Raw genomic sequence first — 71,112 nt, 5'->3', positions numbered from 1 at the left:
ATGCATATGACTAGTAATTGAACACAAATTCTAAATTCGAGCTTCGGTTCCACTAGAGAAACTCTTATGTGTTAACTGTAAGCAATAGTTTCATGAATGAACATTGAGGCGTGTAGCTATCAAAAATGAAAGCTCATGATAGTATAGACTAATATAAATCCAAATGCGTGAACATTAACTTGTAATAAAAATTAAGGGGCGTAGCAATTTTGTTTTCAGTTTTCAATTGTGACTATTTTGAAAACTGAAAACTAAAATCATGTTTGATAACTATTTTCAGTTTCAAAAAAAAAATGAAAACCAAAATGTGAAAAATTAAAAGAATTGAAAGACGTATGATATTGAAATTGGACGAAAACCATATACCATATACTTTAATTATTAGGAAGCCCATTAAATAAAGGTTATATTCTTGATCACATTTAGAATATGTATGCATGCATTAGCAAGCAAACTACCCAACAATCCTTATAACATTTCAAATAGATAAAGCTTTCTGACTAAATATATTATTGTTCTTACCTTATTTTTATATACGTTAGAAGCAACGAATATATTAAAACCGTACTTATATGTTTATATACGTATAAAAGCAATGAATATTAGAGTGATACTTATAATATACCTTGTGGCCCAATGTTGAGCATTAGCAAGCTACCTAGACTCATTGATTATATATATATATATATACACACACACAAACAATGCTGAAGAAGAGAGAGAAATCAAAATTTATTTCAAATATAATAATGAATGTTCTTAACCAATTGATTTGTAAATCCTGACCATAAACTATCTAAACTTGAAATCGAAACCAACAATATTCACTCTTTTCGTATAAAATTATATTTATTATGGTCGAATGAGTAAATTTTGTTTATTTTGAGACATACAAACTACTCAAAGCGCATATGGCTTATTCTGTTTACAAATTTGGAACTTGGAATTCCAAAACCCTATACCATACAAATGAGATTTTTTTTAACAAAAAAAAAAAATATGAGATTTTGTTTGTGGCAGAGTCAACAAGTGAGATTTAGTAAAATCTTGCATGCTTAACTTAAACTAGATACACACACAAATACAAACGCAAACACACAAACACACAAACACATGTGTCGGGTGTGAACCGTGTGCTGTGATCAATCAAAAGGTTGTTGTTTCTTTATCTTTAACTTTTATCTTTTTCTCTTTTGCTTTTTCATCATTCCAAAACATCAATTAGGAGTCTAGGACAGTGCAGCTGCAATATACTGATTTTCCCTTTGTTGACTTCCTCTTTTCTAATTTAGGGATTTCTCCTCACTTTGTACGTATTAAGGACAAAAAAAATACCTTGGCTCATATGCTCCACTTTTTAGCCCATAATTAAACCTAAAAATATATCTAATATTCCAACCATTATTGAGAAAATTAACTTAATACTGATTTGATACTGATGTACTTTTATAAAAAATGGGTATAAAAAAGCTGAACTCAAAAATGTGTTTGGTAAACACTTAAAAACAGCTTATTTTCACAGTTTTTGGTGAAAAAAAACTGAAAATGTGAAGCAAAAAAAATGAGCTTATTCTCATAATACAGTAGAAGCAGTTTTTTTCAAAGAACAACAATATCAAACCAGTCCTTAATTGCCAACTAGAGTTTGTTGAGTTAGTAAGAATCATTCTTTTTGGTATACTAAGGTCTAAGTTTGAATCTCATTGCCGATAATCTCTCTTGTTAGACGTTTTGTAAAAATAAAAATAAAAATTCTTAAAGAGGCTTGTGATATGCTGTGATTCTAAAATGGAATAGCTTCCTCTCTCTCGAAACTTTTTGTAGATGTCAGTTTTTTTTCTAATCATTTCTTGCTTGAAAATGATGTTTTATGAAAATTAGTGGCATTGTACCCATTCAATTTTGGACCGCTGATTTTAGATAGAGATAGAGTGGCTATTAAACCATTATTTGTTGGAAGTTGAAAAAATGATGTTGATTGCTGACACCAATATTATCTCCTCCTTGTAAAAACATTTTTTTGATCCTTATTTACGAGAGAGTGGATTTTTTCCGGATCCATTTCCATCTAATCCAGAATTCTAACTGTTAAAATGATACAACGATTACAAATAAAGAACCCTTTAAAAATGATAATAACTATAATTATTGGATCAAATTTCAACAATATGGATCCCATACTAGGTGGATTAGGTGGAAAGGAATCCGAAAATGATCCTCGTCGGATCCTCTTTGTGAAGATTCGGCTAGGATCCTTCAATCAAATTTGTTCATCTTACATCGTGTGATCAGTTTTCGTCAAGTATTGTTTATATTTAATTTTAAATAAAAAAATTACAATAATTTCTTATCGTACAATGTATGATGAACGGATATATTTTGAAGATTCCCAGAATCCTCACAAAAAGAATCGACGAGGATCCTCATTCCTCATTTCCATCCACATTCACAAACAATATCAAATTATTTATTAGTTGCATATGTATTTCAGATCAGTTGATCAAAACAATGTGCTCGCCCAGTTGCATTCGAGCTCAAATCCCCTTCCCATAGGTTACAATATTTCAAACTATCGATAACATATAAAAAAGAAAAAATATCTTTCTTTTTATCCAAAATGATCCATGAGACCAACATAACTTCTCACTTTGGTCTATAAAATTTAAAATCGAAAAAAATAGTCCGGAGATTGTCACCGTCAATCATTTTTATTTGTGAGAATTTTCATTTAAAATAAGTGTATTTTTTGTCAGTCAACCCATTCCCCTGAACTAGTGGGTTTTTCAATTTAAAGAAGATTTTTTTCACAAAATGACTAAAATGATTGATCGTAGACAATCTTAGGTTAAATCTCGAAGACCAAAATGAAGAGTTAGACCAATCTAATAAACTATTTTGGCTAAAAAGTCCAAAACAAAAAAATTATTAATTAGAAAAATCATACCCTTCACAATTGATGAAGAGAACAGCCTTTAAATGTAAAGTTTATCCCCAATTATTTCAAAAATTAAGAAAAGAGATCCTCTCCAGATCTCTTTCACTAAGGTCATCAGATCAAGTGATCCAAAACTTTAAAATTTGATCAAACGGTAAAAAATTATTATAACTTTTAAGAGATCAAAACAAATGGATCGTTGGATGAAATTTTAAAAGTCCATATCACTTGATCCGGTGTTCTTAATGAAAGAAAACCGGAGAATATCTTTTCTCAAAAATTAAGACAGCTATTGCATTTCTGGCCACAATCAACAGAAAGAAGCAAATTGAGACGGTTGGAGCCTTTAAGAAATAATAAATAAATAGGTTTTTAGTTTGAAACAGTTGGAGCCTTTAAGAAATAATAAATAAATTGGTTTTTAGTACAACTGCCATGCAAAATTTGTCGGGATCTTTGTGAGGATTGTAGAAATTCTTTAATTATATTCATTTTTTGTACATTGTGCTATCATAAATTATTGTAAATTTTTTTATTTAAAATTGAATATAAATAGTACCTGATAAAAATTAATCGCACGATATACGATGAACAAATGTGATTGGAGGATCCTAGAATCCTAACAAAAAAGGATCCGTCAATGATCCTCTCTCCAAAATTTGCACATCGGCACAATCTATGAAAGTTAAAAAGAATTATTCAAACTTAAGGCTTAAGCAAGTTGGAAGAATTCATAGAGATTACAGAAGCAATGTTGGCCACACCGATGATGCCGGCCACAAAGGGAAAAACAGCCCTTTTGTCTTCCACTTTTGCCTCTTGCTTTCTCTGCCCGAGTCCGCCTTTCACAAAAAGACATACATTACACTTGTAGTGCTTAGGAATTATAGGATTAAAGTTAAGCACGTTTAGAGGGATCATTATAATGCATCATGATCATACCGATGCACGCCTTGTTGACTAAATGACGGGTTTATATGAAGTCGTTACGGTTAGTTGAAGTGGTGAGTGAAAGTTGAGTAACAAATTAGAATTAAGATAGGTTAAGTATTCGATTCAGTCAAGTGTAACAAAAAAAAAAGTGACCAGTTGAGACCAAATCCCTTAGGTCATAACGATCTTATGCACGCCTTGTTGATAACTGGTTAAACATGAAATTAACTAGAGAAAATGTCAACTAAGCCACCTAATTAAGCAGAGTCTTTAAGTGTCACGACCTGTTCAAACTAAAACAGGTAAGACAAAGTAACCTTCTGCACCTTTTTCCAACCGAAAAATAACTTCTTATAAATACAAACCAATAGCAGAAGACTTAATCAAAACAACAAACAAAATCCCCACACACTTTACCAAAATTGTTGAGAGAGAGAGGGAGAGAGATGCAGTCACCTTGCTGGAAAGAGGTCACAGAAGTATGCCTCAGTGGCTGCTGCCCCAACCCGTTACAGAAGCTGTCAGCGCATCACCACCGCACCATGTCCAATTCCGGAAGCACTTCTGCAGCTTGTCGCCGCGACTTTGCAGCCACGACTTCATCATCCATATTCCCAAACACCGTGTTCACCAACCACGAGTGTCTCCCGTCTTTGCACGAGTCCTTCGCTGACTTCACCAACGTTTATCCCAAATACCATGAGACTGCGGAAGTTGATCGGATACGAGCTAAAGAGTACTACCATCTCTCACAGTCAAACCATACCTGCCTTGATTATATTGGCATCGGCCTCTTCTCCTCTTCTCAGCTGCACAATCACGAATCCTCTTCTCAAGTGAGGTCGGATTTCCCCTTCTTTAGTTTGTCGTACAAGACAGGGAGTTTGAAGACGCAGCTGCTTCATGGCGGCCAGGAATCAGAGCTGGAATCTGCAATGAGAAACAGGATTATGGATTTTCTTAACATATCGGAAAATGATTACAGCATGGTTTTCACTGCCAACAGAACATCGGCTTTTAAACTTGTGGCGGAATCTTACCCGTTCAAGACCAGTAGGAAGCTGCTGACGGTGTATGATTACGAGAGTGAGGCAGTGGAAGGGATGATTAACAGCTCCGAAAAGAGAGGAGCCAAAGTCATGTCGGCGGAGTTTTCGTGGCCCCGGCTGAGGATTCAGTCGGCCAAGTTGAGGAAGATGGTCGTAAGCAAGAGGAAGAAGAAGAAGAAAAGGGGGCTTTTCATGTTTCCGGTACATTCTAGGATAACAGGCTCCAGGTATCCTTACATATGGATGACCATGGCGCAGGAGAACGGGTGGCACGTCTTGGTTGATGCTTGTGCATTAGGACCAAAAGATATGGACAGCTTCGGCCTCTCTCTCTTTCAACCCGATTTCCTCATTTCTTCCTTCTACAAGATTTGTGGGGAAAACCCTTCAGGCTTTGCATGCCTCTTTGTCAAGAAATCTGCTGTTTCGGTCCTAGAAGTTTCCACGAGCACAGGAATTGTAAATCTTGTCCCGGCAAAGCAATTGCTTCAAATAGCAGGGGATTCTTCCGGTACCGACACAGAGCTTGAGCAGATATCCAGACTTGGCATGCAGCTAGATGCATTAGGCACGGCAAGTTCTTTCTCCGGTCTGATATCCAATCAGTCAACACCGACAAGAAGATTGAAGCAAGAACGGCCTGAGAGAGCTGAAGAAGCTGCAAACTGGGAAGAAATCGAAATATCTTCAGAGAAGGACGAGAATTCCAGAAGCAGCGGTAATGGGAACCTAGAGGTTGTATGCAGGGGACTGGATCAAGTGGATTCACTGGGGCTAATGGTGATCACTAACAGGGCAAGGTACCTGATCAATTGGCTGGTGAGCTCATTGAGAAAGCTTAATCATCCTAACAGCAAGGGAATTCCTTTGGTAAAAATCTATGGGCCAAAGATCAAATTCGATAGGGGACCAGCTCTGGCATTCAATGTATATGATTGGAATGGAGAGAAGGTAGAGCCTGTTCTCGTACAGAAACTTGCCGACAGGAACAATATTTCTCTTAGCTATGGATTCTTACACCACATCTGGTTCTCGGATAAGTATGCTGAAGAGAAAGGGAGAATCCTAGAGAAAAGAGAAAGCGGAGCGAAGGGAATGGATGCTAACAAGTCCAAGGCGAAACCTGATCTAGGAATTACCGTGGTTACAGCTGCACTCGGATTCTTGGCCAACTTTGAAGACGTATACAGGCTGTGGGCATTTGTTGCACAGTTCCTGGATGCAGACTTTGTGGAGAAGGAGAGATGGAGATATACAGCTCTTAATCAGAAAACAGTTGAAGTTTAAGTATAATATATATCTGTATCTATATCTATACATTTGTTTATTCTAATTGGTCCTGAATTGTAGGATATTAAACATCATTGCAGAGAAGATTCTGTACATATGGAATTTTAACTGTCAGGGGAAAACACATGCTTCATTCTTTCACAGAAAGAGTTTCAGAACCTTTCATACTTGGCTTGTTATGTAATCTCATATTTTGCTTCCTATATCTAATCCTTGCAAAATTTCAAGTTTATACAGGAATATTCTTCATATCATCGAATACCCGCTCTAGGCCACTTCCTAAAGTATCAGAATTTATAACATAAAGAAAGAGAAAAATGATAGTAAATACCTATCTTATCAGGAATGGATGGGAAAAAACCCTTCAATATAGACTTGTTTAGCAAGGATATTCAATAGTATATGGATATCGTCCTTTCGAGGGTGGCTGGTACCTCCAACTACAAATTCATGAGCCTTACCATCGACCTGTATAACACTCGATCCGGGGGACTTCTGTATTCCTTTCCTCTTCATCAACTTCCTTACCCTTATTACATCCCCCCATCTTCTATTTGTTGCATATATGTTTGATAGAAGCACGTAAGCCCCGCTATCTTGCGACTTAAGTTTCAGGAGAGCGTCTAATATTTCTTGGGAGAGCTCAACGTCACCTACGGCCTTGCAAGCACTCAGGAGAGCTCCCCATATCAGCACATCGGGTTGCATGGGCATTGTGTTTATCAACTCCCGAGCTTCACCCAGGAGTCCAGCCCTACAGAGCAGATCAACCATGCATCCATAGTGTTCTAACAATGGGGAAAGATTGTAAGGTTGGCTTATCATCTGATAAAAGTAGCGACGGCCTGCATCAACCAAACCAGCATGGCAGCAGGCAGTCAAAATGGCTAGAAATGTCACTGCATTTGGTCTAGGTCCAGACCGAGTCATTTCTTCAAATTTTTTCAGCGCTTCGTGCCCATGTCCGTGCATTGCTAAACCACCTAACAATGCGTTCCATGTAGAGACATTCCCACAATGCAATTCGTCGAAAGTCTGCAATGCCATCTGTATACAGCCAGACTTCGCATACATGTCTATCAGAGATGTTCCAATATGGACATCCCACTGGATACCCTTACGATCAATATACTCATGCACCCATCTTCCATAATCAAGAGCCCCAAGACTGGCACAAGCCGAAAGCACACTGGCAAGTATAATTTTATCAGGCTCGATGCCTAAACTTTGCATATCGTGGAACAACTCTAATGACTCTCTTGCACGTTTACACTGCACCAATCCACTTATCATGCTCGTCCAAGATACAATATCCCTTTCAGGAAGCTCATCAAAAAATTTCTTTGCATCGCATAAACTCTCACACTTAACATACATATCCAAGACAGCATTGCCTACCACCAAATCTGTCCCCAACGAACGCTTAAAGATCAATCCATGAATCACCTTCCCCACACTCAAATACCCCATCCGCCCGCAAGCCACAAGCACACTAACAAATGTTGCCACATTCGGCTTCACATCCATCCTCGAAAACAAAGACATAGCCTCATCAAACAATCCCGACTTCACATGCCCGGATATCAGGCCAGTCCAAGACACCACATCTCTCTCAGGCATCTCATCAAACACCTTGACCGCACCACCACAATCCCCACAAACGCTATAGAAATGTACCAGCGAGTTCTGCACATAAACATCACATTGAAAACCCATCTTCACAACCACCCCATGAACCTGCCTGCCCTCTCCCTTCCCCGAAAACTTCACACAAGATTTCATAACCGCCGGGACGGTAAACATATCCGGTGAAAACCCATCTCTCACTATCCTTCTAAATGCCAAAAAGGCCGCCCGCGGCGCGTCTCCGCTCGCACAGCCGGAGATCAACAAGTTGAACGGAAACGAGCTCTCGCGCCAATCAACTTGTTTCAAAAAATCACAAGCGTAATCAACAGAAGTAACTGATTTTCCGAGAAATCCAACCACGCTGCTTGCAACCAAGTCATTGGAAGCTAGCCCAGAAGCTAAAATCTGTGCATGGATTTTCTTGAAACTCCGGAAGCCACTGCATTTATTGATCATATCTAAGAGAACCCATTTCGTAGAATTCATAGTCTAATGCAATCAGCTAAACAAAGTCTGTTTTGATAAGTACGGGGAGCTCCATTGGAACCAGAAACCGATATCCAAGCTTACGACTTTGTGAAGGCGGGACTTGAGACCGCGATTTCAGAACTGGGAAAAAGGAAGAAGGAGAACTGGCATTTGCGGAGTGACATAAACTCTATGAAGTATCCAACTTTATTGTAGTTTTAGAGAGTTTGCAACGCCGGAGTTGGGATCGGACGACCCTGCTTTGCGACAGAGTACTGCTTCCATTGTTTTTCGACTTTTTATTTATTCAATTGACGAGTTGAAAAAAATTGTATTTCTTCAATTGAATCATAATCATATGTATTTTGTACCACTGGCTTTTTGGGCCTTTTGAAGAAAAATTGTAAATATATTTATTCCAAGCTCATTGTTTTGTCTATGTGTTGTTTTAAGGTGGTGATTTTTCGTACTTTCAATTTTTTTCATGTATTTCTCCTATTAGTTTTGTTTGGATCAAATATCATATGTGATGTTAATTTTGTTAGAATTGATCACGTATTCACTTTTTAAAGGGTAAATTCATCTTAATACTATCTACGTACAAAACTTTGACATCAATCATCTACCTTCGAATGAGCGTGATAAGTGCTAAAAAATGAATGGTTGGTATGATAAAGGGATTATGGTAAGAGTGCTGAAACAAGTCTACCCTTGAAAAATCAATTACAAATTATAAAAATTGCGATCAAGTAGTATTTCTCTCATATTATAAGTGAAAATTCTCCTTTCATATCACTGGGAAAAAAAATTGAAAAAGCCTTTTGAATAATGGAATCTCCAAATCCAACCAGTGCCTTTTGAGTACACATGTTCAACGCTTTTCCAGGCGCACGTACCTCATACATGCTATGGACTTGATACGTTTATGAGCCCGTTTGGTAAAAGTTAAATCGGCCTTTTAGATGTGCACTGACCCAACCCGTTTACCTCGTCTAATAAATTGGGTGAGGAGGCCAACAATATTACAATCAGAAGAGATTTTGCAGTGGGACATGGATACTCTCCGGATACATGTATCATAATCCATCAGATCCATGTATCCGGATCATTGAAATGTGATTTAATGGCTAAAGTTATTATAATTGTTAAAGTGGGTCTCTGTTTATAGCCGTTGTATCAAATTTAAATGACCCAGATACATGAATTTGGTGGATTAAGATAAATGGATCTGGAGAGGATCCATGCCCTTTGCAGTGGACCGGGACATGATCTGGTACATTAAGCGACATAATTCAATTGGTTAGAAATTCAAAGGATATCAAACACATCCTTATTTAATACCATAAATGTAGAAAACAGTCCAAATAAAATACAAAAGGGAAAAACTGTTTATTTTTTATACCTAATAAGTTTTTGAACTTTTAAGTATTCGTTCTTATATTCCGAGTAGCATATTATATGTGTTTATTTACTTAAATTTTCAACGGTGTCAAATGCACGCTCGTTTGATTCCATGAATAGTCCAAATACATTCCAAAGGGAAAACTATGTACTTTTGAAACCCAATAAGCTCTTAATATTTTGAGTACTCATTTTTAACATCTTAGTAACATATTTATTTTTTTTATTTGTTTAAATTTTGTGTTCTCGGCAGACTGAAAAAATTTCATTTGTTACATCATTTACATTACTATATTACTTCTTCTCAATTGAAAATTTAAAATTTTGAAATGAAAAAAAAATGAAAAAGGACGGGACAGCCTGGACTGCCAGAACGATGGGAAGGGACCACCACGAGGAGTCAGCGTTAGAACAGAACAGAACGAGAAGGATCCGCATTCCTATGGACACGTGGCCCGATCCTATGAGCCCACTCCATGGCCCACACTGACCCACTCGGCTTGATCCACGCCCCACCTCAACTTTCTAGTGTGGTCCCATCGTACTTGCACGTGTACAACTCAAACCACATGCAACTATTTTCTTTTACAATAGATTTTTATTAGGATAAATAAGACTAGGGGTGGGTTCAAAAAACCGAAAACCGAAAAAAACCGAAAACCAAACCGGACCGAGGCCGAAAAAAACCGAACCGAAAAAAAACCGAACCGAAACTGTCAAACCGAACCGAACCGAATCTGGTCAGTTCGGTTTCGGTTTTTGAGGTTCGGAAACCGAACCGAACCGAACCGATATAAATATTTAATTTTTTTTTCAATATTATAAATGTTTTAGTCATACAATCATAACAAAACATAACCCGTTGCCAAGTTGGTTTCTGTGAAGCTTTTCAAACTGCAGGGCATGGGTTCGAACCCTCATGCCTCCAGTATATCAGATAATTTTTTAAATTCTTTTTGAGAAATCTACAAACCCTTTTAACCCAGTAACCCTCTCTCTTGGTCTTCAACTTCAATCACTCTCTGTGAGAAAATCTTCAAGACCAAGTGCGCTCAGTGCCATACCGTCGACTCGTCGAGAAAGGCACCGGTCACAAGCAGGGTAATTTCATCTTCTCTCCCTTCACTGAATCTTGTTTTTCCTTTTATTTTTTGGCTTTTGATTTCGATGATTTATTGATTTTTGTTTGGATCTGACAATTATAATCCCTTTTTTGCATTTGGTTTTTGGATTTGTGTATTTGGATATTTGTTTCAATTGTTATTTGGATTACTGATTCGATCTCTGCTGCGTGCCTCTTTCGAGGTCGTTCCCGTCATCTCACGTCGTCTCGCCCCCGGCTCCGTCTACCGCAGCCCCCAACTCTACCGGAAACTAGTTGAATAATAAGTGTTTCCGTTTACTGAAGATATTGTGTAACGCAGAGTGCAAAGACGAATCTTAATGTGGAGTAAGTTTTCTTTTCGATAGCAAGAGACATAAAGCAACGGCTTGCAGATACCGACACTAGGGCTGAGGTATTTCATTTGCTTTCCTGGTTTTGTATTAAAAAGATACAATCTACATTTATTTTTTCAAAACTCGCTTGTTCAAGGATTTGAATGACTTTGGTTTTGTTCCGGCGTTGTAGGTTTGGTTGAGTCAAATGGTTATATATACATTGAGGCAAATGGTGGTCTAAATTAGCAGAGGACTTCAGTAAGTTTGACTCCTTGTCTTGTTGATCAGTGGATGAATTTCTGTATGACACAGTTATACATACAAATGTCCTTAGCCTTTTGTTTAAGTTCTAAAAGGGTAGGTGGGGGTGAAGTTGGTCATGGGTTCAAATCTTGCTAAAGCATGTGTATATCTGTGTTGATTGGCTACTAGGTTTTGGTAATTTAATTGATGCTTCTATATTTTCTCTTCTTCAAGTTTCATAGTTGCAGTACCTTTGTGAAGTGTTATACAAAGGTTACGGAGTCAAAGTCTTTATTATTATTTTGTTTTTAAGTTTCAAATCTGTATGGTTTTATGCCTTTTTAGAGTTGAAGTGTACTCCATGGACTCCTCATGATAAATTTGGGTTTTCCCGTGATGTTTCCTTTCAGCACCCAATAAAAATTTATTTTGGTATGCCCATGTTTACTTTATGAATCTCTCATGTGGAACTACATGCTTTGTTGGTTGGTTCTATTATATGTTTCAGTCTGTTTGAACACTGGAAATAATGTTTTTATTGTCATAAAGGTGCAAAATTTGTGATTGTTAATTCATAAGCTGAAGGAAAATTATGTTTGTTTGTGCTCAGGGGTCGTCAAAGGCAGGAAATCGTGATTGGATATCGCGATTCATGGTCTTCACCTCTGGTGTTTGTTGGATTGCTGGTTCATGGTCACCGGAGCTTGCTTCGAAGGCAACAAGGGAACTAAGCAGCTAGGCAGCTAGGCTATCAGTTTTTTTCTTTCTTTTTCGGGCTCAACCCTTGGGTTGGGTTGTTGTGCTGGCCCATTTTTTTGTTTGTGTTTAGTTGTGGGCTTTTGATATGTATGTAAGTTTAATGAAAGTTTACATTTTATAAAAAAATAAAAAAATAAAAAATAACCGAACCGGACCGAAACCGAACCGAAAAAAAACGAACCGAAAAAAAACCGAACCGAAAAAAAATTGAACCGAACTGAACCGAACCGAAATTTCGGTTCGGTTTCGGTTTTGGCAAAAAACCGAACCGTTTCAAACCGAACCCAGCCCTAAATAAGACCTTCGTTAATAATAGAGGACTTTAACGAAAAACTTTTGGTACTATTTATTTTAACGAAAAATCACATTTTTACTCTAAAAAAATCAATCATGTATTATTCACTGACAACACATTTTTATCGATTTTTTTTTTAACTCAAAATTTTCAAATCCTCTTCATTAATTTTCCTTTAATAATATCCAAATCATACATAGACGTGCATGTGAACAGAAAAACCCGAATGATGCCTTTGAGAAAAAAAAAAACTCGATAAACAAAACTTAGTGGGAAAAAGCTCAACGAAGGAAAAAGAGGCTTGACATGAAACATAAACTTAAAACTTCCATCACAGACTCGTTGTGAATAAGGTCCATCAGCCACATCGGAGTAGTTAATTAACTTATTATATGAGTGGTAAATTAAAAAAAAAAATGTTCGTTACTTATTTATAATATTCGGTATATTGGACCGTATTCGGATACGGATACACTCATAAAAGTCTCTTCTTTTACCGTAATCGTCAATTTGCTTGTTACATAAAAATTATTGAACAATCTCCATTTAGTTTGATAAGAAATGCAACTTGAACTTAAGGCCAAAAGTAGAAGCAAAAGCCAAAAAAGACCTTTGAGCCTTAAACAAAAACAGAATGGCTGCTTTGGTGCATTACTAAAAAGGCCTAAACCCTCTAAAAATCTGAAAGAAAAAAACACCCTAACTTGAAATTAGTTGACTAAAAACTCCAAATCAAGATTCTGAGCGTGGCGTTTGTGAATTTGCAGCCTGCCCCATTAACTGAAGCTCCCTCTTATCATAAACCTCCAACGAAAAATCCTTCAGCATCTGAGTGGTGGCGCTTCGCGGAGCAGCGGCGGCGGATGCTGCAGCACTAGTCCCTGAGGCCGACTCCAAACTGTGTCCCAAACTAGAAGAGCAGCTCCCACCACCACCCGTGGCTGCGCCGCCCGGAATTGAACACGATGAGGCCTGCAACTGCCCATCTCCACCGCCAACGCTGCCAACTTGAACCCCCGCTGGAAAGGCCGAGACGAAATTGGACATGGGTCTGGGTTGGAAATTGAAAATCGGCGCCGTGGAATCCGCCGTCGGAATAGCCCAGAGCTGAGGCTGGTTCTGAATCGTCCCGGAGTTCGGAAACATGAAGAAAGGCCCAGCCGCGCCGGTTGCTCCAATTTGCCACATAGGCACCAAGCCACCACCGCCGCCGCCGTAAATCATTGGTGCTATGGGTGCCAACCCGCTCGACTGGTCGTGCACGTCAGCAAACTCACCCAGGGACCCTCTCATCTTCTTTCTCTTCTTGGGTATTTCAGTACCTTCACCGTTGGGTCTCGCTGGCGAAGTTGTTGGTATCTTTAGAGCGCCGCCGACCGAAACGGCGATAGCGGGGATGGTGCCTGAGCCGGTGGCTTGAATTATAGCAGGCTCGGAGTGCTCCAGCAGCCACCTAATGGTTTCACCGTCGGACTTGTGGCCGAGTTCCCGGGTCAGTTGAAAAATCCGGGCCGCACACGTGGCGGGCATCCGGACCCTCCGGCCCCGGCCCTCCACCTTCGTGTGGCGGTCCTTCGACGACCTCCTAGCAGGTTTCGGTGCCGTAGAAACGGGCACCGGAACAATCCCCATGGACAGAGATCCCTGCTGGTCTAACTGTTGCACTGGGCCCACCAGCTCTTCTTTCATCATCAGCGCCGTCGCCGAAAAGTTTTGCTCCGGAGTATTCGCCACTGATGGGCTGGACCCTGAGGTGGCGGTGTTGTTACTGTCGCCACCACGTTCAAGCTCGTTGCTTTCTTGAAGGCTCTGCCTTTGATTCGACTTCATCTTCTTCACCAAAAACCTAACCCAATAATCTGCCGGAGTTCAAGAATCTCCGAAAAATTGAACAACCCAGAAAACCCAGATGGAAAAGCACAAAATCAAGCTGAAAAAAGGAGAAAATTTCAAGAATTTAAAAGCAGGAAAAATCTGGGTTAGCTGCAGAAAGGGAGCAAGAACAGAGGGTGATTTTTTACTGGGATTTTGAATCTCTGTTCATACTTCGGGGGAGGATTAGATTAGATAAGATTAATGAACTAATTACGGAAAGCAAAATCAAATAATTTGAACAGTTATGAAACTTAGAAGGAACAAGAAAAAGAGAGGGAAGAGAAGGAACAGAGGGAGAGAGAGAGAGAGGAAACAAACCCTAGAGAGAGAATCAGAAGAGCCCCACTTATGCTCTTTTTTTCTCTTTGCGAGCCCTACCACTGATAGCCAGGGACCCTCCCTAAACGATTTATTTATTTATTTACAGGGGAAGGGGGTCCGATCAACGGTTCATAGAGTTGCGCACACATCATGGACCACGGAGATGCCGACACGTTGATGAGCCTTGTTTTGTGAGTTCCGTACCTTCAGATTAGGGATTGCATGGAGATGACCACCTGCAGAGTTGTTCATTCTGATGAAAAGTATTGTACAAATAAGAACAGGCCACGTAATAATCAAGAACATTCAAATCACACGCCTAACAAATTGTGACCTTTTTTATTTTTATTTGTTTTGTTTTGATTTTCCTTAATATTTTGAAGGCTTTTGTCAAAATGGTTTATGATATTGGGATAACTCATCATTTTAATTTTTAACATTTAAATTAATTGTTCATAATCAATCATTTTAGTCTTTCTGTGAAAAAATCTATTAAATAAGAATCAAAATGATAAAAATACCCTTACTTTAAAATACAATTAGTCAAAATGATTTGACAAAATTTAAGAGTATTTTTGTCATTTTATTCTTATATAATGGAGATTTTTCATTAAATGATCAAAATAATTGATAGTGAACAAACTTAAAAAACACGTCAATCTCGCAATTTTAATATCATTTTAGCTAAAAAGTCTATTTTAAATTACCTTAATTTTTAACAATCACACAAGGATTAATTGGTAAGAAAACAATTTAAAAAGAAGAGAATTTTAATCAAATAACGTGAAAAGTGAAATAGAAAAATGAGACAAATTAACAGCTATATGCCAAAATCTATCCAGATCGAGTTCCAATAAAATTATCAAAATAGATAATACAATTTTTTAAGAGTCCGAATAGCATGTGGTTTGGTCACTTATGTTTTTGTCTTGGTAGATTATTGTTTTTAGACATTCATATATATATATATATATATATATATATATATATAAAGTACAAAACCTAAGGAGATGTGATCATATGACTAATAAAGGCGAGTCAGACTAAAATATAAGGTCATCTTCAACCGAAGGGTCCAGAAGGTCAAAGGGCCGAAAAACGCTCGAAAATCGTCTCCAACTGAGGGCTAGGTCAAAGGGCTCGTGAGCCCCACGGAATCTAAAAGGGCCAAAGGGCTAACCCAATCCAACCAGCCCTTCCCCGAGCTGGCTAGAAATGTGAGCATTCCAATTAGATATAACCGACATGAATGCTAGGCCAAATTTTCAAATGCAACGGCTAGCTGACGTCAGCTAGCCGTTATTTTTTTTATTTACAATTTTTTTTTCCTATAACTTTTTTTTTTAATTCTATGTTTTTTTTTCAATAACTTCCTATAACTTCCTATAACTTCTATTTTACAAAATTTGTTTCATATATTTTTTTTAATTCTATTTTTTTCCTATAACTTTTATTTTACAAAATTTGTTTCATATTTTTTTTTACTTCCTAAGCCATTATACAATATTAAATTAAATTAAGTAACATGAAACAACATTAAATTAAAATAATAAATTATGTTTGGCCCTATGGCCCTTTGGTCTTCAGTTGAAGACGGTTTTTTGTGACAGGGCTAAAACGAGCTCTATGGTCCTTTGGCCCTCGGTTGGAGATGGAGACAAATACGGCCATTTACTGTTCATTAAAATATTAATTTCTTGGAAGGCCAGAGGGCTAAAACGAGCTTTCTGACCAGCCTTTGGTTGAAGATAGCCTAAGGCTAGTGGTTCAAATGAGCAGCCATCCAGCTTGTCTGGATAGCTGGATGGCTACAACTATGAATTTTTGTTCAACATGAACAAATAAATTTGAGGTAACTTCACCCTCTTTCATATCTTATTTGCAGTAGTACTACGAAATTGTTGTACATTATTCCCACTTTCTCACCAACCGCAAGCACAACCAACCTGATAGATATAAGCCAACAATAACCTGATCATACTTCAACAATATTCAAATATGAAATTTGCTTCTTTTAGAATGATCTTTAAGTTTAATCCATTCAACAAAACGTTGGTCCTCCGAGGACCAAGAACAACAGCTTAGGTGGATATGCTTGGTTTCAAAGCACAGTACAATAGTACATGACCAAAAGCGGGGTCAAAGTTCTAGTACTTCACGTTCGCTAGCTATATTACAATGGAGGCTGTTTCTCTATTGAGTAACTTAAAAGTACGATCAACATCCATATAACATATATACATGAAATGCTGAAAATGTATATATATAATGATCCTATATATAAAATTTATATCAGCACCTTCAAAATATATAAACCCTAATTCCTACCTCATTTGTCCCAGAGAAAATGGCTGTGTTTGCACCAAAAACAATGTTCTTCTTCTTCCTCCATGCATTACTGTTACTGCTTTCAACTAGGTTTTCACAGTCAAAAGCGGCGCTCAGTGCTCAGTACTATGATCAAACGTGTCCACAAGCTGAGAAAATTATATTACAAGCGGTGTATAATGCTTCCATGCATGACCCTAAAGTCCCAGCTCGCATCTTAAGGATGTTCTTCCATGATTGTTTCATAAGGGTACAGTCTCTCTCTCTCTCTCTCTCTCTCTCTCTCTCTCTCTCTCTCTCACTTAAACTATCCCCTATATTGCCTACATAACATCCCTGATCCTGTAGAGCTATGTGGTCATTACCAAGGTATAAAATATCGATGATATCGGAGATATCGGTAGTCCAAAAATACGAAAATTTCAATGGAAATATCGGGATATTATCGATATCGATAAAAATTGAATAAAACCCACGGAAATTGTAAGAAAAACTTGGAAATTTTTATTGAAACTTTGCAGAATGTCTATTTAGTTAATTATTTATTAGTTTATCACAAAAAAAATTGGAAGGAAATGCATTGCATGATGGATTTAACTGATTTAAGTTGACTATATAGCGAGCTGGCAAACATTGTGAGGGTAGAAAATATGTAGTAATTAATGAAAGAAGTTTAAACACACAATAATCATTTATATATAATGAATTAGTACAATATTTTACACTTCATACATTGCATGGTAAGATACATGAGTGACTTAGTACCATATAGAGTTCCTATCAAGGTCTAAAATATCGATGATATCGGAAATATCGGTAGTTCAAAAACACGGAAATTTTGATGAAAATATCGGGATAATATCGATATTTTAGACCTTGATCATTACTTGGACATTATACATACAATATTATTGCACTATGTTATTCTCCTCCATGAACAGTAGAGCGGGATCCCTGCTAAGAAGCTTGTCTATATATCGTATAAATTTTTTGTAGAATTAATTTATGTTTCTTATTGGTTAGGGATGCGATGCGTCGTTGCTGCTAGACTCCACCGCAGGAAACCAAGCAGAGAAAGACGGCCCTCCCAATATCTCAGTCCGATCATTCTACGTGATTGACGATGCCAAAGCCAAGCTAGAAGCCGCATGTCCACACACTGTTTCTTGTGCTGATATCGTCGGCATTGCTGCAAGAGATGTAGTGATCATGGTATGTATGCACTTAAGTTCTCACGTTGCCATACAAATGCTTAATGTATAAGAAACTGATGTACGTACGCTCATTTTTGTCAGTCCGGAGGTCCGTTTTGGAATTTGCTAAAGGGGAGGAAAGACGGAAGGGTGTCGAGAGCTAATGAGACCATCAACTTACCAGCTCCAACTTTCAACATGTCCCAATTGATTCAAAGCTTTGCTAAGAGAGGTTTAGGTGTTAAAGATTTGGTTGCTCTATCTGGCGGCCACACTCTAGGGTTCTCACATTGTTCTTCATTTGAATCCCGGCTTCGGAATTTTAGTTCAGTGCACGACGTGGACCCAACCATGAACAAAGAATTTGCTCAGAAGCTAAGAACCAAATGCTCTAAGCCAAACAGGGATATCACTGCCGGAGAGTTGTTGGACTCAACTTCCTCAACTTTTGATAACAATTACTACAAGCAATTGGTGGCAGGTAAGGGCGTGTTTGGATCGGATCAAGCGTTGTTTAGCGATTACAGGACTAGATGGATTGTTGAGTCGTTTGCCAAGGATCAAAGTGTGTTCTTCAAGGAGTTTGCAGCTTCAATGGTAAATCTTGGAAATGTTGGGGTGATTGAGGATGGTGGTGAAGTGAGACTTAATTGCCGTGTGGTGAATTGATCAGAATCATCTAATCGCAAGAGAGTCCTTGATCAAAGATTTTTATTTTTGTTGTTTACAATTTGTTCCCGATTTAAATTTCCGATGTAAATTTGATCTTGTCTTGAGAATAAAATTTATTTTCCTTATACAGTTGGTTTCTGCACACAAGTTAACAAGTCAACATTTTTTTCCTTCCCTTGCACAGCCGTGTTTAATCATACCGTTTTTTCGTATTGTTAAGTCAATTTATTTTCCGATCAAACGGCGGGTTGGCATTGTCACGAAAGACAGAGTCAGCGTCGTAATACCTTTTTGATCTGTTGACGATCCTGCCTTCTCTCTTCCCTTTCAACAACACTCATCAGTCCAGAAGGAATTCTCATAGTATCTACCCTCACAATTTTGAGCTGTGGAATAAAATTAACAGCTTGATCTCATTGTGCCGATTGTTAACATCCTTTCGGCCCTGCTCAGCCGTTCCAAGATCTTCGGTTTACACCAAGGACACAAGGACTGTCAAATACCATGCTGCGGACTCTGGAATCTCAATGTCTTGCCCACAGGTAACCGGAGCAGCAGCCATGCACCGTGAAGGCTGCTCACCCACGGTGGTCTCTTACAGCAATTATATTCGCTCTGCAGACCACAGGTATGTCAAACAATCTACTCTGTAACTTCCAAAACTTCTTTACAAACCACTATGTTTTCTCAATAAAGCATATGCCGTGGACCTGAAAAAGCACGAAAATGAAAGAGAATTTGCTAACGGATTGGGTCTTCTCAACCCAACCAAGGCAGTATTCCTGAGTGAGTTTTTGATGCATCTGAGAAAAGATTACATCGACCTTCTGTGCAAGCAAAGCTACAACACAACCACAGTAAGAAAAATTCCGGGTGAAAAAAGTGTTTGCAGGACCACAAAACCCGGTAAGGCATGGACCTCAAGTATCCCTCTTTTGCTCAAGCTATAGAAGATGGTCATAAGGTGAAGGGAAAATTTCATGACTTGCAAACGTCGGCAAACCCAAGACAACCTACAATGTTAGGATTGATATGCCTGATGTTAAAGTGGAATCATGTGTACTTTCCCTCACAGATGTTAAAGAGAAGAAATAGTTGTGTGTGGAGGTCAACGGACCACACATAACTCAGGTTCTATTATATGGAGAAATGAAGATGTAGTGTGCTTCCATCTGTATTCTTTACCAATCCGACTCAGAAAACAAAGAGATCATCAACCCATCGGATGCATATATCACCAGGCGAGAGAAGTTCTTTCCTACCTCACTAAAATAAGAATAGCAAAGAAAACTGTGCCTATGTTGCCCACAGAAATCTAGAAGTATGATGCTCTGGTTCTATCATCTCTTAATGTAGTAAGAAACCAGCAATAATGTTTCTTCTATAGTAAAAAACGTACTCAGTTAAGGAAAAAAATGGTATCCTGATCCTTTATTTACATTTTTTTCCTTTTTGCCACTAGATTATGATATGTATCAAGTGTCTACTCCAAGTAATATCTTAAGAACAAAGAAATTCAGATGAAAAATGAAGTGGTGTCACGAAGATAATACACATTTCCGTTACTATATGTTTTTGGTTGAGTAACCTTAAGAAGGTTTTCAGCTTATACAAGTAACCAAACATCAAGCAAATACTACATCCGAACGAAATACATACTTGATACCCTTTGTAACATTTCGGGCTTCATGCAGCAAGCATTTGTCCCCATGAATGTGCAGAAGAGCCATTCCTTCGGTGGGAGGCACCTACAGAATTTCATGGATTGACAGTCAATGCATATTCCATAAAAACATTCAAGAAACAAACAAGATTTTACATCAAGTTGAACATAAAAACTAAAGTGAATAGTAGAGAATAAAAGCAATATGGTATATGACGAAAACATAACTCACCTCTGCCACAACACTATTCCTTGAACCATAGAAAACTGTTTCTCCTCCAACCAGAGGCTCTGAGGAAGAATACTTAAGACTGCTCGTATCACTTTTAGCTTTTGGTTTGAAACCGCCACCACTTAAGTATATTAGCAAAGTATAATGTGTGCGTTTTCCGTCACCAAGATCATTACTTTCATCAATATGCCTTCCAAAGCGCTGACCGGCCTTGTACCTGAAAACACATTGCAACCGAAAATTAAGTTTCCAGGTGCACAGGACAACAAAAAACAGCACATTCTTTTGTAAAATAGAGAAGCATTTCTATGCGAACAAGTGACAGCGGCGTTCTTTAACAAATCGAATCAGATAATTCTTTGCAACAATCCAATCAAATGTACCCAATTTGTAGGATAAAAAAGTAGAGTTTTCTATACATGGGGATCAGTTCACACTTCACAATTACAAAAAGTTTTCAAACTTGTTAAACAACATTAACAAAATGAACTTCACCAACCTATAGAATCTGATATTCGGGTTTAATCCAACAGCGGTCCTCCCTCGAATTTTAATGTCAGAAAACAATTTGTTAAGACCAGACTCCCATATTGTATCTGCAAGAACAGGATCATTCACGGAGATTCTATCATTGTCTCTGTACGCTTCGCCTTTCGTCGGGCCAAGACTCCCCTGGTGAACAAACCCCATACACTCTGCAGCTTTAACGAAAGCATTTGATTCTGCAGAAGTCAGGAAATTCTGCACCTGAAAATACCTTAACTCACTCAATTAACTATTAACAGACCGCCATTACACCATAATCTTCACCAAGATCAAATTTTGATCCCAATTTTAATATTTACTCAAATAATAAATTAAACCCAAATTACTGTTCATGCATCTGAGAAGAACCCATGTGTAAAAAAAATTTGAATTTTTCATAAAAAAGATGCAAGATTTTTGAAATAAAAATGGGATGGGATTCTTACAGTAAAAAGATTGGTATCTTTGAGAGGAGTTAGCTGAAGATTTTTCTTTGGTTTAATGGACGGCCAATTGGATGTCTTCTCGGAATCTGCTTCTCCTCTCCGGTCTGCCATTTTCCGCTTGTTTGTTGTTCTTGTTTCAGCCATTCGATGCCTTTCCCTCGCTTTCTCGCTTCCTCCGTTTTATGGGTTTTATGGCCCATTTACTCAGTCTCGGCCTACCGATTCCTTACTAGTTATGGGCTGGGCCATCATGTACTCTTTTGAAATGGGAATTTTTGTTGTTTTAAGGAATTTACCTATTCCATTATAACGTGATGAGAAAAATTGTAGAAACTGTCTTTTAATTTTAACTCAATTAGATTAAAGGTTCATCAACTAAAAATTCATGACTATTGGTTCCTTAACTCATCAAAACATGCAGTTATAGTTCTTTTCATCAACTTTGTTATAACTTTCGTCAAAATGAGTCATATATCATGCATATGAAGTTGCATCATGAGGTTAATATGGAAAATCAAATGAGAAAAATTGCAGTAATGGTCTCTCAACTTTAACCTAATTGGAGAAGTAGTCCATCAACTTTAAATCAATTAGAGCAATGGTCTCTTAACTTTAACCCAATTATAGTAATGGTCATTCCAACATGACTCATTTTGACTGAATTAACGAAAATGACCGTAGCTGCACGTTTTGATGAGTTAAGGAATCAATGACCGTGGATTTTTAATTGAGGGACTATTGCTCTAATTGGGTTAAAATTAAAGGACTATTGCTACAATTTTCTCTAACATATTATATATAAAAAAATTGCTATCGACACTTCAAAATTTAATTGTGCACTCCAAACGTTTTATAATTAGAAAGAAAAATATTCTTGTAAAAGGTGAAATTTTTTAATGACGATTATATGGACCTAACTAATGTATTATTATTTTTTATATCTTTTTTTTATACATGCAATTTTGAGGGATGAGGTCTTCAATCACAAAACATGAGTCCTCAAATATAAGGGTGATTGCTAACTAAGAGCTCGTTTTGAAGTATTTTTAAAATAATTGAAAATGATTTTGATAAAATTAATTTTGGATTCTAAAAGTAATTTAAGTGTTTTAGAAACACTAAATATGTGCTTCTTGCAAAAAAAATACTTAAAAGTGTTTTCATAAAATCCACTTGAATTTTTTTACTAAGAATTAGTATAAAAAATATTTTTACCACAAACGTTTTTAATCATTTTGAAACTACATGAGTGCTTATTCAGCTACAAACACTTTTCAAGTCTTGTTCTTTTCGTAATATCTCCTTCCCCATTTATTACCTAGAGAACAAGTTGGTTAATTAACCTGCACAAGTACAATGGCTGCAAATTCTACATTTTATATTATTACTTGCGCCGCTGCCATCAATTGAAGGGACTTGATTGAAATCTTGATGCAAATTGTAGGTAGCCTAATCGGATAAATGGTCCCCGTGATCATAAGGTATTCGGATGATAGTCTCTATGGTAAAAAAAATTCGGATTTAAGCTCATGTGGTCACAGTATGTTAGGATTTAAACCCCTGTGGTCTAAGTCTGTTAGGATTTATGCCATTATGTCATTCCTTCATTAGGTTTAGGTTGGTAAAATCGGATAAATGGTCTCTGTGGTCATAAGGTATTCGGAAGATATTCCATGTGGTAAAAAAAATTCGGATTTAAACCCCTGTGGTCTAAGTTTGTTAGGATTTATGCCCGAAACTAGAGGTTCTGTCATTTCTCCGCTAAGCTTACAGGTGGAGCAGAGTTTCTCTGAGGAGATGCGACAGAATGAGGTGAAACTAATAAATCACATAATTCATTAAAATTCAAGATCTAATAAATCAAATAATTCAAAATGCTTTTATAAAATTAACGAGTTTTTGACTCCCGAATATCCAACTGATAGTGTACACAGTTTATTTTTTTTGTTAAACAAAGGTGCAAAGAGAAACTACAAAATAATGTCAAGAGGTTTAGGGACTTCATAAATATTAGATAATGATAATTGCTTATAAAAATATTGAGCTTGTTAGAGAGACTCAGGTTGGGCAATGTATCAGCAATAAAACTCATCTCCTATAGCTTTGTTGAATATTACATTCACAATCAAACTGTAACATCAGGCGACAATACTAAAACACTTCATCAAGATATTGTGGACTATTTTTCTTCTTCTTTATTCTTTACTTTTCCACCAATATAGCAAAGAAAACCGCCTTTCCATATGCCTTTTGAATATATAACTACGAATTAAAGTGCTCTTCATCTTAAATATGTAAAATTCATCTTTTTTTTTTTTTTTTTTTTGTTGTATGGAGAATCGATGATGAATTTTTCATCGTCCGAATTCACTATGAGAAGTGATTTTTAAATATTTGCATTGAATAAATTATGAAAGATAGAAAATTAATAAAAATGACATCACAAACTTTTTTTTTTATATATAGAAACACCTAATAGATTTTATTGCAAATAAGTTTGAAATCTATTTTCCATAAAGTCTATTAGTTGTTTTTATAGTTAAAATAAAAGGAAAACTAATAAATATAGCTTGAAAACTTTGAGTTTTAACGATAAGGACAAAATAAAAGGTAAAATGAATAGTACAAGAATTGACTTTTTAGTGTAAAAATATGATTTTTCCTTAAAATAAACAGTACCGAAAGTTTTTCGTTAAAATTCTTTAAAATAAACCTACGTAAAATGCATTTTATCGCAAATAAGTTTGAAGTCTATTTGCCATAAAGTCTATTAGGTGTTTTTATAGTTAAAATAAACCTATGTAAAATGCAGTTCACTCTCAAGTATCCTATTTTATTTTTATTTTATAATCTAGAGACCTGATTGACCATGCTACACAGACGAGCCAATGGTTTGTTAAAGATTTCAATAATAAAAAAAAAAAAATATATATATATATATATATATATATTAGACTTGGTGCTGCATTGTGCAGCATGTCTGTATGTATAATAGGGAAAGGCTGCTGCGATGCACAGCAAGCCTAAAGGCAGAAATGTTGGATTTCAACCTTTGTACATCTTGTTGAATGGTTACAATTTTTGGTTAAAAGATATGATGCTTACTCAAATTGTATGAGTAAAATTAAAAGATATAATTGGTCAATATTTATTTTCTGAAAATTTTAAATAGAATACATGTCTTTTAGATCAACACTTTTAAGAAGAGTTGTATATCTTCAATTAAAATGAAAGGACTTGATGAACAGGTGTCTTAATGCCTATAAATACCTATTGTGGCATAATTTTCATACACAATTTCAGAAATTTGTTGTCTACATAATTTCTTTGCTCTCCTTTCTCTCCTCATCATATTCATACAATTTTTTTCTAGTTATTTATAAGGGAATACAATTCGGTTTTGCTAATCGAATATTCCATACTTTGTTGTATCCTGTAAGTGATTTGCCAAGAACCCTTTAGCAAACTCATTCGAGTGGAGGCAAATAACACTTTAAGGAAACGATTCAAGTCGTACCCCAAAGTCATCATTCGGATTATTCTCTATATTTCTATATTTACTCTACCAATCTTAAAGTGTTATTTTCGTCATGGATAACAAATCTGATAACATAGCTTTGAAGATTATCAATCAAGATGTCTACAAGTTTGACAAATTTGATAGATCAAATTTCACCCGATGGAAGGACAAGATGCGTTTCATGCTTACTGTTCTAAATGTCATATATGTGTTGGACCCGAAATTGGAGCCTATTTGTGAACCAAGTGACAAAGACTCGAACAATATAGTTGCCGATAGAAAGAAGCATGAAGAAGATGAATTGGTATGTCGAGGACACATCTTGGGCACATTATCTGATCGTTTATATGACTTGTATGCACACATTCAATTTCCAAAGGAAATTTGGAAAGCACTTGAACACAAGTACACAACGGAAAAAAAAAGTATTGATAAATTTTTAATGTTCAAATATTATGAATTCACTATGTTTGATAACAAACCCATCCTAGATCAAGTTCATGAATTATTAGTCTTGGTCTCAAAGCTTCGTGAACTTAAAATAGTTATTTCGGATCATATGATAGTTGGGGTTATTATGGCAAAATTATCCTAAACATGGAATAACTATAGAAAGAAACTTCTACACATTGTGGAAGATATTACTTTGGAGAATTTGCAAAAGGGCATTCAAATTGAAGAGAAAACTCGAAATCGTGATAAGAATTTTACAAATCAAGATTTCTCTAAAGTTCACATTGTCGAAGGAAACAAATATAAAATGAATTTCAAAGTCAAAATTGACAAAGGAAAGTTTAAGAAGACCAATTCCAACAACAATCAAAAGAATGCAAATGATGTATGCTACCATTGTGGAAAGAAAAGTCATTACATTCGTGATTGTAGACACAGGAAAGCAAGTGAGGAATATGCCAATAAGTCCAATAGCGCAAATATGGTGGAAAACTCTGAAATTGATAACATTGTTGCAATGGTATCAATGGTGCATATTGGTATGATTACCGAACTGAATATGGTAGCAGCAATAAAATCTTCTGATTGGTGGCTCGACTCAGGGGCTACTATACATGTGTGCAATGACAAGGCACAATTCAAGACATATGAAGCATCAACGGACAATCAAGAAGTTTTAATGGAGAATCATAATTTTGTCAAAGTTTTAGGAAAATGAACCGTTGAACTTCAATTTACTTATAGGAAGAAATTGACGTTGCTTAATATACTGCATGTTCCAGAAATTAGAAAGAATCTTGTGTCTGCAAATTTATTATGTAAGAACGGTATAAAGACTGTTCTAGAGTCCGACAAGTTAATAATGTCGAAAAATGGGATGTTTGTTGGGAATGAGTATTCTTGTGATGGGATTTTCAAACTAAGTATTAATAATAAAGTGAATTCTTCTGCTTATATTGTTGAATCTTTCTCTCATTTATAGCATTTACGTTTAGCACATATAAATTTTAGATCTTTAAAATACATGCGCACACTTGGTTTAATTGCTTGCAATGATGATTATAATGATAAATGTGAAACATGTATTTAAGCGAAAATGACTAAGAAACCTTTTCCAATTGCCGAAAGAAATATAAATTTATTAGACTTAATACATTCTGACATATGTGAATTCAATGGTGTTTTAACAAGAGGAGGAAAACGATATTTTATCACATTTATAGATGATTGTTCTAAGTTCACTTATGTTTATTTATTGTTTAATAAAGATGAAGCTTTTGAGTGTTTAAAGCACTATAAAGCTGAAGTTGAAAACCAAAAATGAAGGAAAATTAAATGCTTTCGTAGTGATAGAGGTGGTGAATATTTTTCAAATGAATTTGATATTTTTTGTGAAGAGCATGATATTATACATCAAAGAACTGCACCTTATACACCACAACAAAATGGTTTGGCAGAAAGAAAAAATAGGACACTCACTGAAATGAGAAAGAAAAATTAGGACACTCAGTGAAATGATTAATTCTATGATGATTAATGCTAATACTCCAAAATATTTATGGGGTGAAATATTGTTTACTGTATGTCATATACACAATAGAATTACAACTACAAAGACACATGTGTCACCATATGAATTTTGGAAATGAAGAAAACCAAATTTGTCATATTTGAGAGTATGGGGTTGTGTAGCTTTTTATAAGGCACTCGATTCTAAAAGATCCAAGTTGGGTCCAAGAGGAATTAAAAGCATATTTGTAGGATATGCAGAAAATTCAAAGACATATAGGTTGCTTGATTTAGACTCAAATACAATAGTTGAGTCTAGAGATGTTGAATTTATAGAAAATAAATTCTATAACGACTACTCAATGTCTGGAAAAGAGAATGATCAAACACTTTTCTCTAATCCGGCTAGTAGTCATTCTCAATGTGAGAAAAGAAAACAGTCTGAAACTGTTAATGAACCAAGGAAAAGCCAAATAGTAAGAAAAGAAAAGATTATAGGCCCTGATTTTATTTCATCTCAATCTATTGTATTTTTAGTTGAAAGAAATAGAACAAAGATTCTTAAAAAAATACCCATATTGTTGAATGTTGAGAATGATCCTAAAAGTCTAAGCGAAGTAATGACTTCAAGAAATGCAGCTTTTTGGAAATAGGCTATAGATGATGAATTTGAATCATTAATATCTAATCAGACATGGGTTTTAGTAGACTTGCCCCAAGGATCAAAAGCAATAGGTTGTAAGTGGGTATTTAGAAGAAAATACAATACAGACGGGTTTATTCAGACATTTAAAGCCAGACTGGTTGCCAAGGGTTTTAAGCAGAAAAAATGAATAGACTATTTCGATACATATGCACCAGTAGCTAGGCTAACATCAATTAGAATAGTGTTTGCATTGGCATCTTTATATAATTTGCATGTGCATCAAATGGATGTGAAAACTGCATTTTTATAATGGTGATTTAGATGAAAAAGTCTATATGGAACAACCGGAAGGGTTTGTTCTTTTTGGGAATGAAAAGAAGGTTTGTAAATTAGTAAAGTCGTTATATGGATTGAAGCAAGCACCAAAATAATGACATGAAAAGTTTGATTTTGTCATTTTATCATATGGATTTAGACATAATAGTGCTGATAAATACATATACTCTAAATTCACAAATGATTATGGTGTTATTATATGTTTATATGTCGACGACTTGCTAATTTTTTGTACAAACATCAAAGGTGTATTTGAAACTAAAGAGTATCTAAATTCAAAATTCAAGATGAAGGATTTGAATGAAGTATATACTATATTGGGAATTAAAGTAAATAAGCATGGTAGGGGTTACGATTTGTGTCAGTCACATTATATAGAAGAATTGCTTCTTAAGTTTAAGCATCTACAAATCAAAGAATCAACTACCCCTTATGACCCTAGTGAAACTTTGCTTAATAATTCTGGTAGGTCTGTTGCACAGCTTGAGTATGCTAGTGTAATCGGAAGTTTAATATATGCCATGCATTGTACTAGGCCAAATATCGCATTTGCAGTATGCAAACTTTATAGATACATTATTCATCCGTGTACTGCTCATTGGAAAGCAATAAATAGAATTTTTTGTTATCTTAAAAGAACTATTAATATCAGTTTAACTTATTATGAGTTTCCAGCAGTACTTGAATGATAACAAGTGCTAATGATAATAAGTCCACATCAGGAGGGATTTTTACAATTGACGGATGAGCAATTTCTTGGGCTTCGAAGAAGCAAACATGTATAGCACATTCAACTATGGAATCTGAATTTATAGCATTAGCGGCAGCAGGTAAAGAAGCGGAATGGATTAGAAATTAGTTATTGGAAATAGAGTTGTGGCCACAACCAATGCCATCTATTTCTTTATACTGTGATAGTGAGGCTACTTTGTCTAGAGCATACAATAAGGTATACAATGGAAAGTCTAGACATATTAGCTTGAGACATGAATATGTCAAACAATTAATAATTGATGGAGTTATTAATATTGTTTATGTTAAATCAAGTAATAACTTGGTGGATCCGTTAACGAAAGCACTTTCAAGAGCTTTGGTAGTTAGTACATCTAGTGGAATGAGGCTAAAACCCTTTACTGAAATTAGCCACCAATAATAGTAACCCAACTTTGTCTAGAACATCATTAGTTTAAAAGTTTAATGGGTAATAACAAGTTATTGTTAAATGGTTGTGAAAGCACTGAAAATTAATATATAGCTCATTCCAGGATGATCAGTGCAAGACTACTACGTTTAGGAGGATGAGTTTTATCTCTTAATGAGGTTATTTGTAGTTATGTCTATAGTAGCAGAGACATGGGAATAACCTCACCTATATGAACATAAGAACTGGTGCCGCTTCTACCAAGAGTTGGGTTTTCTCTTGCAAATGTTTATGAACCAAGGATGAAGCACAATGTCATAATAGTGCTTAATTAGTTCAGAAATTTCTTTAAGGAAATAAGATATAATCATGTGTGTAGTGATTCCGGTTTTAACATTAGAATAGGTGGTTTAAACTTAGGTCACCATCGTATTCGTTATAACTTTGAATTACTTACACTAATTAAAGGTTTAATTCGAAAGACACCTTTATTGTATGCATGATTATATCGGTATGCTTGTGATTAATTATAAAGAGAGAAATGTTATTATATTATTAATCATATTATTGAAATTGGGAAGAATTGTTAAAGATTTCAATATATATATTAGACTTGGTGCTGCATTGTGCAGCATATCTATATGTATAATAGGGAAAGGCTGCTGCGATGCGCAGCAAGCCTACAGGCGGAAAGGTTGGATTTCAACCTTTGTACATCTTGTTGAATGGTTACAATTTTTGGTTAAAATATATGATACTTACTCAAATTGTATGAGTAAAATTAAAAGATATAATTAGTCAATATTTATTTTCTGAGAATTCTAAATAGAAGATATGTCTTTTAGATCAATACTTTTAAGAAGAGTTGTATATCTTCAATTAAAATGAAAGGACTCGATGAACGGGTGCCTTAATGCCTATAAATACCTATTGTGGCATAATGTTTCATACACAATTTCAGAAATTTGTTGTCTACATAATTTATTTGCTCTCCTTTCTCTCCTCATCATATTCATACAATTTTTTTCTAGTTATTTCTAAGGGAATACAATTCGGTTTTGCTAATCGAATATTCCATACTTTGTTGTATCTTGTAAGTGATTTGCTAAGAACCCTTTAGCAAACTCATTCGGGTGGGGGCAAATAACACTTTAAGGAAACGATTCAAGTCGTACCTCAAAGTCATCATTCGGATTATTCTCTATATTTCTATATTTACTCTAACATGGTTCCCTCTGGACCTCACCTGTACGTTCCCGTCTCGCTCCTAAAACCCTAAATGTAGGAAAAATTTTAGTTGTGATGGAAATACGGATGATATACTACGTGTTTTTATGTAAGTGGTGAAAAATTTTAATTTTTAAGCTATTAACCTTTTAACATACATATCTAACTATTTATATAAAAAAACGTGGTGTACCGTATTGTATAACGGTCACACTGAAAAATATAATGTAAGGAAAACAAGTTTGGACTCGGCACTCAAGGCTGGCACGTGACACGGTCGTATCTTGGAAAAAATGACGCCGGTCTGCAGACATCGGACGATGCGGTGGCCTGTTTCTATTGGCTCATCCGCTAGTAATTGTACGATGATTACCTCAACATATTAAAAGAACCTATAAAGATTCCACTCCCTCTTCTCTTTCTTTGAGAAGAAGAAATGAGGTTAGGGAATCATTTAATTACCCTTTTATTTCTTATTGCGAGAATGAGAATTTTATTTTTAAAAAGTCACAATTCAAATGGAAATGAAAAGACATATTTGATTCATTTGTATTTCTATATCAATTTATAAAGGTTTATGTTCCTTTCAAATTGTGTAACAGGAAAACAAATTATTTTATGTTGCAGAAGTTAATAAATTCTAAAAAAAATTATAAAAGAAGTTTGTACAAATCCACATAATTGACCAAAATTCATGTAGAGTTGTAGAGCATTCAAACCTTTTAAAACCAGTCACTAAAAACAAATTCTTTAAAATTTTATGAGATCCAAATTGACTGCACTCTTAATTTTGTGAAATAAGAGAAACAATGAGCTGAAGAATCATTTAATTACTCTTTTATGTTTTACTACGAGTATAAAAATTCAAATTTAAGTACAGATGAAAGTACACTATTATAGTAACTTAGTTACACTTATATCAACTATTTCATTTTTTATTTGCTATAATTGAGAACTCTATAATTAATATTATACTTTTTACTTTTTATTTTTTGTGGGTAGGAAGTTTGGACAGAAGGACAAGGGGAATAATAGAAGTAGCTCTCGATCGATATGGAAGGAAAATGGTTGTGTGGCCTGAGAATAAAGAGGAGAAAGAGATTGGACACAATCAGATAAAAAATTCCTTCTTTGCGTTTCCTGCACTGTGAATATTATTTTTAGGGTTTCTGATCAATTTTCCATAACTGTATCCTTCAAATCCAATACCGTTGTGTGCTTGTTGCTTTTTTGGGGGTGCTTTCTGTGTCCTTTTGGTAATTAACCCTTATGGGGTCTCTGGGTTCTATTTTTAGAAACTCAATTTATCATGTTTTTGGGAATTTTTTTTGTATACATCCTTTTGGGGTTCATCTATAATTTACTTTTTATTAGAACTTCTTTGGGGTTTTCAAAGTTGACTATCTCCAGGGTCACCGGACGTTCTTCACAAATCCAACATTTTTTCTAGTGTTAGGGTACTTCTTCAAATCTTCCTGCTTGTAAATCTTTGTCTCAGTATACTGCTTCTGAAAAACCCTTCTATATATAGCGATTTGAGCTATATATGTTTCTTGCCTTTACCAATTTTATAAGATTTTTGCTTCTTTTTTTTTTTTTTTATTTTTTTTTTTTGTGGCAATTAACGATGGTGGTGAATGATGAATTAGGCAAAGCCAAGACATGGTGAGAGGGAAGATTGAGATGAAAAGAATTGAGAATGCCACAAGCCGGCAGGTGACCTTCTCCAAACGTCGAAACGGCTTGTTAAAGAAAGCTTATGAATTTTCTGTTCTTTGCGATGCTGAAGTTGCAGTCATCATCTTCTCCCAGAAGGACAGGCTCTATGAGTTCTCCAGCTCTGAGTAAGTTTCTTTAATTTCTATAAATTCTTGAAACCGCATCTTTCTTTTCTTCTATATGCTTAATTTCATTAGATGAAACAAGAAGGTAAGGGGTACTTGTACTAGCTTGATGCTAGGGTGTAGTATGATGTAAACATATAATACAGATTTGTAGCTTTCTATCCGTATAATCACAATCAATACTTGAAAACCTATATATATTTATGTTTAATTTGTACCATACATCTTACACATGATGTTTACCCTTATAATTATAATCATATCAATTCAGATATATATTTAGTACAATATGTATTTGTTCAACTACATTCCAGCCAGATTTCTGTACTCAAAGTTTTAACTTTTACAAAATAATTTTGTACTCTTGTTTTACTTTTTTTGACTTAGATGAAGTTCACTAGACGTATCCTATACCCCACTGACCAATTTTATTTCAACTCACCAGCTCTAGTTATCATCCATCGTAGCTATTTCCTTGCGATTAGCATATATTTAACGTGAACGGGACATCTCAGCAGCCGGTTTGAGTTTGAAACGGGAGCAACCAAGCTGTATTAAACTGACCTGAAATGAATTCAAACATTAAAAACTCATCCACATACAATGGAGTTGTACCTGAATTATAATTTGTGAATTATTGCAGTTATATGATCAACACAATTTCATTGATATTAGCCTACTCGTTTTACAATTTACAGGTGTGTAGGTCTAAATGCTAGCTGGCTTTTTTGTTAACTATGGAGCATTCTGTCCTTTGCAACAATTTATGTAGATTTTGTCCACTAAATTGAATGAGATTTCAGAAAACTTGAATCATTGCAAAATGTCATCTATATCATATTGTTAAGAGATACTAGGATGAATGGAGTACAATGATTTCATCATTATCTGATATTTTGGACTTTATTTTTCTGGATGCTTCAGCATGCGAGAGACTCTAACACGATACCGTAAATATGCAAAAGATCATGAGCAAACCAACAAGGTTGAAGTGGAACAACATGTGCAGGTTAGAAGCTCCATCTTGGATTTTGAAAATCCAATCTTTTAGATTTCAGATTTTGTTATGAAACTTAAAAAATCTTGATGTCATGAATTTAGTCTTTGGCCATAATCTTCAAAATGATGGAAGATAGTATGCAAGTGCATGTTGTCCAAAGTATAGACTTGCATTTAGCGTAGTCTTACTGGTATAACTATATTAGGGAAGAAAAAAAAAACTTTTAGCCTTCTCTTTAAGGCTATGACCTCTTTTAGCTGATTTGTTTTAGCATCCTTTAATTTATAGAGAAGAAGGTAGTAATTTACATCAAATCTTGGTGGAAAGAAGATCAATTTATACATGACTTAATAAAGAACAAGAACTATAGCATTTTACTCAATCCTTTCTTTTGAAGTGAACTGGTTGAGTATATATGAACAAGATCTATTTCTTTTTCATTACTAAATTTAAATTAATCTGTTAAATTTAGGCCTGTTGAACAAATTGCAAGTAATTTAGTTGCTTCCGGTGGCTTGGTGGGAGTATGCAACGACGCCTTCCACCAGGGAAGTAAAGGGTTGAGAAATTGGATAAATTGCATGCCTTCTGGAGGTATAGTTGTTGCTTTTTGGGATATACATACATATGTATATGTGTGTGGTGTGCACGCGAAAAATTAATTGGGAAGTTTTTGATAGATTTTCTTCATATGAGCTGAGATTGAAAATTCGTTTTTACTGGTGTGCTAGAGGTACATGGTGAGTAATAAGCACCACTCCTTGCTTAGTTGCATGCTCAAATGGCGAACTCGTTTTTGCCCTACATAACTTGAGTAGGAGCCTAGGAGGCATTTCTGGGTGCTTTATGGTTCTCAGGATTATTGTGGTTTATGAGAGGAGAGAAGCACCAAGCCTTTGAGGGATCTACTAGCCTAATAAGTTAACTTTCCTGGGAAGTGTTTTTGAGATCACTTGCTGGGATGGTTCTTGTTCGTCCTACTTGGTTTTGCTAAGCACCTTTCTTAACAATATATAGAAGATAAACAAGAACTAATTGTTAGGAACTCCACACTTCTACAGTGAACCAGCAAATTTGAGTTTCATTCTAATAAATAAAAATCAAACAAGCATTGTAAGTCGGAAATTTTTGGTCTAACAACAGTGAGTCCAATTGTTAAGTGTCATGTATAGCTGTCATGAGTTTGATTCATATAATAGTGGGCCAACCATTTTGATAGGGAGAAAGGAGAACAATCAATAATGAAGTGAAGAAAAAGAAAACGTATTTGAGTTTCACAATTAATAGATGGGACTCACATTTATCAAACTCACATCAATCCAAAAATAATGTTACATAGTTCGAACTATAGGAATCTAACTTATCTAAACTACCATGAAAACCCCAACTTTGCTTTATAGTTATCTTCTAGCTATGTGAAAATCATTACCGTACACACGTAATTGTGTCTGTATGTACACACGCAATTGTGTCTGTATGTTAAGTACCATAAGATTTTAATTGCTGGCAAGTTTTTTTGAATTTGTTCGGAGTAGGATTCTCTCATCTCCAAATTCATTCCCCTCCTTTTCTCTCCCCTCTCACTTTCCAAGTTATCTTTATCTCTTTATAAAGAAGTCAACACAAGATATTGATATGGAATCTGAAACGGCCAAAGGACTGGCCCAATCTAACCAGCCAGCCAGCCTCGAGCTGGTCAGAAATGTGAGCATTCCTGTCAAATATAACTGACAGGAATGCTAGGCCAAATTTTCAAATGCAATGGCTAGCTGACGTCAGCTAGCCTTTATTTTTTTTATTTACAATTTTTTTTCCTATAACTTCTTTTTTTTTAAATTCTATGTTTTTATTTCTATAACTTCCTATAACTTCTATTTTACAAAATTTGTTTCATATATTTTTTTTAATTCTATTTTTTTTCCTATAACTTCTATTTTACAAAATTTGTTTCATATTTTTTTTAAATTCTATTTTTTTCCTTTAACTTCCTAAGCCATTATACAATATTAAATTAACATGAAACAACATTAAATTTAAATAATAAATTATGTTTGGCCTTCGGTTGGAGACGGTTTTTTGTGACAGGGCTAAAACGAGCCCTATGGCCCTTTGGTCCTTGGTTGGAGATGGAGACAAATACGGCCATTTACTGTTCATTTAAATATTAATTTCTTGAAGAGCCAAAGGATTAAAACAAACCCTCTGACCAGCCTTCGGTTGGAGATGACCTAAGGCTAGTGGTTCAAATGAGCAGCCATCCAGCTTGTCTGGATAGCTGGATGGCTACAACTATGAATTTTTGTTCGACATGAACAAATAAATTTGAAGTAACTTCACCCTCTTTTATATCTTATTTGCAGTAGTACTACGAAATTGTTGTACATTATTCCCACTTTCTCACCAACCGCAAGCACAACCAACCTGATAGATATAAGCCAACAATAACCTGATCATACTTCAACAATATTCAAATATGACTTTTGCTTCTTTTAGAATAATCTTTAAGTTTAATCCATTCAACAAAACGTTGGTCCTCGAAGGACCAAGAACAACAGCTTAGGTGGATATGCTTGGTTTCAAGGCACAGTACAATAGTACATGACCAAAAGCAGGGTCAAAGTTTTAGTACTTCACGTTCGCTAGCTATATTACAATGCAGGCTGTTTCTCTTTTGAGTAACTTAAAAGTACGATCAACATTCATATAACATATATACATGAAATGCGGAAAATGTATATATATAATGATCCTATATATAAAATTTATATCAGCACCTTCAAAATATCTAAACCCTAATTCCTACCTCATTTGTCCCAGAGAAAATGGCTGTGTTTGCACCAAAAACAATCTTCTTCTTCTTCCTCCATGCATTACTGTTACTGCTTTCAACTAGGTTTTCACAGTCAAAAGCAGCGCTCAGTTCTCAGTACTATGATCAAACGTGTCCACAAGCTGAGAAAATTATATTACAAGCGGTGTATAATGCTTCCATGCATGACCCTAAAGTCCCAGCTCGTATCTTAAGGATGTTCTTCCATGATTGTTTCATAAGGGTACAGTCCCTCTCTCTCTCTCTCTCTCTTAAACTATCCCCTATATTGCCTACATAACATCCCTGATCCTGTAGAGCTATGTGGTCATTACTTGGTCACTATACATACAATATTAATTAATGCACTATGTTATTCTCCTCCATGAACAGTAGAGCGGGATCCCTGCTAAGAAGCTTGTCTATATATCGTATAAATTTTTTGTAGAATTAATTTATGCTTCTTATTGGTTACGGATGCGATGCATCGTTGCTGCTAGACTCCACCGCAGGAAACCAAGCAGAGAAAGACGACCCTCCCAATATCTCAGTCCGATCATTCTACGTGATTGACGATGCCAAAGTCAAGCTAGAAGCCGCATGTCCACACACTGTTTCTTGTGCTGATATCGTCGGCATTGCTGCAAGAGATGTAGTGATCATGGTATGTATGCACTTAAGTTCACACGTTGCCATACAAATGCTTAATGTATAAGAAACTGATGTACGTACGCTCATTTTTGTCAGTCCGGAGGTCCGTTTTGGAATTTGCTAAAGGGGAGGAAAGACGGAAGGGTGTCGAGAGCTAATGAGACCATCAACTTACCAGCTCCAACTTTCAACGTGTCCCAATTGATTCAAAGCTTTGCTAAGAGAGGTTTAGGTGTTAAAGATTTGGTTGCTCTATCTGGCGGCCACACTCTAGGGTTCTCACATTGTTCTTCATTTGAATCCCGGCTTCGGAATTTTAGTTCAGTGCACGACGTGGACCCAACCATGAACAAAGAATTTGCTCAGAAGCTAAGAACCAAATGCTCTAAGCCAAACAGGGATATCACTGCCGGAGAGTTGTTGGACTCAACTTCCTCAACTTTTGATAACAATTACTACAAGCAATTGGTGGCAGGTAAGGGCGTGTTTGGATCGGATCAAGCGTTGTTTAGCGATTACAGGACTGGATGGATTGTTGAGTCGTTTGCCAAGGATCAAAGTGTGTTCTTCGAGGAGTTTGCAGCTTCAATGGTAAATCTTGGAAATGTTGGGGTGATTGAGGATGGTGGTGAAGTGAGACTGAATTGCCATGTGGTGAATTGATCAGAATCATCTAATCGCGTGAGAATTTTTATTTTTATTGCTTACAATTTGTTCCCGATTTAAATCTCCGATGTAAATTTGATCATGTTGAGAATAAAATTTATTTTCCTTATACAGTTGGTTTCTGCACACAGGTTAACAAGTCAACACTTTTTTTCTTCCCTAGCACAGCCGTGTTTAATCATATCCGTTTTTTCGTATTGTTAAGTTTTTTCGTATTGTTAAGTCAATTTATTTTCCGATCAAACGGCGGGTTGGCATTGTCACGAAAGACGGAGTCAGTGTCGTAATGCCTTTTCGATCTGTTGACGATCCTGCCTTCTCTCTTCCCTTTCAACAACACTCATCAGTCCAGAAGGAATTCTCACAGTATCTACTCTCACAATTTTGAGCTGTGGAATAAAATTAACAGCTTGATCTCATTGTGCCGATTGTTAACATCCTTTCGGCCCTGCTCAGCCGTTCCAAGATCTTCGGTTTACACCAAGGACACAAGGACTGTCAAATACCATGCTGCGGACTCTGGAATCTCAATGTCTTGCCCACAGGTAACCGGAGCAGCAGCCATGCACCGTGAAGGCTGCTCACCCACGGTGGTCTCTTACAGCAATTATATTCGCTCTTCGGACCACAGGTATGTCAAACAATCTACTCTGTAACTTCCAAAACTTACTTGTTAAACAACATTAACAAAATGAACTTCACCAACCTATAGAATCTGATATTCGGTTTAATCCAACAGCGGTCCTCCCTCGAATTTTAATGTCAGAAAACAATTTGTTAAGACCAGACTCCCATATTGTATCTGCAAGAACAGGATCATTCACAGATATTCTATCATTGTCTCTGTACGCTTCGCCTTTCGTCGGGCCAAGACTCCCCTGGTGAACAAACCTCATAGACTCTGCAGCTTTAACGAAAGCATTTGATTCTGCAGAAGTCAGGAAATTCTGCACCTGAAAATACCTTAACTCACTCAATTAACTATTAACAGACCACCATTACACCATAATCTTCACCAAGATCAAATTTTGATCCCGATTTTAATATTTACTCAAATAATAAATTAAACCCAAAATACTGTTCATGCATCTGATAAGAACCCATATGTCAAAAAAATTTGAATTTTTCAAAAAAAAGATGCAAGATTTTTGAAATAAAAATGGAATGGGATTCTTACAGTAAAAAGATTGGTATCTTTGGGAGGAGTTAGCTGAAGATTTTTCTTTGGTTTAATGGACGGCCAATTGGATGTTTTCTCGGAATCTGCTTCTCCTCTCCGGTCTGCCATTTTCCGCTTGTTTGTTGTTCTTGTTTCAGCCATTCGATGCCTTTCTTTCGCTTTCTCGCTTCCTCCGTTTTTTGGGTTTCATAGCCCATTTTCTCAAGTCTTGGCCTACCGATTCCTTTCTAGTTATGGGCTGAGCCATCATGTACTCTTTTGAAATGGGATTTTTTATTTTTATTTTTTTTTAAATGGGAATTTTTATTGTTAAGGAATTTACCTATTCTATTATAACGTGATGAGAAAATTGTAGAAACAATCTTTCAATTTTAACTCGATTAGATTAAAGGTTCATCAATTAAAAATTCACGACTATTGGTTTCTTAACTAATCAAAACGTAAAGTTATAGTTTTTTTTTCAATTTTTTTAGAACTTTCGTCAAAATGAGTCATATATCATGCATATGAAGTTTAATCATGAGGTTAATATGAAAAATCAAATGAGAAAAATTGCAATAATGGTCATTCAACTTTAACCTAATTGGAGAAATGATCCATAAACTTTAACTCAATTAGAGCAATGGTTTCTCAACTTTAACCTAATTATAGCAATTGTCATTCCAACCTGACTCATTTTGACTGAATTAACGAAAAGGATCATAGCTACATGTTTTGATGAGTTAAGGAACCAATGACCATGGATTTTTAATTGAGGTACTATTGCTCCAATTGGGTTAAAATTAAAGAACTATTACTACAATTTTCTCTAACATATTATATATAAGAAATTGTTATCGACACTTTAAAATTTAATTGTGTGCTCCAAACGTTTTATAATTAGAAAGAAAAATACCCTTGTAAAAAGTGAAAATTTTTAATGACGATTATATGGACCTAACTAATGTTTTTTTTTTTATATCTCTTTTTTATACATGCAATTTTGAGGATGAGGTATTCAATCACAAAATATGAGACCTCAAATATAAGGGTGATTGCTAACTAAGAGCTCGTGTTGAAGTATTTTTAAAATGATTGAAAATAATTTTGGTAAAATTGATTTTGGGTTCCAAACGTACTTTAAGTGCTTTAGAAGCACTAAATTTGTGCTTCTTGCAAAAAATACTTAAAGTGTTTTCATAAAATCCACTTGAATTTTTTACTAAGAATTAGTATAAAAAATATTTTTACCACAAATGTTTTTAGTTATTTTGAAAATACTTTCAAATGAATGCTTATTAAGCTACAAACACTTTTCAAGTCTTGTTCTTTTCGTAATATCTCCTTCCCCATTTATTAACTAGAGAATAAGCTGGTTAATTAACCTGCACAAGTACAATGGTTGCAAATTCTACATTTTATATTATTACTTGCGCCGTTGCCATCAATTGAAGGGACTTGATTGAAATCTTGATGCAAATTGTAGGTATCTACCAGTACCTGATACTGTACACAGTTTTTTTCTTTTTTTTTTGTTAAAAAAAGGTACAAAGAGAAACTACAAAATAATGTCAAGAGGTTTAGGAACTTCATAAATATTAGATAATGATAATTGCTTATAAAAATATTGAGCTTGTTAGAGAGACTCGGGTTGGGCAATGGATCAGCAATAAAACTCATCGCCTATAGCGTTGTCGAATATTACATTCACAATCAAACTGTAACATCAGGCGACAATACTAAATCATTTCATCAAGATATTAAGGACTATTTTTCTTCCTCTTTATTCTTTCATTTTCCACCAATATAGCAAAGAAAGCCGCCTTTCCATATGCCCTTTGAATATATAACTACGAATTAAAGTGCTCCAAATTCATCTTTTTTTTTTTTTTTGGTTATATGCAGAATCTATGATGAATTTTTCATCGTCCGAATTCACTATGAGAAGTAATTTTTAAATATTTGCATTGAATAAATTATAAAAGATAGAAAATTATAAAATGACGTCACAAACTTTTTTTTATATATAGAAACACCTAATAGATTTTATTGCAAATAAGTTTGAAATCTATTTTCCATAAAGTCTATTAGATGTTTTTATACTTAAAATAAAAGAAAAGCTAATAAAGATAGCTTGAAAACTTTGAGTTTTAACGATAAGGATAAAATAAAAAGTAAAATGAATAGTACAATGATTGATTTTTTAATGTAAAAATATAATTTTTCAATAAAATAAACAGTATTGAAATTTTTTCGTTAAAACTCCTTAAAATAAACCAATGTAGAATGCATTTTATCGCAAATAAGTTTGAAGTCCATTTGCCATAAAGTCTGTTAGGTGTGTTTAAATAAACCCATGTAAAATGCAGTTCACTCTCAAGTATCCTATTTTATTTTTATTTTATAATCTAGAGACCTGATTGACCATGCTACACAGACGAGCCAATGGTTCCGGCCAATGGTTCCCTTATGGTACGCAAATGGGACGGAACAGAACGGGACGGGACGGGACGGAACAGATGATGTAAATATTGAAAAAGAAAAGGAGAAATTTTGTCATAAAATGTTATAAATTTATGTTCCACGGATGTGGAACGGGTCGTTCCAGGGGGAAGAGGTGGAACGAAAAATCAGCCAAATTTCGTCCCATGGGACAACCCGTTCCACAGTTTTTAGGCGCACCAAACGTGGGACGGAACGGCTCGTCCCGTTCCGTCCCGTCCCGTCCCACGTACCAAACGGTACCTTAGGACCTCACCTGTACGTCCCCGGCTCGCTCCTAAAACCTTAAGGGGGCGTTTGTTGTGCCAGACTATCTCGAACTGGACTAACTTCAAGGATTAAGCTGGATTGACTTAGACTAAACTAAATTGGACTAACTTAGTGAAACGTTTGGTGCAGTGTTGAACTAAGAAGCTGGATAATAAAAAATTCTAATATTATATTATTTAATATATAAATTATTAATATTTTATTATGATCTAGGTGACCGGAGATGACGAGGAGTCTATCGGGAGTGGTTGTTGAGCATGACAAGGACGAGAAATGATAGTTTTAGCTAGTCCCATGGTTATTGGGGGGTTTCGCTAAGACCTCTTAGTGAGGGGTTTTGTCCATGCTAGTCCTCTTTAGTCTCATTAATGTTAGTCCCAGCATGGAACAAACACGGTATTGGACTAACAGCTAGTCCAATCTAGTCCAGTCCCACTTAGTGAGGGCAAACAAACGCCCCCATGTAGGAAAATTTTTAGTTGTAACGGGAACACGGATGATACACCATATGTTTTTATGTAAGTGGTGGAAAATTTTAATTTTTAAGCTATTAATCTTTTAACACACATATCTAACAATTTACATAAAGACACGTGGTGTACCTGTTTGTGTGACGGTCAGATGAAAAATCTCTCATAAATGTAGGGAAAACAAGTTTGGACTCGGCACTCAAGGCTGGCACGTGACACGGTCGTATCTTGGAAAAAATGACGACGGTCTGCAGACATCGGACAATGCGGTGGCCTGTTTCTATTGGCTCATCCGCAAGTAATTGTACGATGATTACCTCAACATATTAAAAGAACCTATAAAGATTCCACTCCCTCTTCTCTTTCTTTGAGAAGAAGAAATGAGGTTAGGGAATCATTTAATTCATTTAATTACCCTTTTATTTCTTATTGCGAGAATGATAATTTTATTTTTAAAAAGTCACAATTCAAATGGAAATGAAAAGACATATTTGATTCATTTGTATTTCTATATCAATTTATAAAGGTTTATGTTCCTTTCAAATTGTGTAACAGGAAAAAAAATTATTTTATGTTGCAGAAGTTAATAAATTCTAAAAAAATTATAAAAGAAGTTTGTACAAATCCACATAATTTACCAAAATTCATGTAGAGTTGTAGAGCATTCAAACCTTTTAAAATCAGTCACTTAAAAAAAATTCATTAAAATTTTATGAGATCCAAATTGACAGTACTCTTAATTTTGTGAAATAAGAGAAAAAATGAGGTGAAGAATCATTTAATTACTCTTTTATGTTTTACTACGAGTATAAAAAATCAAATTTAAGTGTAGGCGAAAGTACACTATTATGGTAACTTGGCTACACTTATATCAATTATTTCATTTTTTATTTGCTATAGCTGAGAACTCTATAATTAATAGGGATGTGGTATCCACACACCATTTTTTACTTCTCTCACATCTTTTTAATTTTCGATCATTGGATTGGATGAATTAAAAAAGATCAAATGATAGAAATTAATAAAAGGTGTGAGAGAAATAAAAATGTATGTTCTATCCGCATACCCCTAATTAATATTATACTTTTTACTTTTTATTTTTTGTGGGTAGGAAGTTTGGGCAGAAGGACAAGGGGAATAATAGAAGGAGCTCTCGATCAATATGGAAGGAAAATGGTTGTGTGGCCTGAGAATAAAGAGAAGAAAGAGATTGGACACAATCAGATAAAAAATTCCTTCTTTGCGTTTCCTGCACTGTGAATATTATTTTTAGGGTTTCTGATCAGTTTTCCATAACTGTATCCTTCAAATCCAATACCGTTGTGTCCTTGTCGCTTTTTTGGGGGTGCTTTCTGTGTCCTTTTGGTAATTAACCCTTATGGGGTCTCTGGGTTCTATTTTTAGAAACTCAATTTACCATGTTTTTGGGAATTTTTTTTGTATATATGCTTTTGGGGTTCATCTATAATTTGCTTTTTATTAGAACTTCTTTGGGGTTTTCAAAGTTCACTATCTCCAGGGTCACCGGACGTTCTTCACAAATCCAACATTTTTTCTAGTGTTAGGGTACTTCTTCAAATCTTCCTGCTTGTAAATCTTTGTCTCAGTATACTGCTTCTGAAAAACCCTTCTATATATAGCGATTTGAGCTATATATGTTTCTTACCTTTACCAATTTTATAAGCTTTTTGCTTTTTTTTTTTTTTTTTTTTTTGTTTTTGTTTTTTTTCTTTGGTGTGACAATTAACGATGGTGGTGAATGATGAATTAGGCAAAGCCAAGACATGGTGAGAGGGAAGATTGAGATGAAAAGAATTGAGAATGCCACAAGCCGGCAGGTGACCTTCTCCAAACGTCGAAACGGCTTGTTAAAGAAAGCTTATGAACTTTCGGTTCTTTGCGATGCTGAAGTTGCAGTCATCATCTTCTCCCAGAAGGACAGGCTCTATGAGTTCTCCAGCTCTGAGTAAGTTTCTTTAATTTCTATAAATTCTTGAAACCGCATCTTTCTTTTCTTCTATATGCTTAATTTCATTAGATGAAACAAGAAGGTAAGGGGTACCTGTACTAGCTTGATGCTAGGGTGTAGTATGATGTAAAAATATAATACAGATTTGTAGCTTTCTATCCGTATAATCACAATCAATACTTGAAAACCTATATATATTTATGTTTAATTTGTACCATACATCTTACACATGATGTTTACCCTTATAATTATAATCAGATCAATTCAGATATATATTTAGTACAATATGTATTTGTTCAACTACATTCCAGCCAGATTTCTGTACTCAAAGTTTTAACTTTTACAAAATAATTTTGTACTCTTGTTTTACTTTTTTTGACTTAGATGAAGTTCACTAGACGTATCCTATACCCCACTGACCAATTTTATTTCAACTCACCAGCTCTAGTTATCATCCATCGTAGCTATTTCCTTGCGATTAGCATATATTTAACGTGAACGGGACATCTCAGCAGCCGGTTTGAGTTTGAAACGGGAGCAACCAAGCTGTATTAAACTGACCTGAAATGAATTCAAACATTAAAAACTCATCCACATACGATGGAGTTGTACCTTAATTATAATTTGTGAATTATTGCAGTTATATGTTCAACACAATTTCATTGATATTAGCCTACTCGTTTTACAATTTACAGGTGTGTAGGTCTAAATGCTAGCTGGCTTTTTTGTTAACTATGGAGCATTCTGTCCTTTGCAACAATTTATGTAGATTTTGTCCACTAAATTGAATGAGATTTCAGAAAATTGAATCATTGCAAAATGTCATCTATATCATATTGTTAAGAGATACTAGGATGAATGGAGTACAATGATTTCATCATTATCTGATATTTTGGACTTTTTTTTTCTGGATGCTTCAGCATGCGAGAGACTCTAACACGATACCGTAAATATGCAAAAGATCATGAGCAAACCAACAAGGTTGAAGTGGAACAACATGTGCAGGTTAGAAGCTCTATGTTGGATTTTGAAAATCCAATCTTTTAGATTTCAGATTTTGTTATGAAACTTAAAAAATCTTGATGTGATGAATTTAGTCTTGGGCCATAATCTTCAAAATGATGGAAGATAGTATGCAAGTGCATGTTGTCCAAAGTATAGACTTCCTTGCATTTAGAGTAGTCTTAATGGTACTATATTAGGGAAGAAAAAAAAAACTTTTAGCTTTATCTTTAAGGCTATGACCTCTTTTAGCTGATTTGTTTTAGCATCCTTTAATTTATAGAGAAGAAGGTAGTAATTTACATCAAATCTTGGTGGAAAGAAGGTCAATTTATACATGACTTAATAAAGAACGAGAACTATAGCAGTTTACTCAATCCTTTCTTTTGAAGTGAACTGGTTGAGTATATATGAACAAGATCTATTTCTTTTTCATTACGAAATTTAAAATTAATCTGTTAAATTTAGGTCTGTTGAACAAATTGCAAGTAATTTAGTTGCTTCCGGTGGGTTGGTGGGAGTATGCAACGACGCCTTCCATCAGGGAAGTAAAGGGTTGAGAAATTGGATAAATTACATGCCTACTGGAGGTATAGTTGTTACTTTTTGGGATATACATACATATGTATATGTGTGTGGTGTGCACGCGAAAAATTAATTGGGAAGTTTTTGATAGATTTTCTTCATATCAGCTGAGATTGAAAATTCGTTTTTACTGGTGTGCTAGAGGTACATGGTGAGTAATAAGCACCACTCCTTGCTTGGTTGCATCCTCAAATGGTGAACTCGTTTTTGCCATACATAACCTGAGTAGGAGCCTAGGAGTCATTTCTGGGTTCTTTATGGTTCTCAGGATTATTGTGGTTTATTTGGGGACAGAAGCACCAAGTCTTTGAGGGATCTACTTGCCTAGTCAGTTAACTTTCATGGGAAGTGTTTTTGAGATCACTTGCTGGGATGGTTCTTGTTCGTCCTACTTGGTTTTGCTATGCACCTTTCTTAACAATATATATAGAAGATAATCGAGAACTAATTGTTAGGAACTCCACACTTCTACAGTGAACCAGCAAATTTGAGTTTCATTCTAATAAATAAAAATCAAACAAGCATAGTAAGTCGGAAATTTTTAGTTTAACAAGAGTGAGTCCAATTGTTAAGTGTCATGTATAGCTCTCATGGGTTTGATTCATATAATAGTGGGCCAACCATTTTGAGAGAGAGAGGAGAACAATCAATAATGAAGTGAAGGAAAAGAAAACGCATTTGAGTTTCACAATTAATAGATGGGAAAAGAAAACGCATTTGAGTTTCACAATTAATAGATGGGACTCACATTTATCAAACTCACATAAATCCAAAAATAATGTTACATAGTTCAAACTATAGGAATCTAACTTATCTAAACTACTATGAAAACCCCAACTTTGCTTTATAGTTATCTTCTAGCTATGTGAAAATCATTACCGTACACACGCAATTGTGTCTGTATGTTAAGTACCATAAGATTTTAATTGCTGGCAAGTTTTTTTTAATTTGTTCGGAGTAGGATTCTCTCACCTCCAAATTCATTCCCCTCCTTTTCTCTCCCCCCACTCTCCACGTTATCTCTCTCTTTATAAAGAAGTCAACACAAGATGTTGACATGGTTTAATCGTGACCGTTCAAATAAGAGGGGACTAGAGGTGAAGGAAATTTGAAAGGGAGAGAGTCCTTCCCCACTATGTCCATCATCTCTAATTTACTACATTGACACTTGACACATGTTGAAACCAATTGTCCCACATCGGACAGAGGGAAGGAGAAAGAGTACTTTAAATAGAATTACCCCACCCTAACTAACACCGAGATCTTTTGTGATAAAACCTCACACCTGAGGATTGGACAGGTGGTAAAGTGGAGACAGTATTAGTGTTGTTGGAGTGGGCACTTGGCCCGTCGACCTGAAAAAATTCTACATGGTATTAGAGCCAGGGGACGGGCTTGTACACCCAAGTGATTGGGTGGGTCCCCACTGGCCCCGCGCAATGGGTGAACCCCGACATGGCTCCACGTAGGCCAAAGATGTTATGTGATTGGGTGGGCCCCCATTTGGCCCCACACGATGGGTGATCCCCGACATCGCTTCACGTGGTTGCCGATGTGTGGATCTCCACGTGTGACCCATAAAATGGGGTCTCACGTGCGGGGAGTGTTGAAACCAATTGTCCCACATCGGACAGAGGGAAGGAGAAAAGTACTTTAAATAGAATTACCCCATTCTAACAAACATCAAAACCTTTTGTGATAAAACTCCATACTTGAGGATTGGACAGGTGGTAAAGTGGGGACAGTATCGATGTTGTTGGAGTGGGCCCTCAGCTCGTCGATTTGAAAAATTCTACAACACATGCTTGTCAAATGAAAATGGGTGAAAGAAAAGAGAAGTTAGGGAGAGGGAGGGGGTGGGGGTTTCAAGTCGTTGACTAGGTTAACTTTTAGCAACTCCTTTCACACCTAGAAATACTATAGTTCACATTTCGCAATGATTGTACTCTTTCGTTGGGACTTCTTTATGTTATCATGTGTTATAACCGCTGATGATATGATGTTTGTTTTTCAGACAATTTTGTTAGAGATGTGATTTTCGCACGCCCTTTTAACTTTCTGCTTTTATCTTTGGTTAAATCTAACCCCATATGAGACAACTTTTAACTGAGAAAAACTAATTAATCTGCATGCATGCAGCACTTGAAACATGAATCAGCTATTATGGCCAAGAAGATAGAGATCCTAGAAGCTACTCAAAGGTTTATGGCTTAGTTTGATCATCTTCTCCTGCATTTTTTACACTCAACTGACATTTCAGGTTTTCCTAAACTCTGAAATTTGGACGTCTTAGGAAGCTTTTGGGAAATGATTTGGATTCTTGCTATGTTGAAGAACTCCAAGAGTTGAGTAGCCAGCTTGAACGAAGTTTACGCAGCATAAGAGAGAGAAAGGTACATAAGTACATGTATTTCAGCTGATGGTCACAAGTCCATTTTCCTCCCAACTTGTATCAGTTAAATGGATTTTTTTTTTCTTCTATTGGAATTTAACTAACTTGAAGTGACTCCAGGCTCAATTATTCATGGAGCAGATGGAACAGCTAAAGGCAAAGGTATTTATTTATTTGCTAAAATGATCATAAAATCAAATCTCAATTGCTAAATTGATCATAATCGTTGACAGCATATAATTGAATATCGACAACACAGTGGTCAAATATTGATGACGTAATGGTTAGATATCAATGGCAAACTTGAAATTGATCTTTTCACCAATTGAGATTTGAAAAATGATCAATTGCAGCCAATTTCTCTTTAAATTTTAGTGCTACAAAACCTATTCATTTGAATTTTTACAGATATATGTCCAACTGCTTCACTAGTTCCAAGTTCTAACACCATCTTTCTCTCTTCTAAAATCAGGAGACTCTCCTCTTACATATATGTCCAACTGCTTCACTAGTTCCAAGTTCTAACACCATCTTTCTCTCTTCTAAAATCAGGAGACTCTCCTCTTACAAGAGAATGCAAAATTACGTGAACAGGTAAACTAGTCCGGTTGAACCCTTTTGCCATTATTTGATTACCAACAACTAGGTACTGTGAATGAGGTTTGAGGTGATGTTATATCATGATAAGAATCTTAAACCGATCATTGTGAATTTTTCTGGTCTTTCCTTCTTCTCTTGTTTATTTATCTGCACTATGATGATATGCTCAGAGTGGTGCAAAGCTGTGGATGGAGCATTCAGTTCAAGCAAAAAGAGCTACTTTAAGCTATGAAAAAGCAGGAGTTTCTGCTTCTGTAAACTACAGGAGCCAAGGTAGCATGAGTTCTGAGGTGGAGACTGAATTGTTCATTGGACCGCCAATAATGCGCGCTGTTGATGCATCACAGCCTGAGTCAACATACATCAGATAAATAATAATGTTTGTCAATCATCTCTAAAGAAAATGCCATAACAATTAAAATAAAGAACAAAAAAATGCGATGGATACCCATCTGTAGTACGCCGTGCTCTCAGATTAATAATACTAATAAGGTCAAACAATAAAAGATCAAAGAAGTTATAATTTCCTGAGTTTTGAGCCTGTTGTATAATTTTGTGTATGTTAGCACCACTTTATTTGCTATCAATGTATGAGGAGAGTAAGTGTGTGATGTAAAACTAGCGGAACATATTATGGAGCAACTGGAAGGTGTAAGTCAACGAATTGGTTTAGGGAAATCTGAAGTTAAGAGATTTTTATTTTTTATTTTTTATTTTTTTGGGAAAACATCTGAAGTTAAGGGGTTTGGTATTCGATTTGAGCCCATAATTCGCATTAAGAAGTGACAAGTAATCGAACTCATCTCTATGACATGGCTTTTCTGATCAAATAATGGGCGTTTTCTTCAGATTAAATAGTTATACCCTAATTCCTGTCTGAGAGAGCACTTACCCAAAGATTTTCATTTTTTCCCAATTTAAATTGCCAATGTAACTTTGATCTTGCCCTGAGAATTAAATAAATTCTATTTTCCTTATACGGTTGGTTTCTACATAAACATTTGTATGCACGAAACTGAAAATCACACGCATTTTTTCTTTCTCAACGCATTCATGTTTAATCATGTTTAATCATGTTTATTTTATTGGATAGATTTATTCAATTTGATGACTATATATAAAAAGGACCTTAAGCTAATGGTGCCTGATATTCTGAAGGTAGACTAATAATGCAATTTGTACGACTCGAATGCTTCGTTTCGCCCTATAAACTTCTCTTTCTACCTATCTACTCTCACGGTTTTGAGCTCTTGGATAAATTAGTAGCCTGATCTCAATGCGCTGGGTGTTGACATCCTTGCGCCTAGTCACCCGTTACATGAGCTTCAATTCACAAAGACACAAGGAATGTCAAATACCGTGTAGACTCTGGAACCTCAATGTCTTTCTCACACGTAGCCGGACCAGCAGCCATCGTGAAGGCTGCTCACTCGAGCTGGTCTCCTAAAGCTACTAACTAAAGTTGCGCAGGGCAACAAAAACCTTTGTTTTCCATAATCATAGAAGCATTTCTCCAAGAGCAAGTGATACCGGCGTCTCTTAACGAATCTAATCAGATGATTCTACACAATCCAATCAAATGCACCAAATTTTTTAGATAGTGAAATGGGATTCTTAAAGTAAAGAGAATGGTATCTTTGAGAGGAGCTATCTGAAGCTTTGGTTTGGTTTGATTGGAGGCCACTTGGATGCTGTTTTCTTGGAATCTGCTTTCCTCTACGGATTCCCATTTTCCGCTTGTTTTTTTCTCGTTTCAGCCATACGCGTAGGAGGACTCGGCCTTCGTTTTTCTCGCTTGCTCTGTTTTAGGGTTTCTGGCTCATTTACCCAGACTCTATTGGAGTAGAATTGACATTCACTTCAACTTAGGGAGTGTAGTAGATTGGGATTTTGAGATATTTAATTTCTTTCTCTTTATAAATTTAGGGGTATTTAATTATGATTTTAAATTATTCTTTTAAAGTTTAGCTGTATTTAATCAAGATTTTAAAAGAGTTATAATATTTTAGATGTATTCAAGTAGAAATTAATTTTAAAGAATTTTAAAAAGTTGGTGAATCTGAGAGAATTTGATAAATTTTATAGTTTATTTTAAGTATTCACAAATCTCACATCTCCCTGAGAATTTGATGGAATCTTTCAAAATTTTACATAAAATCTCTAGAAATTAATTACACTCTATCAAAATCCATCAAAATCCCAATCGAATGCATCCCTCCAAGTGTCTATTGCCCAAGATTCAAAATCTTCACCTTCTTGCAGTTTAAATGAATTTAATGTAGAGGGTTCAAAACAGTCTTTGACTTCAAAAAAAAAAAGGATAAATAAAAATTAAATTAAAGATTTCGATTGTAATATGTATTAAGTAAAAGCTCACTTAGTATTTTACCCTGGCTAACATGTTATGCCGTTTTTAGATTTATTTAACTTGTAGAAGTATAAATAGTAAAAGAAAAAGGGAGTATGCTCATTATCTTACTATTATTATTATATGAGTTTAAATTTTGAGACAATATCAGACGTATTCTTATTTTATCATTGTGATTTTTAAGGTTTAGGTATTCTTCTTTATTTAAGAGATCGAAGGATGTGACTGACCTTGCTAGATCCAAAACATCATATTTCCAGGCTTTCGGCCAATGGTTCTTTCTGGATCCCACAAATACGTCCCCGTCTCGCTGAAAATTTGGATTCGGCACTCAAGGCTAGCTACGTGACACAGTCGTATCTTCGAAAAAATGACGATGGGCCGCTGACAGCAAATGCAGCATGGACTCTTAGGTACCTTGTAATTTAATATTAATTTTTGTATTAAAATTATAAAATATTATAAAAAATATGAGGTGACATAGAATTATGGCTTAAGTGTTGACTAATGTTTTTTATTTTATTTTATTATAACATACCACATAGTTCACAAATTTAATCTAAAAATGTAGCCCACCTAGCATTATGAAAATTCTTTCAGTTGATTCTCAAGCACTTTTACAAAACACTATTGCTTATATATAGCTCGTCCTCTCTCTTTTTCTTCTTTGTTTCTTATTTTTGCCGGTAATACTTGAGAGACTAGTTATTCAAACTTTGTAAATATATGATATGATTGTTGATGATTGAATTATTATTGAAGTGTTGATTAATATGCTTATTTTATATTAGGGAAATATCACATGGTTTACAAATTAGTCTAAAAAATTAGTGTACCTAACATTATTCTATATTTCCCAATTAAGAAACGCAACTAGGTACTTATATTTAAATTGACTAAACTTATGTCTGTTTATTTTATATTCATTTATTTGTTATGACTGAGAGTTTTATAGTTAATTATACCTTTTTATTGGGTTAGGAAGTTTTGTGAGAAATACAAACGGAATAATATAAGTAGAGCTATCGATCAATATGAAAAAAAGAAAAGAAAAAAAAAAAGGATTGCGTGGCCTGAGGATAAAGGGAGTGGGCATCCACAATTAGATAAAAAGATCCTTCCCTGTGTTTCCCTTCTATGTGAATATTATTTCTAGGGTTTCTAATTTAGTTTCCATATTTGTATTTCTTCTAAATAAAACGTTAACTTTAGTCTATGGAGTTAACTTTAAAAAGTAAATAGGAAGTTAGATTTGCAACTAATGTACAACGTTAAGGGTTTGTAGGCAATAAAATGATAACATTACCCTCTAAAATGAGTCATATGACTTAAGTTGATGAAAAATTGGATAAAATAATTTTGAAACTAATATTAGGGATTTTTTTACCGAAAAAAATCTAATTTTCACTGAGGTAATAATTTAAGAACTAAATCAACAATTAATCCTAATTAAAACTATGCCTTTTTTTGTGTGTGTATGAAGTTTGGAGAGAAAGACGAAGGGAATAATGGAAGTAGTCAAAATGGAAAGAAAAGGGTTGTGTGGCCTGAGAATAAAGAGATTTTTTATTTTATTTTTAATAAACGATAATATTTAAGTAAAAAAAGATTAAGTTTCACAATAAGTTAGCAATAATATAATTCAAATTCGGAAGCTTTATATATAGAGACAAAAACTTTCACTATATTTCAAGTAACTCCACTAGTTTTTAAACATGTTAAGAAGAGACGAAAACATGAAAACAATGTTTTAGAATACCAGTCATTCCTGTAAGTCTTTAGGGCTGTTAATAGAACCCAGCCCTCACAACTCCAACAAAATTAATATATGTCATAAGCTTAACTCATCATCGACTATTTCTGCAGAATCAGTTTTGAAATTATATGTAGAATCAGTTCAACTCGTCATCGACTATTTTGCAGAACCAGTTCAACCCGTCCTTGATCATTTTTGTAGCATCAGTTCAACTCGTCTTCGACTATTTTTGAATAATCAGCTTAACCCGTCCTTGACTATTTTGCAGAATCAGTTCAACCCGTTCTCGACCATTTTCCATAATCAGTTCAACCCGTCTTCATTTTGCAAAATCAGTTCAACCTATTTGCAGAATCAGTTCAACCCGTCATCAACCATTTTTGCTGAATCGGTTCAACTCGTCTTCGACCATTTTTTTAGGCCAAAAGAAACACATTTAATAGATTCATTTACAAACCCATCTCTCTATACAACCCAATGAAAATACAACAAAATTACAACACAAAGTAAGCTCGATTTCACTAATCCTCACATACGAATCTTTGTTTGTTTCATCAGTAGATATTGAACCTAAAAGCAAATAAACAGAAGAAACAAAACATAAATTATAGTGATATCTTTAAGCTCAGTAACTAGAAAATAAGCATGCTTTTGTACAAATTAACGAAATAAAACTATATATGTTAGTTCAGAACTACAAACATGTCACCCTATTTTTGTTACCATAATTTAATCGAAGTAAAGAAAAATGAATTTCAATGTTGTTGTTCTTGTACATATCACTTATTTGATACCGACCTCCTAACTTATAGTAGAATACAAATTAAGATCCACTTCAACATCTATAAATCTCTACAAAATTAGCGAACTAACTCATTTCTAAATGAAGAAATCTTTTCAAATATGGGAAGTCTCCTTTACCTTAGAGGGTTTCAGTGCTTCACCAAGTCATCCTCGAGAAAAGCATTTTTTCTATATTTAAATATAAAGAGTTGGTAGACAAACTCACAGGTTAACATTGCTCTAGCTAGCTTCTGCAATAGTTCCTTAGTTCAAATTTTTTACTTGGGCTTGTTAAATTCTTCAAGATGACCTTTTGACAAATCGTCAAGAATGGCTTGTGCTTCATCGTACCATGTTTTCTTGATCATGCACATGCATAAATTGTGATTTTATTGGTATATGGATCGATATTTGTTGTTTATTGATGAAATAGGAAAAAGGAAGAGAGAGAGAGAGAGAGAGAGAGAGAGAGAGAGAGAGAGAGAGAGAGAGAGAGAGAGAGAGAGAGAGAGAGAGAGAGAGTGAGAGAGAGGTAGAGAGTGAGAGAGACATAGAGAGAGGAGCATGAGAAAGAAAAAAAAGAGAAATAAGAGAGTAGGAGAAAGAAGTGTGAAAAAATGCAAAAGATAAAATGTATTTTTGTAACTTACATTTTAGAGGAAAAAAAAAGTAACATTATGTTTGGATGAGGGAAATAAACTTGAAATTTAGATAAAAGTCAGAATTTATAAATTGACATACACCAATTCCCCTGTTTAGATTCATAAATATAGAAATTTAGAATTTTTGTGTAGAAAAAGAACTTGGAATTTGGGACCTCCAATTTCCAAGTTTAAATTCCATGTAAATATGTGTCATTTCCCAATTTTTATGATTGAGGGCTTAAAAATAACAAATTCCGTATTCAAGTCCATTGTTTTTTTAGATTAACCAAACAAGAAAATTCACAAATTCTAGAAAATAAAATCCTGTCATTTCAATTTCTCTCATTTTAAAATTTCTTAATAATCTTAAATTTATTAATCCAAACATAGTGTAAATGATGTCATCTTTCACATATATTAATTTTTGTCTTTCATTGAAATGTTTAAAAATTTTTGTTTTAATATAAAATTAAGTATTAAAAGTATATTTATCTGTAATTTTTCCTTCACATTCGGCTTTAAAAAAAAAAAAGAGATTGGACATTCACAATCAGATATTCCTTCTTTGCGTTTTCCTGCACTGTGAACATTATTTTAGGGTTTCTGTTCTATTTTCCATAATTGTATCCTTCAAATCCAATACCGTTGGGGGTCTTTTTCTGTATCCTTTTGGTAATTAAAACTTATTCTCTGGGTTCTATTTTTAGAAACTTAATTTAAAATCTTTTTGGGAATTTTTTTCTTTCTATATATCCTTTTGGGTTCATCTCTAATTTGCTTCTTTTAGAACTTCTTTGGGGTTTTTCAAGTTGACTATCTCCTGGGTTTTCTTCATTGTCACCGGACGTTCTTCCCAAATCTGACATTTTTTCTAGTGTTGGAGTACTTCTCCAAACCCTCCTGGGTGCAGGTTGTAAATCTTTTTCTCAATAGTGCTTCTAAATAACCCTTCTATAGCTAGCTTTTTGAGCTATATATGTTGCTTATCTTTACCAATTTTATAAGATTTTTCCCTGTTTTTTGCAATTAACGATGGTGGTGGCCGATGAATTAGGCAAAGCTAAGACATGGTGAGAGGGAAGATTGAGATGAAAAGAATTGAGAATGCCACAAGCCGGCAAGTGACCTTCACCAAACGTCGAAACGGCTTGTTAAAGAAAGCTTATGAACTTTCGGTTCTTTGCGATGCAGAAGTTGCAGTCATCATCTTCTCCCAGAAAGACAAGCTCTATGAGTTCTGCAGCTCTGAGTACGTTTTCTTTAATTTCTATAAATTCTTGAAACCCCATCTTTCTTTTGTTCTATATGCTTAATTTCATTAAATGAAACAACAAGGTATGGGGTACTCGTGATGCTTGGTGCCTGGTGCTAATGCTAGGGTGTACTATATATGTTGTAAAAATACAATACAGATTTCGAGCTTTCTATCAGTTCTAGTCATAATCAGTACTTGACAACCTATATATATTTATGTTTAATTTGTACCATACATCTTACACATGATGTTTACCCTTATAAATTTATAATTATAATCAAACCAAATTCAGATATATCTTTGTAATTAGTACAATATGTATTTCTTCAGTTACCTCACAGGCAGATTTGTGTACTCAAAGTTTTAACTTTTAGAAAATATTTGTGGCATTTTGTTTTCCTTTTTTGACTTAAATGAAGTTCACTAGACATATCCTATACTCCACTGACCAATTTTACTTCAACACACCAGCTCCAATTATCATCCATCCTAGCCGTTTCCTTTCGATTAGCATATATTTAACTTGAACGGGACTTCAGCAACTGGTTTGAGTTTGAAACGGGAGGAACCAAGCTGTATTAAACTTACCTGAAATGAATTCGAACATTAAAAATTCATCCACATACAATGGAGTGGTATTTTAATTATAATTTGTGAATGATTGCAGTGATATGATCAACACAATTTCATTGATAGTAGCTTACTCCTTTTACAATTTACAAAGTGTAGGTCTAAATGCTAACTGCTTTTTTGTTAACTATAGTGCATTCTCTGTCCTCTGCAACAATTTATGTAGATTTTGTCCACTAAACTGAATGAGTTTTCAGAAAACTTGAACCACTGCAAAACATCATCTATATCATATTGTTAAGAGATACTGGAACTAATATGGAGTACTCTATGATTTCATCATATTTGAATTTTTGACCTTTATTTTTCTGGATGCTTCAGCATGCAAGAGACTCTAACACGATACCATAACTATGCAAAAGATGAGCAAACCAACAAGGTTGAAGTGGAACAACATGTGCAGGTTAGGCGATCTATCTTGGATTTTGAAAATTCAATCTTTTAGATTTCAGATTTTGTTATGAAACTTTAAAAATCTTGGTGTGATGAATTTAGTCTTCGGCCATAATCTTCAAAATGACGGAAGATAGTGTGCAAGTGCATTGAGAGTAGACTTGCTGATATAACTATATTAGGGAAAGAAACAACTTTTAGCTTTCTCTTTATGGCTATGATCTCTTTTAGCCGATTTGATGTATTTCAGGATAGAAGCTTAATTATAGTTACGGACCTAAAGTTTTGAGTCGTAATTGGCCTTTTATATCACAAAAAATGTTTCAGCGTCCTTTAATATATTGAGAAGAAGGTAGTAATTTACATCAAATCTTGGTGGAAAGAGATCGGTTATACATGATTTAATAAAGAACGAGAACTATAGCATTTTACTCTCAATCCTTTCTTTTCAAGTGATCTGGTTAAGTATATATGAAAAGATTATATTTCTTTTTCGTTACAAAATGTAAAATTAATCTGTTAAATTTAGGCATATGTTGAACAAATTGCAAGTATTTTAGTTGCTTCCGGTGGGTTGGTGGGAGTTTGCAACGGGGCCTTCCACCAGGTAAGTAAAGGGTTGAGAGATTGGATAACTTCCATGCCTTTCTGGAGGAATAGTTGTCACTTTTTGGGATATATACATATGCATATATGTGTGTGCACGTAAAAAATTAATTGCGAAGTCTTTGTTAGATTTTCTTCATATCAGCGGACATTGAAGTTTCGTTTTTACTGTTGTGCTAGAGGTACAAGGTGGTTAATAAGCACCACTCCCTGCATAGTTGCATTTTATATGGCGAACTCATTTTCACCATATATAACTTTATCTGGGAGGCATTTCTCGGTGCTTTATGGAAAAGGAAAGAGGATTATTGTGTTTTATGTGAGGGTTCTAGTAGCCTAATCAGTATAACATTCCTGGGAAGTGTTTTTGAGATCACTTGCTGGGATGATTCTTGTTCTTCCTACTTGGTTTTGTTATGCACCTTTCATATCAATGTATTTATAGAGAATAAAATCAAGAACTAATTGTCAGGACTTCCACACTTCTAGAGTGAACTAGCAAATTTGAGTTTGATTCTAATAGATGAAAAGCAAACAAGCATAGGAAGTGAGTTCAACAAGGATGAGTCTTATTGTTAAGTGTCATGTATAGCTCTTATGAGTTTCATTCATATAATAGCGGGCCAACCATTTTGAGAGAGAGAAAGGAGAACAACCAATAATGAAGTGAGGGAAAAGAAAACGCATTTGAGTTTCACAATTAATAGATTGAGCTCACATTTATCAAACTTACACCAATCCAAAATTAATGTTAAATTGTTCAAACCATGAGAATCAAACTCATCTAAACTAATATGAAAAACCCAACTTTGCTTTATAGTTATCTTCTATCCATGTGAAAATCATTACCGTACGCATACAGTTGTGTCTATATATTATATAAGATATTAATTGCAGGCAAGTTTTTTGGATTTTTTCCAGAGTAGGATTCTCTCCCTTCTAAATTCATGCCCCTCCCCTCTAATCCTCTCCCATTTTCCTCTTTCTCTTTCACTTTTTATAAAGAAGTCAACACCAGAAGGTGACATGGCTTAATCGTGACCGTACAAATAGGATGCAACTTGAGGGGAGGGAAATTTGAAAGGGAGAGAATCCTACTCCAATTTGTCTATAACCACTATTTACTACACTGACACTTGATACATGCTCATCAAATGAAAATGGGTGAAAGAAAAGAGAAGTGGGGGGGGGGGGGAGGGAGGGGGTTTCAAGTCGTTGACTAGGTTAACTTCTAGCAACTCCTTTCACACCTAAAGAGATTAAAGATCACATTTCGCAATGATTGTACTCTTTCGTTGGGACTTCTTTATGTTATCATGTGTTATAACCGTTGATGATATGATGTTTGATTTTCGACAATTTTATCAGAGATGTGATTTCTGCACTCCTTTTTAACTTTCTGCACTCATCTTTTGTTAACCTAACCCCCATATGAGACAACTTTTAATTGTCAAAAGCTAATTAATCTGCATGCATGCAGCACTTGAAGCATGAATCAGCTATTATGACCAAGAAGATAGAGATCCTAGAAGCTTCTCAACGGTTTATGGCTTAGTTTGATCATCTTCCCCTGCCCTTTTTCACTCAACTGATATTTTAGGTTTTCCTAAACTCTGAAATTTGTGTGTCTTAGGAAGCTTTTGGGAAATGATTTGGATTCTTGCTTTGTTGAAGAACTCCAGGAGATCAGTAGCCAGCTGGAACGAAGTTTACGCAGCATAAGAGAGAGAAAGGTACATAAGTACATGTATTTCAGCTGATGGTCACAAGTCTATTTTCCTCCAACACGTATCTGTTTAATGGATTTTTCTTTTTCTTTTGGAATTTAACAAACTTGAAGTGATTCCAGGCTCAATTATTCATGGAGCAGATGGAAAATCTAAAGGCAAAGGTATTTATTTTATTTTTTGCTAAAATATCATAAAATCAAATCTCAATTGCTAAATAGATCATAATCAAATATTGACAACATCAATCGAATATCGACAACACAGTGGTCAAATAATTACGACATAATGGTTAGATGTCAATGGCATACTTGAAACTAACCATTTCAGCAATTGAGATTTGAAAAACGATCAATTGCGGTCGATTTCTCCTTAAATTTTAGTGCTACAAAACCTATTAATAGTAATTTTTACAGATATAGATCAACTGCTTCACTAGTTTCAAGTTCTAACACCATCTTTCTCTCTAAAATCAGGAGACGCTCCTCTTACAAGAGAACGCAAAATTACGCGAAGAGGTAAACTTTGTTAAGTCCTGTTGAACTCTTTTGCCATTATTTAATTACCAACAACTGCGTACTGTGAATGACGTTTGAGGTGATGTTATATCATGATAAGAATCTTAAACCGATCATTGTAAATTTCTCTAGTCTTTCTTTCTTTTCTTGTTTATTTATCTGCACTATGATGATATGATCAGAGTGGTGCGAAGCTGTTGATGGAGCATTCAGCTCAAGAAAAAAGAGCTTCTGCTTCTGTAAGCTATGAAAAAGCAGGAGCTTCTGCTTCTGCTTCTGTAAACTACTGGAGCCAAAGTATCATGAGTTCTGAGGTGGAGACCGAATTGCTCATTGGACCGCCAATAATGCGCGCTGTTGATCGCATCGCAGTCTTAAGCAACATACATCAGATAAATAATAATGCTTGTCAATCATCTCTGAAGACAATCCCATAAAAATTAAAATAAACAAGAAATGCAATGGATACCGGTCTTTCGTAGGCCGTGCTCTTAGATTAATAATATTAATAAGGTCAAACAATAAAAGATCAAATGGACGTTTATAATTTCCTATGATTTTTGAACCAGTTGTATAATTTCATGTATATGCTTAAAGCGTCAGGTTGTAGCACCATATTATTTGCTTTCAATGTATCAGTAATGGTTGTGTTAATTTCCACCGAAAACAATCTTCGCCTTACATGCATTACTATTACTGCTTTCAAGGAGTGACCTAACTAATTATAAACTCATGCAAAATTCCTTCTCTTATTGATGTGAGATACATTCTTAACAACTTTTGACAGTCCGGATGTCCGCAGTGGAATGTGCTAAAAGGGAGGAAAGACGGAAGAATGTCAAGAGCTAATGAGACCATCAACTTACCACCTCCAACTTTCAACGAAGATTTGGTTGCTTTATCTGGTGGTCGCACTCTAGGGTTTTCACATTGTTCTTCATTCGAATCCCGACTTCGGAATTTTAGTTCGCTTCATGGTGTCGACCCAACCATGAACAATGTGTTCTCTCAGAAGGTAAGAAACAAATGCCGAAAGCCAAAGTGCGTTCTTTAAGGAGTTTGCAGCTTCTATGGTAAAACTTGGAAATCTTGGGGTGATTGAGGATGGTGAAGTGAGACAGAATTACCGTGTGGTAAACTCAAATCAGAGTGAGGGCAATTACTCAAAGTTTTTTATTTTTACAATTTGTTCCCAATTTAAATCGCCAATTTACTTTGATCTTGAGAATTAAATAAATTTTATTTTTCTTATACAGTTGGTTTCTGCACAAATATTTATACGTAAGAAAATGATAATCAAACGTCTATTTTCTTTTCTTCCATATTCATGTTTAATCATGTTTGTTTTGTCTCTTAGACTTATCCAATTTGATGACCATATATAAAAAGGACCTTTAAGCTAATGGTGCCTGATATTCTGACGGTAGACTGCAATTTGTACGACTTGAATGCTTCGTTTTCCCTATAAACTTCTCTTTGTACATATCTTTTTATTTTGAACAAAACGATATTATCTACACTGAAAGGAAGATGATGGGCTTAGCCTCACAATGAGCTAGCAATAATGTGGTTCAAATTCACCTTTGGTGAGAATCGAACCTAAAATCTCTCATTTACCAGTGAAGAAAAATATCACTAGATCATAATACTAAGTGGTTAATTACACTAACACCCTTTGAGGTTTATCATGTTTTCACAAAACCCTCTCACGTTTGAAATATAACGCTAACACCCCTTGAGGTTCTAATTCACTTTCACATAACCCCTTTAGGGCTAACATCACCTTAAAATAATTTCTTAAAGTACAAAAAATTATCTCAACTATTGGTGTCATGACACTTTCATACCTCATCTTTTTAAAATGACAATGTCATACCTCATCTTACGAATTTGTGTTAATATCGTACCTCCGTCAGTTTTTCTGTTAATTTTTCTGTTAAGTGCTGACGTGGCTAGAGACGGGACCCATTTTTTATTAAAAAATTAATTAAATATTTAAAAATAAAAATTAATTATTTAAAAATAAAATAAAATATAAAAAACCAAAAAAAACCCCATCAACCCGTGTGCCCTTTCCCCAAAAACCCAGATCCATTTCTCTCCCACCCAACCCCTTATCTCTACTCTCTCTCTCTCTCTCTCTCTCTCTCTTCTTTCCCTGCAAGGCTGTAACTTGCATCCCTAAAATCCCAAAACACAGGAACCCTTCCCACCCGTCCTCCCCCCAACCTTCCTCCACCACCCACCCTCTTTGATGCCAAGGAGGCCGACGATGGCTTCACCCGCAGCTCTTCGAGTTGGTCCCTGTTCATGTCGAGGAATCGGGGTCGATGATGTTGATGTCTTCCTCGGGAAGAGATTGAAGGCTCTGATCAACTGCTTCGCGTGCATGGACGGGAAGCTGGACCTGGCGAGCCCGAGAGAGTTCGTGAGCTTGGCGGCGACAATCGGAGGGAAAAGGAGGAGGATGAGGTGAAAAGAGAGAAAGGTGATGAGGTGAGGGAAGAGAGAATTTGTGCGTTCCATGGCTTGTAAGTCTGCGTTTTGGGGGAAGAGAGAGAGAGAAATGAGATAGGAGAGAAGGGGATCTGGGTTTCCGGTGCACCTTCTTAAACCTCGCCCATTTTCTGAAACTTGACTTTGAGAATTGAGGGTTTGGGTGTGTAGGAGGGGAAGAGGATCTGGGTGTGTGTAGGAGAGTGATGGGTGTGTAGGAGGGCAAAGGGATTTGGGTGTGTGTTTGGTTTTTTTTTTTTTTTTTGGTGTGGGATCTGGGTGTGGGCTTGGTTTTTTTGGTTTCTTCAGTGGGGTGATTCTAGTTTTGAGTTTAGAGCGGGGGTGGGATCTGGGTTGGGTGGTTCTGGTTTTGAGTTTGGGGAAGACGGAGCAAGGGGAAGAAATGGTGAGAGGGAGGAAGGTTGGGGGGACGAGTGGGAAGGGTGGGAAGGTTTTGGGGATACATGTGGGTGTCCAGAGAGAGAGAGAGAAGAGAGAGAGAGAGGGTGGTGGAGGAAGGTTGGGGGGGACGGGTGGAAAGGGGTCGAGGTCGAGTGGGAAGGGGTTTTGGGGATGCCGAGAAGAGAAAGAGGCGAGAGAGATGGGGGGGAGAGAGAGAGATGAGAGAGAGATTTAATAAAAAAATTAATTAATTTTTTTAATTTTTAATTTTTAAAATATTATATTTTAATCCAGTTGGATTAGTGAGTGGCCCCTTATCTAATCACGTTAGCACTTAACAGAAAAATTGACGGAGGTACGACATTGACACAAATTCGTAAGATGATGTATGAAAGTGTTGTGACACCAATAGTTGAGGTAATTTTTTGTACTTTATCCAACTTCTCTTTGTACATATCTTTTTATTTTGAACAAAACGATATTATCTACACTGAGGGGAATATGATGGGCTTAGCCTCACAATAAGCTAGCAATAATGTGGTTCAAATTCACCTTTGGTGAGAATCGAACCTAAAATCTCTTATTTACCAGTGAAGAAGAATATCACTAGATCATAATACTAAGGGGTTAATTACACTAACACCCTTTGAGGTTTATCGTGTTTTCACAAAACCCTCTCATGTTTGAAACATAACACTAACACCCATTGATGTTCTAATTCACTTTCACATAACCCCTTTAGGGCTAACATCACCTTAAAATAATTTCTTAAAGACAATTTTGCACTAATTATTAATTACTTTATGAAAAATCCTTTATAAATAAATAGAATGAAAATTCAAATTAAAATCTTACATTAAACAATAAAAGAAAATTGAAGAAATCTTGTTACCTTCTTCCTCTACGCTGTTAATTCATATCCCAATCCTCTTTTCTTAATTGGAAAAACCCTAGCAGAACAAATCTTTCTCCTGTTAAATCCTTTGGGCATTTCGGAGTAGGAATGTGGTCGGGTAATTTCTTCCAAGAAGCCAAATCAGGTACCCTTCTCCATGTTTGAAATCAGGGCTTTCTTCCATAACGTTTTCTCATCGAAATTGGTTTCTGTTTGGGTGAACAAGGAGTGAAGGAGGTTGACGAAGAGATGGAGGTGGCGATTTGAGGACAAGAACAGAAAAAAAATTGAGAGAAAGATCCGAAGATGCATAGGTGGCTTTCTATTTTCAGTTTTTATTTTTTATTTTTTATTTTTTTATTTTATTGTTTTTGTATGGTTAATGTATGTTTTTGAAGTCCAACAAAAAAAAATCTATTTTCTTTATATTGGTTATTATTATATATATTTTTAAAAAGCCTTTTTTATTTTTTGAAGTAATTAATAGTGGGGCAAATTTGTCTTTAAGAAATTATGTCAGCCCTGAAGGGGTTATATGAAAGTGAATTAGAACCTCAAGAGGTGTTAGTGTTATACTTCAAACGTGAGAGGGTTTTGTGAAAACACGATAATCCTTAGAGGATGTTAGTGTAATTAACCATAATACTAAGTGACATCTTTCTACTATCTACTCTCACATTTTTTAGCTCTTGAATAAAATTAATAGCCTGATTTTCTTGCGCCGGGTGTCAACATCCTTGAGGCCTAGTCACCCGTTAATCGAGCTTCAGTTCACAACAAAGACACAAGGAGTGTCAAATACCATGTAGACTCTGGAACCTCAATGTCTTTCCCACAGGTAGCCGGACCAGCAGCCATCGTGAAAGCTGCTCACTCATGCTGGTCTCCTAAAGCTACTAGCTCAATTTGCACAGGGCAACAAAAACCTTTCTTTTCGATAATCATAGAAGCATTTCTCCAAGAACAAGTAATACCGGCGTTTCTTAACGAATCAAATCAGATGATTCTACACAATCCAATCAAATGTTTAATTTTTTTTAGATAGTGAAATGGGATTCGTACAGTAAAGAGATTGGTATCTTTGAGAGGAGCTATCTGAAGATTTGGTTTTGGTTTTGATTGGAAGTCACTTGGATGCTATTTCCTCGGAATATGCTTTCCTCTACGGTTTCCCATTTCCCGCTTGCTTTTTCGCTTTTCAGCCATACGCACAGGAGGTGGAGTCGGCCTTCCTTTTATCGCTTGCTCTGTTTTATGTGTTTGTGGCCCATTTACTCGATACTCTATTGGAAGGGAATTGACATTCCCTTTCCTCTTAATATCCAAGATTCAAATTTTTTGTTTCTTTGTAGTTTAGATGAATTTAGTGTAGAATATTCAAAAATATTTATTTATTTATTTTTGGTCATATAAGCCAATTCCTTTTTTTTTTGTTAGTTCATACCAAGGTCTATACAATGTAGAGAAGGATTCAATTATGTTGAAAGAAAAATCTCATGGAAATATTTTTGAGCTAGCTATGATCTTAAATTTTGTTCAAATCCGATGTATTAATCTTTTATTTTATTTTATCAAAGCATGTAAACAAGCTCTGTTCTTATGATATAATCATGTCAGTTTTCATACAAATTTTAAAGCTCTATCACTCTTGTTGAATTAAAATTTTCCTTAACAATATCCAAAAAAAAAAAAAATCCTACAATTGTTCTCCAATTAAAACAAGATTGTGAAGCCTAAAATAATCCAAAAAATTCTAGAGGCGACATGTGGATTTTTATTTAAGAAGGACAAGATTGTCCTCAATAAATGGGCAGGCTTCTCATATTCTTCCACCCGTAGGCGCAACTCACATCCTAAATAACTCAGCAGCTGAGCACACCTGCCCATGGCAATGAATTAAAGATAAGGATTAATTACCCAAATCCTATCTTTAATACATTTCTAATTGAAGATTGACTCCAATCAAGTAAGTAATCATAATTTAAATCAATTAAGGATTATTATCCTATCATCTCAAGATATTATCTCCTATTAAATATCTTGGGAATATTTAGAGAATCTTTCTCCATTAAACCCTATATGGTTGGCCCAAGCCCTATAAATACCCCATATTCTACCAATTTTAGACAGCTTTTTGCAACCCTAAAAAGCATTAAACACTTTACTCTCTCAGAAAAACTAACTTAGGCATCGGAGATCCGTTGATCTAACCCTCTCCCCCCACGTCGTGGGTGCATGAGGCTTAAGGCTTAGGTCTTTGATCAAAGGTAGTGATTGTTTTGCAGGTGCATTTTCGTCAAGATTGAAAACGGCGGAAATTTGCATCAACAAAGATCATGCACTGATAGTGGAATTGGATTATTTATTTAAATATAACTAAAAAAATTAACGATTTCGATTGCAATATGTATCCAGTAAAAGCTCACTTATTATATTACCCCACCACCATGTTATGCCGTTTTTAGGTTTATTTAACCTGCACAAATACAAAGAGCAAAAAAGAAAAAAGAATATTTTTAAAGGAAAACTAACAAAAAAAAGTTTAAAAAAAATTATTTTAATGAAAAGCTATTTTTAAATGTATAGTGAATAGTACCAGAGAAATGTATAAATATGGTTTTTCGTTAAAGTTGAACAGTACCGAAAATGTTTTGTTAAAACTTCCTATTTTTAGTCATTAACTTAAATTAGTAATGCTCATCATTCTACTCAACAAATAAAATTGTTATTTAATTTCATTTTGATGTTTAAGGTTTAGGTATTCCTCATTATTTAAGAGATCGAAGGACGTGACAGAGACCTTGCTAGATCCAAAACATACTTCATCGTGCTTCCAGGCTTTCGGCCAATGGTTCTTTCTGGATCTCCAAAACACGTCCCCGTCCCGCCGCTAAAAGCCTAAAACCCTAACCATTTTTATTTTATTTCTGAAAATATGATAAAATATAAAGATAATTCGGACTCGGCACTTAGGGTGCGTTTGGTACGTGGGACGGGACGGGACGGAACGGGACGAGGCGTTCCGTCCCGCGTTTGGTGCGCCAAAAATGGGTGGAACGGGTTGTTCCACAGGACAGATTTTGAGTGTTTTTGCGTTCCACCTCCCCCCTGGAACGGGTTTGTTCCACGTTTGTGGAACGCAATGTTTTACCATTTTAAGACAAATATACCCCATGTCTTTTTCAAAAATTACACCTTCGTTCCGTCCCGTCCCGTCCCGTCCCGTCCCGTCCCGTCCCGTTCCGTTCCGTTCCGTCTGCGTACCAAACGCACCCTAAGGGTGCGTTTGGTACGTGGGACGGGACGAGACGGAACGCGACGAGGCGTTCCGTCCCACGTTTGGTGCGCCAAAAATGGGTGGAACGGGCTGTTCCACGGGACAGATTTTGGGTGTTTTTGCGTCCCACCTCCACCCCCTGGAACGGGTTTGTTCCACGTCTGTGGAACACAATGTTTTACCATTTTAAGACAAATATACCCCATGTCTTTTTCAAAAATTACACCTTCGTTCCGTCCTGTCCTGTCCCGTCCCGTCCCGTTCCGTCCCGTCCTGTCCCGTCCCGTTCCGTCCCGTCTGCGTACCAAACGCACCCTAAAGGCTAGCCACGTGACACGGTCATATCTTGGAAAAAGTGACGATGGGCTGCTGGACAGCAGACGCGGCTGTGTGTTGGCCCATCACGCAAGTCATTGTACGATGGTTGTTGACAATTTTCCCTCCAAGATATGAATTATACGAGAGATGTTAAGAAGAATCTCTTAATTATTTATATAAGAAAATTATTGTAATGATTTTTAAATTTTAATTCAATTAAAGTAATACTTTTTAATTAAAAATTCACGATCATTAGTCCTATAACTCATCAAAATATTTAACTATAATCATTTTCGTTGTGAGGTCAAAATCAAGAGGTAAATTTGAAAAATTGAATGAAAAAATTGTATAAATAATCCTTCAACTTTAACCCAATTAGAGAAATAATCCATCAACTTTAACCAAATTAAAACAATGGTTCTTCAACTTTAACCCAAATGTAATAATGATTCTTTCAACACGACTCATTTTGACAAAATTTATGACGAAATTGATGAAAATGACCATATCTGCACGTTTTAAGAATTTAAGGGTCCATTAGTCATAGATTTTTAGTTGATTGACCATTGCTATAATTTCCTTTATTTATAAACTCTTGACTAACTCGTAGTTTAACATTAATTTTTCTGTTAATACTATAAAATATTGTGCTAAAAATATGAGGTGACAGAAAGTCCATAAAGATTCCACTTTTGAGGGAGTTTCATTAACATTTCTCTTAGATTATGATTTACTGTTGATTAACATGTTTATTTTCTATTAGTGACGCATTACATAGTTTACAAATTTAATCTAAAAAATTAGTCTAGCTTGTATTATTTTATGAAAATATATCAATTGATTCCCAATGCACTTTTACAGAACACTATTGCTTATAAGAAGCCTTTAAGGGAAGAGATTCCCAATTTTTCATAAAAATGGGAATTAGTTGTGGGATTCATACCACAACGAACTTTAACAATCTGAACTGTCTATTTTTCAAGTTGCACCTTATTGATTATTCTTACAAAATATTAGCCAAATCGGAAATATTTAAGACATCTAAATTGGTTAAAGAAATATTAACGAATATGTTGTTATATAAGAAACAATAATATTTTATCTTGATAATTAAATAGGTAAGTGGTTTTGGACTGAATTCAACTTTTGCAAGTATGATCTATGAATCGAGACTTACAAAATAGATAGTTCGGATTGTTGAAATTCGATGTGGAGTGAGTCCTACACATAATCCTCATTTTTTTGAAAAAAAAAGGGGATTTCTCTGCATAAAAGACCTAATTGCTTATATATAGCTCGTCCTCCCTCTTTTGCTTGTTTGTTTCTTAGTTTTGTAGGCAATACTAAAGAATCTATCTAGTTAAATTTTGTAAAAAAATAACGTACTTGTTGATAATTGAATTATTACTTAAGTGTTGATTAATGTAATTAATTTTTTTTTATAACACAACAAATAGTTCGCAAATGTGGTATAAAAAATTAGTCTACATAACATAACTTTATTTTTGCCAAATAAGAGAAGCTACGAGGTTAATGATCATTTAATTTTTCGCTTATCCTTAACTTAGAGGTGTAGACGAAAATATATTGTTATATATAACTTGATTAAACTTATGTTTGTTTATTTTACATATATTTATTTGTTATAATTGAGAGCTGTATAATTAGTTATACTTTGTTTTTTGGTTAGGAATTGTTTTTTGGGTAGGAAGTCAGGAGAGAGACAAAAAGTGTGGCCTCAGGATAAAGAGAGTGGGCATCCACAATCAGATAAAAATATCCTTCTCTGCGTTTCCCTTCTCTGTGAATACTATTCTAGGGTTTCTGATCTAGTTTCCATATTTGGATTCCTTCCAATCCAATACCGCTGTGTCCTTGCTGCTCATTTTTAAGGTGTTTTCCTTTGTCTTTTCAGTAATTAGTACTTATGGGTTCTCTATATTCCATTTTTAGAAACTTAATCTAACATGTTTTTGGGGGTTTTCTTCTATATATATCCTTCTGGGTTTCATCTATAATTTGCATTTTTTTAGAACTTCATTGGGGTTTTTAAAGTAATCCCTCTTCTGGGTTTTCTTTGCAAAATCTATCATCTTTCTAGTGTTGGAGCACTTCTTCAATTCTTCTCGGGTTGCAGGTTGTAAATCTTTTTCTTAATAATTCTACTATAAAAAACACTTTGGCTAGCTGTTTGAGCTATATATGTAGCATATGTTACCAATTTTTATAAGGATTTTTGTTTTCGTTGCTATTAATTATGGTGGTGGACGATGATTTAGGCAAAGCTAGGACATGGTGAGAAAGAAGGTTGAGATGAAAAGAATTGAGAATAACACAAGCCGACAAGTGACCTTCTCGAAACGTCGAAAGGGGTTGTTAAAGAAAGCTTATGAGCTTTCGGTTCTTTGCGATGCTGAAGTTGCAGTCATCGTCTTCTCGCAAAAAGGCAGGATCTATGAGTTCTCCAGCTCTGAGTACGTTTCTTTTATTAAATACCTTATGCTTAAATTCTTGAATCCCCATCTTTTCTTTTGTTCTATATGCTTAATTTAAAAAAAAAGGAAAAAAAAAAAAAGAAAAAAAAAGAAACAAACATCATTAAAAATTTTGTGCGTTAAGTAACAAGGTATGGGTATAGTTGTACCAGCTTGAGGCTAGGGTGTACGATGATACAAAAATTGAAACTAGATGATGAAAATTTGATTGTAGTCCCTAAACTCTATTAAATGTTAGCTTATGTGTGTGTGTGTGTATTTATATATTTTCATGATGTCCATGAGTTCATATTTATGAAAAGTATTTCATAAATTTAATACTCATTTGAAATTCAAGTGAATTTCAATTTATTTGTTGACATCTTGCATAAAAAATAAACTGTAAGTAAATGATATAACAAAATTATTAGATATGGACTTTTCATTTTTGGTACATTGTGTATTTGCATATTTTCTTATGTCACTAATTCATTACAACATATTTACGTACAAATATTTCGGTATACTAATTCATTTTAACAGATAATTGTATGGACACATTTAGGTACGCTAGTTCATTATGATGGATGGAGCAATGTATAATTGATTTCATCGTTATTTGATTTTGACCTTTCGTTTTCTGGATGCTTCAGCATGCAACGGACTATAAATCGATACCATAAACATGAAAATGGATCAGGGCCGACCAACAAGGTTGAAGTGGAACAATATGTGCAGGTTAGAAGTTCTATCTTGGAATTTGAAAATCCATCTTTAGATTTCAGATTTTGTTATAAAACTTGCAATATCTTGACGCGGTGAATTTAGTCTTCGCCCATAATCTTCAACAAGATGGAAGATATATAGTACGACTTCATCTCATTGATTCATAAAGTCCAGAGAATGGACTTATTGATATAATTATACTAGATCAAAAAACAAACTTTTACCCTATGTTTGGACTAGGGATAAGAGATTTTAAAGTTTCATGGAACTTAGACTACATTTATAAAGAATGCATTACAAAAAGCATTACCAAATTTAGATAGACAGACTTGAAAATGAGTAGATGCAATACATGAGAGAGGTTTTAAATCCTTTATGTGGTGCCTTTGCAGTGCATTTGTAGTATTTTAGTAGTACTTTTGTAGTACTTGTGTAGTTATAAGTAGTTTTTCTGTTATGCATTTTAAATAATTGAGCATAAAGTTCAATGGAACTTTGAAATATCCTCATCCAAACATAGGTTTTAGTTTTTATATATCAGTTGGGTGACATGAAAAAGAGCCGAGTATCTATGATTTATTTTGGGCTAAAAGCTTTAGAAGCACAGACCTAAAGTTTTGAGTCCTAGTCGGCCTCTAAGATTCACAAAAAGTAATTTGGCATCCCTTGATATATAGAGAAAGGGTTGTGAATGACGTCAAAGCAGGGTGGAAAGAAGATTAATTAATTTATGTACGAATTAATAAAGAAAGAGAACTATAGCATTATACTCTATGAACCAAGTTGCTTGTGTTTCCAAAAACTATATATGAACAAGGTGGTATTTCTTTTTCATTATGAAATGTCAAAATCTGTTAAAATCAGGCATAAATTGAACAAATTGAAAGTACTTTAGTAACTCCGGTGGCTTAGTGGGGACTTTGCATCCGCGCCTTCCACCAGGGAAGTAATTAAAGGGTTGGGAAATTGAATAAAACTCATGCCTTTCTTGATCTATAGTTTGTAATTTTTTTTTCCAATCAACAATATATGTGTGTGTGTGTGTATATAAGGTTATAATTCAAAGGACAAACATTTTGACAAATATTTTATATTTATAGCCATTAATTGATGTGGATATTAATTTAGATAAAACTGAGAAAGAATTAAAAAGTTGAAGGAAATTAAAAAGAAGAAAGAGAGAAACCCCTATAAACGAGAAATTTTTTATTGTGATCGTTCTTGTTGCTTCCCTTCCTACTTGGCTCAGTTAGGCACCTTTCTTTTCAATATAACATAATCCAGAACTAATTGTTTTAGAGATTCTGTGTGTCAACTGTGCATTATAATTTTATTCTACCTATGTGAAAATCAGCGATTTGGTACCATACATACACACAATTGTATATGTAAATAA

General features: G+C 35.1%; 7 protein-coding genes across 32 annotated transcripts in view; 4 read left to right on the top strand and 3 right to left on the bottom strand.

Annotated features, from left to right (window-relative positions):
* Positions 1-4,266: 4,266 nt before the first annotated feature.
* LOC126629395 (molybdenum cofactor sulfurase) lies at positions 4,267-6,354 on the top strand. Its single transcript, XM_050299432.1, has one exon. It carries the CDS (start codon positions 4,315-4,317, stop codon positions 6,202-6,204), a length of 1,890 nt encoding a protein of 629 aa, XP_050155389.1. The 5' UTR covers positions 4,267-4,314; the 3' UTR covers positions 6,205-6,354.
* LOC126629405 (pentatricopeptide repeat-containing protein At4g38010) lies at positions 6,003-8,694 on the bottom strand. Its single transcript, XM_050299442.1, has 2 exons — positions 6,539-8,694; positions 6,003-6,143 (listed from the first exon to the last, which is right to left on the bottom strand). The coding sequence occupies exon 1, from the start codon at positions 8,320-8,322 to the stop codon at positions 6,547-6,549; it is 1,776 nt and encodes a 591-aa protein (XP_050155399.1). The 5' UTR covers positions 8,323-8,694; the 3' UTR covers positions 6,003-6,143; positions 6,539-6,546.
* A 4,276-nt stretch (positions 8,695-12,970) lies between these two features.
* LOC126624873 (transcription factor TCP19-like) lies at positions 12,971-14,714 on the bottom strand. Its single transcript, XM_050293975.1, has 2 exons — positions 14,636-14,714; positions 12,971-14,372 (listed from the first exon to the last, which is right to left on the bottom strand). Exon 2 carries the CDS (start codon positions 14,270-14,272, stop codon positions 13,175-13,177), a length of 1,098 nt encoding a protein of 365 aa, XP_050149932.1. The 5' UTR covers positions 14,273-14,372; positions 14,636-14,714; the 3' UTR covers positions 12,971-13,174.
* Positions 14,715-16,899: 2,185 nt separating this feature from the next.
* On the top strand, positions 16,900-18,956 carry LOC126624981 (peroxidase 66). The gene is made up of 3 exons (XM_050294081.1): positions 16,900-17,216; positions 17,990-18,178; positions 18,262-18,956. Exons 1-3 carry the CDS (start codon positions 16,986-16,988, stop codon positions 18,826-18,828), a joined length of 987 nt encoding a protein of 328 aa, XP_050150038.1. The 5' UTR covers positions 16,900-16,985; the 3' UTR covers positions 18,829-18,956.
* Positions 18,957-20,327: 1,371 nt separating this feature from the next.
* Positions 20,328-21,865, bottom strand: LOC126626367 (uncharacterized). Its single transcript, XM_050295720.1, has 4 exons — positions 21,698-21,865; positions 21,226-21,473; positions 20,727-20,943; positions 20,328-20,579 (listed from the first exon to the last, which is right to left on the bottom strand). The coding sequence occupies exons 1-4, from the start codon at positions 21,839-21,841 to the stop codon at positions 20,457-20,459; spliced, it is 732 nt and encodes a 243-aa protein (XP_050151677.1). The 5' UTR covers positions 21,842-21,865; the 3' UTR covers positions 20,328-20,456.
* A 9,664-nt stretch (positions 21,866-31,529) lies between these two features.
* LOC126625063 (peroxidase 66-like) lies at positions 31,530-60,379 on the top strand. 25 transcript variants are annotated; one of them, XM_050294363.1, is made up of 9 exons: positions 54,537-54,671; positions 54,787-54,909; positions 55,054-55,248; positions 56,206-56,287; positions 58,364-58,425; positions 58,517-58,616; positions 58,733-58,774; positions 59,087-59,128; positions 59,916-60,379. In XM_050294363.1, exons 3-9 carry the CDS (start codon positions 55,067-55,069, stop codon positions 60,180-60,182), a joined length of 777 nt encoding a protein of 258 aa, XP_050150320.1. In that variant the 5' UTR covers positions 54,537-54,671; positions 54,787-54,909; positions 55,054-55,066; the 3' UTR covers positions 60,183-60,379. The 25 variants fall into 25 exon arrangements, 21 of the variants coding, with proteins under 21 accessions (XP_050150187.1, XP_050150522.1, XP_050150124.1 ...); XM_050294230.1 differs by lacking the exons at positions 54,537-54,671; positions 54,787-54,909; positions 55,054-55,248; positions 56,206-56,287 and adding exons at positions 31,530-31,785; positions 32,179-32,373; positions 33,298-33,382; XM_050294565.1 differs by lacking the exons at positions 54,537-54,671; positions 54,787-54,909; positions 55,054-55,248; positions 56,206-56,287 and adding exons at positions 31,533-31,986; positions 32,179-32,373; positions 33,298-33,382 and having other exon boundaries at positions 59,931-60,379.
* A 7,842-nt stretch (positions 60,380-68,221) lies between these two features.
* LOC126626458 (MADS-box protein AGL42-like) overlaps positions 68,222-71,112 on the top strand; it is a 4,871-nt gene continuing 1,980 nt past the window's right edge. Inside the window, exons 1-4 of one of the 2 annotated variants that reach the window (XM_050295894.1) lie at positions 68,222-68,409; positions 68,618-68,653; positions 68,796-68,990; positions 69,644-69,728. In XM_050295894.1, coding sequence (XP_050151851.1) covers positions 68,809-68,990; positions 69,644-69,728 — 267 coding nt within the window. In that variant the 5' untranslated portion in view covers positions 68,222-68,409; positions 68,618-68,653; positions 68,796-68,808. The remainder of the gene's footprint in view (positions 68,410-68,617; positions 68,654-68,795; positions 68,991-69,643; positions 69,729-71,112) is intronic. The other variant, XM_050295817.1, reaches the window with a different exon arrangement.

The sequence above is a fragment of the Malus sylvestris genome, chromosome 1, assembly GCF_916048215.2.
Source record: "Malus sylvestris chromosome 1, drMalSylv7.2, whole genome shotgun sequence".
Taxonomy (NCBI): Eukaryota; Viridiplantae; Streptophyta; class Magnoliopsida; order Rosales; family Rosaceae; genus Malus; species Malus sylvestris.
The sequence above is the reverse complement of the archived record's forward strand: the minus strand, read 5'-3'. Positions and strand labels throughout refer to the sequence as shown.

What these genes read in the sequence shown, in the direction of transcription:
- LOC126629405 (XM_050299442.1), bottom strand. Translation starts at nt 8,322, where the DNA reads ATGAATTCTACGAAATGGGTTCTCTTAGATATGATCAATAAATGCAGT.
- LOC126629395 (XM_050299432.1), top strand. Translation starts at nt 4,315, where the DNA reads ATGCAGTCACCTTGCTGGAAAGAGGTCACAGAAGTATGCCTCAGTGGC.
- LOC126624873 (XM_050293975.1), bottom strand. Translation starts at nt 14,272, where the DNA reads ATGAAGTCGAATCAAAGGCAGAGCCTTCAAGAAAGCAACGAGCTTGAA.
- LOC126624981 (XM_050294081.1), top strand. Translation starts at nt 16,986, where the DNA reads ATGGCTGTGTTTGCACCAAAAACAATGTTCTTCTTCTTCCTCCATGCA. An exon ending in TCCATGATTGTTTCATAAGG is followed by an intron (nt 17,217 to 17,989) that starts GTACAGTCTCTC and finishes CTTATTGGTTAG; the next exon opens with GGATGCGATGCGTCGTTGCT. An exon ending in CAAGAGATGTAGTGATCATG is followed by an intron (nt 18,179 to 18,261) that starts GTATGTATGCAC and finishes CATTTTTGTCAG; the next exon opens with TCCGGAGGTCCGTTTTGGAA.
- LOC126625063 (XM_050294230.1), top strand. Translation starts at nt 32,192, where the DNA reads ATGGTGAGAGGGAAGATTGAGATGAAAAGAATTGAGAATGCCACAAGC. An exon ending in TATGAGTTCTCCAGCTCTGA is followed by an intron (nt 32,374 to 33,297) that starts GTAAGTTTCTTT and finishes TGGATGCTTCAG; the next exon opens with CATGCGAGAGACTCTAACAC. An exon ending in ATCCTAGAAGCTTCTCAACG is followed by an intron (nt 58,426 to 58,516) that starts GTTTATGGCTTA and finishes TGTGTGTCTTAG; the next exon opens with GAAGCTTTTGGGAAATGATT.
- LOC126626367 (XM_050295720.1), bottom strand. Translation starts at nt 21,841, where the DNA reads ATGGCTGAAACAAGAACAACAAACAAGCGGAAAATGGCAGACCGGAGA. An exon ending in CCGAATATCAGATTCTATAG is followed by an intron (nt 20,944 to 21,225) that starts GTTGGTGAAGTT and finishes ATGTGTTTTCAG; the next exon opens with GTACAAGGCCGGTCAGCGCT. An exon ending in GGAATAGTGTTGTGGCAGAG is followed by an intron (nt 20,580 to 20,726) that starts GTGAGTTATGTT and finishes GAAATTCTGTAG; the next exon opens with GTGCCTCCCACCGAAGGAAT.